The sequence below is a fragment of the Eumetopias jubatus genome, unplaced genomic scaffold (genome assembly GCF_037043125.1).
Source record: "Eumetopias jubatus isolate StellerSeaLion01/CBP00866 unplaced genomic scaffold, mEumJub1_p1.0 scaffold_8, whole genome shotgun sequence".
Taxonomy (NCBI): Eukaryota; Metazoa; Chordata; class Mammalia; order Carnivora; family Otariidae; genus Eumetopias; species Eumetopias jubatus.
Window position 1 is genome coordinate 3,803,340 of NW_028274814.1, and position 60,948 is coordinate 3,864,287.

A 60,948-nucleotide genomic window follows, 5' to 3' on the forward strand; every position below is an offset into this window, starting at 1 on the left:
TCCCCTATGTTCATGGGTTTTGTTTCTTAAATTCCACATAGGAGTGAAATCATATGGTATTTGTCTTTCTCTGACTGACTTATTTTGCTTGTTTGCCTTATTTTTAACACTACTCAATAATTCTTTGTTTTCTTTAGCCAGAATCCAAGGGCTGGGTTTATATTGAGTTTCCCCACCGTGAAGCAGAAGAGCCGGACATCAGCCTTGACATCGCTGCAGCAGACTTGACATTCACGAGGTGTGTGTCTGAGATGGTCTGGGTATTCCAATAGCATTGAAGCATTTCATTTTCATGCATTGTCAATGTTTTCTATGTATGGACACATAAAATCACCAGCCATTCAACTATCCCTGAAGCTTTATCTCTCACTTGAGCAATTTTAACTGGCTGGAGCACTCACTTTTGTTTTGTTTTGTTTTCTGTGGAAAAAAAAAAATTTTTTTTTTTTTGTCTTTTATTCAAGTTACTGTTTTCAGTGACAAAAGGAAGAACATTCAGGCTTGTCCTGAGCTGTGGCTGCTGACTCAGTCCTCTACACTTGCCTGCAGGAAACCTAATCACACCTCAGCAAATGTGCCAATTACTCTAGTTTCTACTCTAGTTGCTCAAAAACAATGAAAATTGTTAATGTTAAACTGTGAACACCAATCAGTGACTCTGATACCTCTAGAGTCAAGTTTTCCTCACAATTGAGACCAGCTCCAAATAGCAAAGACTCTCACTAGACCTCTGATTTAATGTATTCTCTTTTTCTCACCTCTCTCCTAATTTTTACTTCTTGATTATATTCAGGTATAATCTCTTGAAAGATCTGCTCCCCCTGTGCCAGTTTTGGTCTGTGGGGTGTGGGTCCCCAGGTGCACCATGGCACAGTAATCATTTTACACGGTGCCAAAATGGTTGAGTGGCTCTACTTTACATAATACCCCAGCGGCAGTCGACAGTTATAATCAGTAACCAGCTTTCACTCCTCCTGGTTCAATAATCCCATTTGCTCTGTTTTTCACTTAGTTTTTAGTCTCCTGTCCTTTAAGCTTCCATGTGGCTCCTTTTTGAACTTTTACCAAATTAACTAGGTCCCACTGCTTTGAAGTGATCAGCGCTATAGGTAGCAGTCTTGGAAGGACCCAAGCAGCCCAGTCACATGATTACGGGACAGAACGAAGACCTCTCGAGTGTTTGGGATATGGAGCAATGCCCAGGGTAGTTGCCTCTGCCCAACCAGGCCAGTGAGGCTGGAAGCAAGGTGCTCACGTTTGTGGTATTCCAAGATGTTTTAAAGGAAGGGAGTTTAAAAATGTATCAGCATTACCATTTTCATTACATGGAGTATTTCATTTAATATTTACATTACACATATTATCTCATTTAATTTATTGTCCATGAGAACGCTGAGAAGGAGGTCATTACCGCCTCCATTTAACAGATGAAAAAGCTGTCTCAGAGAGAAGGTGTTACAAATCAGAATGAGAGTCCAGGTTTGTCTGACTCCAGAGTACAAGCTTTTATCCCAAATCATGCCGTTTTGTATACAACAGTGGGTAAGGAAAGACTTTTCCACCTCAGAAACAAACCACTGGGGCTAATTCTCAAATTACTCAAATTATCCAAATGGCATATGAATCCCCATAACTTTGCAAAAACCAGAAGTTTCTACTTTACCTCTCCTTTCCCAGTTTAGTATCACTTGGGAGTGTGGATAGAGGGAAATGGAAATACAAGAAAAGGAACAAAAGAAAATTGATATTGTACCAAAGATCCAATGTAGAATTATTTTTGAAAATAATTTTGAGATGCATGAATGGGATTTCTAGGAGATTACATCCAAGTTAATAACTTGTCTATGCAGTTTCAAAACTTTGAAATCTTCTTGTGGTGCCTGGGTGGCTCAGTCAGTTGAGCATCTGCCTTTGGCTTGGGCCATGATCCCGGGGTCCTGGGATACAGCCCTGCATCGGGCTCCCTTCTCCGCGGGGAGCCTGCTTCTCCCTCTGCCTCTGCTTCTGCTTCTCCCCCTGACTTGTGCGCGCGCTCTCTCTTTCTCAAATAAATGTATTAAAAAAAAAAACTTAGAAAGCTTCTTGATTATAGGAAGATTTGGCTGCAATTTCTGTATTAATGGAGTGTCTAAGCACACCATCTTCAGATGGACATTTGTGACTGGCTCCACGCTGTCAGCATGTGCCCATCTCTATCAAATCTGTAGAAAAATGGTCTCTGACTTGAGTTTATATAAATTATCTTATGCTGATGTCATTTATTCTTTCCTTTATTATTACTATTTTTTTCTCTCACTTTCCAATACATCAATATGATTTTGATACCAACTGATACCAATTTCCACGATATCTACTATCTACACAGATTACCTATAAATTAAAGTGCCCTCAGTACTGCCCAGGTCTGCCTCTTGTAAAAACACTTACATCTGTCTAGTTGGCTCAGAACCCCTCCTTACAGAAGGAAATTCATTCTTTAAACTGAAGTATAGTTGGCACACAATGTTACATTAGTTTCAGGTGGACAAGATGGTGATTCAACAAGTACATGTTACAAGCCATGCTCACCAGGAGTGTAGTTACCATCTGTCACCACACAACACTCTTACAATACCACAGACTATATTCCCTATACTGTATCTTTCATCCCCATGACTTATTCATTCCTTAACTGGAAGATTTCAACATTTTTTAAAAGGTTTTATTCATTCAAGAGAGACAGGAGAGCACAAGCAGGGGGAGAGGCAGAGAGAGAGGGAGAAGCAGACTCCCCACCGAGCTGGGAGCCTGTCATGGGGCCCTATCCCAGGACCCTGAGATCATGACCTGAGCCGAAGGCAGACACCCAACCATCTGAGCCACCTAGGTGCCCCCAGATTTCAACGTTTTTTTAAAAAATAATTTTCCAGTAAATTATGAACATGTCTCATAGTCTATACACCACTGAATATATTCTCTTTTTTTCAAAAAAGCCTGTATTATAAGGATGTAATTGTAACCACTAAATGTTATTTAATGTCCAGAAGAGTACAATTGGTGCTGCATTGATTTCCTTCACACTAAAAGCCAGGGTATTTGGGAGAATAATTTTTTTCCCCCAGAAATATCAGAATTTACTCTCTTGAAAAGAGAGATTTATTTTGAAGTAGGTAATTATTTTCAGTAATAATTTCCCATGTTTTTCTGATATTAAAAGTTTATATTTTTTGGGGGGGTGATGAAGTGATCAATTTATATTTGTATTAATATTTAATTTTAACAACTAAATTTAAAGTATAAAAATTGCTTTCCTTATTATTTTCATTAATGTTTATTTACTCTGATTATGCTTAAATTAAAATTAAAACCTTTTGGTGTTCCCATCAATTTAAAGAAAAACAACAGGAAAGATTAAGTACAGTAGACAAATCTACTTAAAGTATAAAGTTAGAGTAAGATTAGAAGGAAATCCAGGGGGTGCCTGGGTGGCTCAGTCAGTTAAGTGGCTGCCTTCAGCTCAGGTTAGGATCCCAGGGTTTTGGGATACAGTCCCATGTCAGGTTCCTTGCTGACCCTTCTCCTTCTCCTGCTCCCCCTGCTTGTGCTCTCTCTTTCTCTCAAAAAAATAAGACCTTAAAAAAGAAAAAAAGAAAAAAAAAAGAAGGAACTCCAGGAAAATCAAGGGAATTTCATTTGTTGAAATGGTGTAATTATATGTTTTGATTTAACAATACAGCATTTGTAATACATAAAAATTTTAACTCTAAATTTATTAACATACACAAAAGCAGAGCCTAATAATATGAGTAATAATATGTGTACCACCTCAGTTCAATAATTACTAATCTTTTCTCATGCTTACTTCATCCATCTTTTTCTTTTTTTCTTTATTTTAAAACAAATCCCTGAGAAATCCTAGTATTTCACCATTTTTTCATGTCTTGTCACTCTGAAATATTTCTCTGAAAAATAAGAATATTTTCTTACATAATCACAACACCAGTATCACACCATCAAAGGAAATATTAATTCCTTAATATAATTCTCAGTCCATAGTCAAAGTTCCCCCAATTATCTCATAAATATCTTTTTATACTTGGTTTGTTCAAATCAGGATCCAAATAAGTTCCACTCTGCATTTGATACTTACGTCTCTTAAATCCCTTCTCTTCTTCAGGTTTTCTTTCCAAGATCTTCACTTATAAAAACCAGGTCAGTCCTGTAGAGTATCCCACATTCTGGGCTTTTCAATGCTTTCTTGTGGTGTCATTTCAATTGTTCTTCTCTCCCCTGTATTTCCTGTTATCTGAAAGTAAGATCTAAATGTGATTAGATTCTGCTTTGTTTTCTTTTTCTTTCCTTTTTTTTTTTTTGCATAAATATTGTACAGATAGTGCTTTGTACTTCATAGTGCCTCACATCAAGGAGCATGTGTTTGGTTGATACACTTTTAGTGATGCTAAGATGGACCTCGAGTTCAGATGAAAGCAATCAATCCACCTATTGTGTAGCTCTTGATCTAATTTTACCCTAATGGTTCCTAGAAGACTCAATTCTTTCATTAGAGATTGCCAAATAGTAGTTTTCTACTTTTATCATTCCTTTTGGCTGTAATTCTTTAAAAAAGAGCTTTGCATAAACAAATACATCAATTTTGATACTTTGCCAATTAATTTATACAGGAAAAGTAAGATAAATGCTGAACTCTTTCCTAATTACCAGTTTCCAGACTAAGAAGTTAGTTCTCTGGCCACCTCCAATGGTGATAAAAGATGATTTCTTTTTTCTTTTCCTTTTTTTAAATTGTTGTTTGTTCATTTTTTAAATTTAACTTTTCTGTTTTTTTCTTTCTTAAAAATAATGAATTCTTAAATTTTTATAAATTGAGTGTGTTTGAATCAAGTGTAGTCACTTTTCCTTTTAGGGGCTCAAATTGTCCCATCTTGCACAGTTGGAAGGATCTTTTCAATCTGGCTATGTCCTTTTGCTATAACCAAATTCATCATTGATAGTTTCTTTGGTTTCTGGTGAATGTGCATGCGCACACACAGAGTCTCAATCCATCTCATATATTTTCTATTTCAGGTTTGTAATCAGTCATTTTCCAATCATTTCCCAATTAGGGAATTGGCGGAGAATTTCTAGTAGACCACAGTTTGGACCAGGAATATTCATTGTTTCTAAGTTATTACTATTTCTAGGTTTTTCTAGTGTATTAAACAAGGAAATACACATTTTAAGAAAAATTGTGGTAAAATACACATAACATAAAATTGGTCATTTTAACTCTTTTTAAGTGCATAGTTCAACAATATTAAGTACATTCACATTGTTCCATAACCAATCTCCAGAACACTCTTTATCTTGCAAAACTGAAACTCTATACTCATTTGTTGTTATTTACAACTCCCCATTCTCCCAGACTCTTAGCCCCTGGCAACCACATTTCTACTTTCTGTCTCATAAATTTGACTACTCTAGGTACATCAAACAAGTGGAATCATACAATAGTTGTCTTTTTTGTGACTGTCTTATTTCACTTAGCATGATGTCCCTCAGGTTCTCTATGTTGTAGCACGTGTCAGAATTCCCTTCTTTTTCAGACTGAATAATATTCCCATTGTATTATGTACCATATTTTGTTTATCGATTCATTCACCAGTGGACAGTTGGATTGCTTTGGGTTGACATCCTAACAATATTAAGTCTTCCTATCCATGAACATGGGATGTTTTTAAATTTATTTGTGTCTTCCTTAATTTCTTTCAGCAATTTTATAGTTTTCAATGTATAAGTCTTTCACCTCCTTAGATTAAGCTTACTCCTAAGTAGTTCTTTTTATTTTATTTTATTTTTAAAGATTTTATTTATTTATATGACAGAGAGAGACACAGTGAGAGAGGGAACACAAGCAGGAGGAATGGGAGAGGGAGAAGCAGGCTTCCCATCGAGCAGGGAGCCCAATGCGGGGCTGGATCCCAGGGCTCTGGGATTATGACCTGAGCTGAAGACAGACGCTTAACGACTGAGCCACCCAGGCACCCCTAGTTCATTCTTTTTAATGCTATCGTAAATGGAATTGATTTCTTTTTTTTTTAAGATTTTATTTATTTATTTGAGAGAGAGAATGAGAGAGAGCACGAGAGGGAAGAGGGTCAGAGGGAGAGGCAGACTCCCTGCTGAGCAGGGAGCCCAATGTGGGACTCGATCCCCGGACTCCAGGATCATGACCTGAGCTGAAGGCAGTTGCTTAACCAACTGAGCCACCCAGGCGCCCTGGAATTGATTTCTTAATTTCCTTTTTTGGATTGATGTATGCACATACAACTGATTTTTGTGTATTGATTTTGTATCCCACAATTTTGCTGAATTTATTTGTAGTTCTAACAGGTTTTGAGTGTGTGTGTGTAATCTTTAGAGTTTTCTACAAATCAGATCATATCCTCTTCAACAATCATAATTTCACTTCTTCCTTTTGTTTTGGATGCATTTGTTTCTTTTTCTTGCTTAATTATTCTGTCTAGAACTTCCAGTACTGCGTTGAATAGAAGTGGTGGAAATGGGCATCCTTATCTTGTGATCTTAAAGGAAAAGCTTTGTCTTTCACCATTGAGTATGATGTTGGCTGTGGGTTTCTCATAAGTTGCCTTCATTTTGAGGTAATTTCCTTCTATTCCTATTTTGCTGCATGTTTTTATGAATTAAATGGAATGTTTTAAGAGCAAGATTAAGAATGAAAGCTACACTAACTAATTGCTTTCTAAGATGTTACTTTAATGTTACTTTGTAATCTTCACAAGATATTGAAATAACCATCATATTTGTTGTTAAGTAAATAGTGAACGCGTATTTACTCATTCATTCAATAACTGTTGTTTGCTCTCTACATGTGTCAGGTACTTCTGGGAACTTGGGGGGCAGACAAAGTAGCTGCTCTCATGGAGTTTGCACTTTAGTGGAGGAAGATAGAAAATAATCAAAGAAAAAATGAGTAGAAAAATATCAGATGGTAAGTGGTGCCTTGCAGAAAATTAAAATATGGCAATGTGATGGAGAGGGGTACTATTTTAGATTGGAAGATAGGGAAGGCCTTCTAAAAAAGTCATACTTAAGCTGAGATCTAATTGATAAGAAGGGAGTAGACATATGAAGAGCAAGCATTTCAAAGAGAGAATGACAAGGACAAAAACTCCAAGAGAGGAACACACCTGGTGAAGTCATGGAACAGAGAGAAGATCAATGTGATTAAAGTACCGTGGGCAAAGGGGAGATGGTTTAAGATAAGGTCAAAGAAGAGGGGTGGTTATTTTTCCCTAAATGTAAAGAGAAGCAATATAATCATATATGTAAAGCTCTGTGTTAGACACACAAACACTTAAGATATGCTTACTGCCCTTAAGAAAGGTAGAATCGTATAAGGTCTCTAATAAAAAATATGTAACTGACCAAATTTGGAATTATATGCCTGAACCATCTTAACTATGCTTATGTGCTTATTTACATGGATATATAACAATTGGAATCTCATGTCACCCTCTCCTTTTAGATATATTTATTTATATATATTCATTATGTACTAAATTATTTATATAAATATAATATGAATATAATATTATATTCATATATATTAAATTATTTATATTTATATATATATAAGTTAAGAGATAAACAAGAAGTGACATAGAGGGAGGTGAAAATGTCACCTTAGTATTATTAAAAATGCTGGTGTTGGTGAACGTGGCTAATTACAGACTTACCTGCCTGGTCACAGTGGAGCTGTAACAGGGCAGACAATGTATCTATAAAATTACACAAGGGATCAGAGATACTAAAGTGCAATGAACAAACATCTGGATTCTAGAGCCAGACTGCCCAGGTTCCAATCTCGGTGCTATAACTTCCTAGTTTTTCAATGTGATCTCTCAATTCCATTTCCTCACCTATAAAATGTGGATAATACTAAGATTACTTCATAGTGGGGATTATGCCACATATGTTCTGCATCTTGTTCATGATGCACACATAATATATGTCCAATGTCTTTCCATAGCTGTAAATTCAGGTCCAATGCATTATTTTTTAAAGCTGCTGATTGTTATATTCCATGGATATATTAGAATTTATTTAATCAATTTTGCCTTTCTCTGAATGTCATATAGTTGGAGTCATACAGGATGTAACATTTTTAGACTGGCTTCTTTCACTTAGTAATATGCATTTAAATTTCCTCCATGTCTTTTCATGGCTTAATAACTCATTTCTTTTTAGCATTGAATAATATTGCATCATCTGGATGTACCACAGTTTATTTATCCATTCACCTACTGAGGACATCTTTGTTGCTTCCAGGTTTTAGCAATTATGAATAGGGCTATTATAAACATCTGTGTGCAGATTTTTCTCTTGACATAAGTTTTTACCTCCTCTGGTTAGATACCTAGGAGTGTGATTGCTAGATCATATGGTAAGAGTATGTGTAGCTTTGTAGGAAACTGCCAAGCTGTTTTTCCAAAGTGCCCATACCATCTTCCCACTAGCAATGAATGAGAGTTCCTGTTGTTCCATATCCTTGCCAGCACCCGGTGTCATCAGTGTTGGGATTTTGGCTATTCTAACAGGTGTATAGTTGGTTCTCATTGTTGTAATTTGCAATTCCCCAATGACATATGATATGGAACATCTTTTCATATGCTTATTTGCCTTCTATATATCTCCCTGGGTAAGGTATCTGTTAAGGTCTTTGGTCTATTTTTAATCACGTTGCTTTTTTTCTTACTGTTATGTTTTAAGAGTTCTTTATATATTTTGGATAATAGCCCTTTATCAGATATGTCTTTTGTATATGTTTTCTCCCTACTGGTGAAATTGAAGTATCTCATTTCCATAGCCAATGAGCTGACTATACAAGAAAAACAGTTTGGTTGACATTTCAGGCATGTGGCAGCCATAAGCAGTTCTAAATAGGGAATTCTTATGATCGTAGAGCGAAAAGCCTATGACATCAGCCAACAACAATGCAGAAATCCTAAAGTAGAAAAGCCACAGGGATTGTTCTTCTGAATGCTATATGGAAAATATTCCTAGGAAATATAACTAAAATTTATTTAGAATTGTTCTCAGTCTAATGAAAAATGTACATTTTTGATCAGGAAAATTTTTAGATATAATTTGAAGGCACTTAAATCCCAGTATATATATTGAAGATTTGAAATAAAAAGTTCTAGGGGCGCCTGGGTGGTTCAGTCGTTAGGCATCTGCCTTCGGTTCAGGTCATGATCCCAGGGTCCTGGGATCCAGCCCCATGTCTGGCTCCCTGCTCAGCGGGAGGCCTGCTTCTCCCTCTCCCACTCCCTCTGCCTGTGTTCCCTCTCTTGCTGTGTCTCTCTCTGTCACATAAATAAAATCTTTAAAAAAAAAAAGTTCTAGGGGTGCCTGGGTGGCTCAGTGGGTTAAGCACCTGCCTTATGCTCAGGTCATGGTGCTGGAGTTCTGGGATTAAGTGATTGAACCCTTAATCGGGCTCCCTGCTCCGCGAGGAGTATGCTTCACCCTCTCCCTCTGCTGTGTTCTCTCTCTCAAATAAATAAATAAAATCTTTTTTAAAAAATTAAAATTAAAAAAAAGAAATAAAAAGTTCTAGTTTCTCTTTGAAGTTTATTTTGCCTTGAAAATTAAACACAAACACTTTTTAGTTGTATGTTTTGTTTTGTTTTTTTTGCTTTTTTAAAAATTTTATTTATTTATTTGAGAGAGAGAATGAGAGAGAGAGAGAGCAGATGAGAGGGGGAAGGGTCAGAGGGAAAAGCAGACTCCTTGCTGAGCAGGGAGCCTGATGCGGGACTCGATCCTGAGACTCCAGGATCATGACCTGAGCCGAAAGCAGTCGCTTAACCAACTGAGCCACCCAGGTGCCCTAGTTGTATGTTTTGATTACAAATTATTTTACTTTTTCTGTTCTACTTCCTACAGGTTAGATAATACTGCAGTGAATATCTTGTTATAACAAAATATTTGGACACTTATTTGATGTTTAAAAAAATGTTTTAGATAAGACTAATCAGTATTCAACTCAAAAATCCAGGGCAACAACAAAAAGTTTTTGTTTAGGCTCTTGGTCTATAAAAGGGACTGATCATATGTGGGCTTAAAATACTGATTCTTAATGTTTGGGGATTAAGATTCCATTAAAACCAGAATTACCTGCAAAAATACAGATCTATATGTATAAGTGAAATCCTGTCTACAATTTTAGGGGTTCATGTATTTGTGGTTTCCCATACATAGGTACACAGCAACAACTCTATCTTAGATAGTGTGTTATGGGGATTAATGTGGAGGAGGAGGGCGCTTTTACTAACCAAACAAACATACCTTTTGACTAACCTAGCCTTCCCACTCCCTAATGAATCTGGCCTAAAATCAAGCTACTCTTAACTCAAACTAGCAAATTTTCTCAATACTCAAAAGTAGTTAAATGAGAAAAAGAAATGATATTTTATAGTCACTTGCCATAGCTCATTGGTAGCACCATCATTTCCCGTACTGAGTGACCCTGGTTCCTAAAAATAACTCCAGTGCTATTCAACTGCTTATATTTGGCATATTCTTCATTCTTATTTGGGAAAGCACATTCCCTTCTCCAGCTGAAGAAACTCAGTGTCTGAAAAGAGCTGGTTAAAAAACACTGCTCCCTCTGGGCTCTTAAAAATGTTCAGCATCTGAAAGCTGGCAGGGAGTGCTCACACCCAGTGGAGGCAATACTCTGTGGACTGAGCAACAGAAAAATGGGGACACTATATATGGAAAACAGGAAGCAGAACTAGTTGAGGCAGCCTCCCTCATAAGTGACCCATATTTAAAGCTATAATCCAGCAACTGTTATCTGGAAAAGGAAAAGACTTAATAGCTTAGCCTAAATTATACGGGATGCAGTACAAATCAGGCCAGACCGTTCTGACATTTTCCACCTTACTTTTAAATAAGCAAAAGAGTAAAGTCTCAGGACTGGCTAGTCAAATACATGGACACATACAATGTATACAGAGTTGGTAGGGGCCTTGTAGCAAACTGAATTTTTCATGGTTGCTCTGCAATTAGGGTATTGAGAATTGTTCATGAAATCGAAGGCCCCATGCCAAAAAAACAAGTTGCAAAATAAAAGAACTTCCAGTTTCTCTGCATTATATGATTATTTGCATGTTATTTGTCTATTTGGAGACAAAAAAAAAAAAGAAGGAACTGGAAGGACTGTCTCACTTTTTATTATTTTTCTAAAAGTCAGTTAATTCCCAGGGCTGCTTCTTTTTCTTTAACCAAAGCCCACAGATTCCACATTTTAATAGAGGGATTTGTTTCTTAAGAAAAGAAATGGGGTTATTTATGATTAAGAAGCACTTCCACATTAGTATTATAAGACATCATTTATTCCTTCTCTCCCTGTCTGTTCATCTTTGTCCCTTTTTTAATGTTTAAAAAGGAGTTACGTTCTAAGTGGCTAGAGGTGGCAGATGAGGAAAATATATTTAGGTCGCTCTGTAGAAACAGTTCTTAGAAAAGTAGCTGAGGACTTACCTAGCCACTGTCAATCAGTTTGTTTCAGAAGTCATCACATACACTTATAACGGTATTTAAAACACAAGTCTTGTTGATCGACCAGGCTACTTTCAAAGATTTTCCTCAATTAAAGCCCCTAGTAGGGCATTTTCATTATTAAGAACTCCTTCATTTAGCATTCATTTAGCACACTCATCCCCACACAATTTTCCCCCCATCATTAATGTTAGAATTGGTTTTCACCTATAAACTTGGAACCTGATTTTCAATGTGTCCCTATGCATTCTCTCCGAATTTCTAAAATTATATCTCCTTCTTTATTGTCTGGACACTCTTATTTATTGGATGACTATAAAATCTATCATTCATATCTGGATGTACTTTTGGGAATGAAAGGGGTGCTATTAATAATTATGCTTGGACAACAAGCTCTGGCTTTCTTGGGCATACCAGGACACAGAGTCTCTCTGCTTATTTAAAAGTGATCTGGGGGGGCACCTGGGTGGCCTCAGTTGGTTAAGCGGCTGCCTTCGGCTCAGGTCATGGTCTCAGGGTTCTGGTATCGAGCCCCACGTCGGGCTCCCTGCTTAGCAGAGCGTCTGTTTCTTCCTCTGCCCCTCCCCTTGCTCATGCTCTCTCTCTCTCTTTCTCTATCAAATAAATCAATAAAATCTTAAAAAAATACAAATAAAAATAAGAGTGATCTGGTGTGGATTGTGCCAGAGTGTGCCAGTCAATGGCCAACACCAAGAAAAATTTGGTCTTAGGTATACTTCTATTCTTACAATGCAGGCATTCATCCTTTGTTCTAACCACACAGCATCCTCTGATGCTTATTGCACTTGGAAAATGAATGAATACTAAACTATTTACCCATAAAGGTTTATACTGTTTAAGGTTGTTTCCACTGTCGAAGATTGAAAAGCTTTCAAGTAATCACGGGGCAATTTGTGGCTTACTGAACAGAGTAATATTGAGAGGGTAAGTCCCAAGACTGCTCAAAGTGCAAGAGAAAGATAGGTACCCACTGCTGGAGCCAAAATCGACTCACTCCCCATCCTGTATTTCATAATCATGGGATTAAATACAACCTGCTAGATCTAAAGGTCAGTAATCAAACTGTGATCCCACTGTTTAAGAGAGATAATCGAGTTCCTAAGAACCTTTAGTTTCTTTTGTGCCTCACTAAATATTAGTGGTTCTTTTCATTTATGTAAGCCTACCCTTTAATTATACATAGAAGTAGGGATTAAAGGCCGATTGAAAGGAACCTGTGTATCCAATAAAGTCTTTGCCGGTGAGCAACATTGAAACTTCACTTTGGAAAACAGTAGGTGAATAAAGATACATTTCTTTCTTTCTTTCTTTTGCTAAGATTTTATTTATTTTAGAGACAGATGGGTGGGGTAAGGGGAGAGGGAGTGGGAGAGAGAAACCCAAGCAGACCTGGCGCTGAGTGCAGAGCCGGACATGGGGCTCAATCTCATGACTCTGAGATCAGGACCTGACCTGAAACCAAGAGTCCGATGCTTAATCCAACTGTGCCACCCAGGCGCCCTGAATAGAGATACATTTCAAGGAACGTATGGTGACAAAACTAAAGCCAACTTTTAATTATCAGACATAAATGACTTATGAGATGGAAGAAGACTATAATTGGGAGACAGTATACATACAATATAATTCGTTTGAAAGTTAAGGTACCAATAGACAGCCTATCATGATATGATCTAGCAATGTGACTTACACTATTCCTGCTTACTGGGACTTCCTGTTCAGCATGGTAAGACAGACGAATCCTTTTTTTTTTCTAAGTAGTCAAAATTTTATAGTTAGCTAACTATCCATTAATAGTTATATGAAATCACAGGTAGAGCCATACTCCTGACCTATTACTGCTTTTCTCAGATGACATGTTTTTAGTTTCTCTTTTTCTCAAGGCTCATGACCTCTGTACATAAATTGCTACTCACACTTCAGTTTAGCTAAATGTTCCAACCTGGTCCCAAGGGAGCAAAAGGACCTATTTATTCATTTATCAAGTATTAGCTGAGCCCCTGCTATGTGTCCTGGAACAGTGTTTGACACTGGGATTAGAGAGATGATTCAACTGCCCTTGAACTGATTTAGCTTAGGGTTGTACAAATCTAAACCTCATAATATTCCAGCGGCAAAGACTGCCTCCTCAAATCACACACAGGGAAGAACATTCTGGGAAATGTAGTGCAAATCAGGCATAGATCAGTTATGCTTTATCTTTGAACTTCAGTCTCTCATACTGAGACCAGGCCACTTACTAATTGTGAACAGTGGTGTAACCAAGAATCCAAGATTCTTTAAATCCAATAATATTGAGGTCTTGTGGCAGCATTACTATCGGGATATTAATACAGAAACATCATTTAGCCTCATCCATTAAGTGGGAAAAATCATGTTCATTTCTTCGAGGTCTTTAGAGATCATCTAACCGACAGATTTGATTTTGCCGGTGAGCATTATGCAAACTTTCCACAGGTAGGATTATTTTATTTTCTCTTATTTAAAATGGGCAGCCAAGGGCGCCTGGGTGGCTCAGTTGGTTGAGCCACTGCTTTCAGCTCAGGTGCCGGGATCGAGTCCCGCATCGGGCTCCCTGCTCAGCAGAGAGTCTGCTTCTCCCTCTGACCCTCCCCCCTCTCATGTGCTCTCTCTCTCTCTCTCTCTCTCATTCTGTCTCAAATAAATAAATAAAAACCTTTAAAAAAAAATGGGCAGCCAAGTGGGCATCTCAGCTTCAAATTTCCCCCAAGCGAAACCCTCCTTCTCAGTTTCACAAATCTTATTTGAACTCTATTCCCAACAGGGTGCTGCGACGGGCCTGGTGGCAGGGCACAACGTTTTCTGTTAGCAGGATGGCAGCCTGCCATCATATTCTGCAGCATATTCTGAATTACTGGGTTTCAGTATGACGTTGGGTGGTACAAGTTTCAATCCTCTTATCAAAATGTGTCCAGCCATGCTCATAATGATTGTTTCCCTTCTCTTTCAAAGGTTCCTTCTCCAGCACTCATCTCCACCTACTAAAAAAAAAGTGAAGAGAACCAGACACTGTATTCTTATGGATGGAATTTGGCCTCCTATCCCTGTTCCCCACAAATGGACCTCCAGATTAATTTAACAAAAGCAGATTCCTCAATCACCAGTTTTTTTCTCTAAAGCTTTCCTAAAAACCCATCTTTCTTGGCATCGACCTGCTTCCTGTCTTCACCCCCCCATGACTCAAGTCAAGCAAATTATCACTCCAGAAAACAGTACTGGCTTTAGCTCATTCCCTTCCTTAAGAGTTAAACGTTTTGGGCCTCACGAAGCCCTGTCGGGTGGGTGGCTGTGTCCATTCGCCTGGGACTGAAGGAGCTCCCGGGACAATCCTGGGCAAAAGGGACCGCTGGGTGTGGCTCTGGGGAAGTAGAATGTAAGGCCGAAAAGGAGTCCAGCCCCCGGTTCCCTACGGCCCATCCAGTCTTCGCTCACGGGAGGGTAGGAGAGCTCGCCGGGGCCGTGCGGGGCACTGGTGCTCACCCCAACGCCTCCCTCCCTTGGCAGGAAAGGAAACTGAGGCACGGCGAAGGCCTGGCCCGGTCCCACGCCCCGCCCTCCGCGACTCCCCCAGGCCCCGCTCCCGCCCCACTCCTTTGTCCAGGCCGCGGTCTTCCGGCCTCCTCCTCCCCCGCCGCCGCCACCTCCTAGCCTCCGGCGCGGCTGACGCGGCCAGCGAGGAATGCGTTTCCGGAGGGAGAGCGCGGCGGCGGCGGCGGCCTGAGGAGCAGGATCGGCCGCGCCGAGGAGGCGGTGCCGCGGGCCTCGTTTCCTGCCGGGAGGCGGCTCCGGGCCGCCGAGTCTCCTCCTCCCGCCCCCGAGGAGGAGGAGCCGCCGCCGCCCGCCGCCGCCCGCCGCGCCCGAGAGCCGGGAGGCCGCGCCAGCCCACGGGAAGGACCGAGCGGGAGCCGCGGAGCAGCAGGCCCGAGCCGAGCGCGCCGGAGCCTGGACGCCGCCCGGAGAAAGTAGGCGCCCTGGGGGGGGCGGGGCGGGCGGTGGCCGCGGGGCCCCTGAGCGCCGCCGGACCTCGGGCGGTCAGCCGCGGGCGGGGCCCCGCGTGGGGCGATGGGAACACCTTGGGGCCGGGTGGGCCGCCGGCGCCGGGGCGAGGGTGGGAGCGGAATCCTGCCCTGGGGCCGGAGAGGAAGTCCGGGCCGGCGGCCGCGCTCCCGGCTTCTCCCGCGGTCCTTCCTGCCCTCCCGAGGCGCGGGCGGCCCGAGGGCGTTGCGAGTGGGAGGGTCGCCGGCCTGGGCGCTATCACGTCGGGGCGGGGGTCGGCGGAGGACCCGGGCCCGCGACCGGCCTCCGGGACACCTGCCATTCATAGCGAGCCTTGCCTGACTCGTGGCCTGGGCTCCGTTGCGCGAACTGACCCCGCGCGGCGCCCAGGTTTCCGTCCGCGGGCTCCGGCGCGTGCAGGTGAGAAGGCGAGTGGAGGCCTCCCCGGGACTCGACGCTTTAGGACTTTGAACGATCCTTGACGGTTTCCCTTTGTTTCCATTCCAGTCGCCGGCTGCTTTTCCTTTGAGCAGCGTTGAGTTGAGTAGTTCGCTTCCAACTTCCAGAAGTTGGGCCCCAGCCTTCAGGGCCTGTGGCCTGGGATGAATTGTAGGGTGGGCCCAAACAAAAGCAGGCTCCATGGAGCCTCTAGGAAAAGAAGCGCGGTGTCGGCATATCTGTTTTTCCACGTAATGTTTGTGAGGGCCGCACTCGAGTGTGGGTCCCTCGGCAGTGAGAGTCCCGGGCGCTCCGCAAGATACAGTGCCGGACCTGCGCCTGGTGCCGTCTTACTACGTGTCAATTCTTGTGCTTCCTAACAAGTTGTAGTTTTAAGAATACCAGTATTCTATGCCTGAGTCATTTTTATTTCACCAGATTTGTGCTTTGGAGTCAAAATCTAGCACTAGTAAATTACCCTCTTTAGGCTTCCATTTTCTCATCTGTAAAATGGGAGCAATACCCACACTAATAATAAAAGTAGCTATTACAGTAATGACCGTGTGGGCCATGCTTAGCTCTAGGCACTTTGCCCATATTTTCTCATTTTATCCTGGAACCGATACAGTGAGGTAGGCGCCATTTTTTATCACTATTTTACAAATGAAGAAACTGAGGCACGGGAAGCATAAATAATTTGCTTGTGATCACCCAGCCAGTGAGTGGAGAACCCATGGGGTCTAGCGCCAGAGCCCATGTTTGAACCACAGATAACCTTCCATAACTACGGTATACTTGTGAAAATGAAATGTAGTACGTAAAACAGTTTGGAGTCGAGTAGATGTTCAATAAATATGACTCTTTTTCATCTCTTCTTGATATATTAAAAAGATTTAAAAAAAAATCTCAGGATGTAATTGATAACATTAGCAAGGTTTCTTTGGGTCGCATTCATGTGGGTAGAATTACTGGGTTATTTTTTGTTGTTTTGATGGTACAAAAATAACGTGAAATGAATTTTGATTAGACATCTTTCTTAAACAACTTACAGCCTTTAGGTTATATTAATAGACCACTTTTAGAAATGATTAAGAAATTTTAGATGGAAGTTAACTTATTCTACTTTTGGGGACATCTAGGTCCAGAGGGGATAGGACTTAAGAGTTCCACTACAGTGTTCATATTTTTAAATAATTTTAGTTCATTGATCAGTATTAAATGAGTGACTTAAGATAATGAAGTGATACATAGAAAAGAAACAAATCAGTATTTTGGGGACAGGTCTCTGAGGAAAAAGCCATTAATTTATCCTAAAATTCAGTATAAAATGGAAGATGTTATTAAAATGTTAGCTAAAAAGACAGGGAATGCGGTTAATACTTCTGTAAATAGAAAGGAAATCAACTCCAAATTAAGGCATCTGTGTTGACTTCACAGACCTAAAATTTAAAGTTTTTGTAATGTTGACTCTTTATTTTATTTTATTTTATTTTTTAAAAGATTTTATTTATTTATCTGACAGAGACAACGAGAGAAGGAACCCAAGCAGGAGGAGTGAGAGAGGGAGAAGCAGGCCTCCTGCTGAGCAGGGAGCCCAGTGCGGCTTCATCCCAGGGCCCTGGGTTCATGACCCGAGCCACCCAGGCGCCCCTGTTGACTCTTTTTAAAAGAATGCTAAATTCTGTATTATGTTTATTTTATGTTATTTTATAATATCCTCAATCTGTACATGAAAAAGTATGGAATCAACAATATTTAAAATTGCTAGATTTAGTAATTTTAACAATTACGTGGCTTTTTTTTTTTAACTTTCTGGTCAGTAGAATTAAAATCTGGCCCAAATTTCCATCACTGAATGAATATGGCGTTCTGTATTGTTATCGATAAACTCCTAACTCCAGGAGCTTCTCTGGGGACATCTGGTCACTTTGTAATAGAATTAATCAGTTTAATGTGCTAGTTTTAATGGAATGCTTGCCACATAATGGCTTTATTGTTCGGATTCTTGCCAAATAAATTGTGACTTATGACATGGGGGGGGAGTAGTATAATAGTCTACCTCAGGAAAATATTTTTCTTTAATATTCGGTTGGTGCACTGGTCTGCTCTTAACTATACTGCTGGAATGATGAGATGAAACATCTCCTGCCTGTTGAAAGTTGCAGAACTTCAGAGTTCTGAGATTTTCAGTTTCTGAATGTGTAACAAGCTGAATGTATCAGAGGATTTATATGGACTCTTGTTAAATTTTAGAAGATTTCCCCACTCTGATGGAAAGTTAGGATGCATCAGGTTGTGGGTTAGAATCCTAGAGGATTGTATCGTGCAAGTATGTAAATATTTCTTGTATTAGCAGGTCTGTTCTAACTTTGGTTATATATTTTGGGATATTTTTCCTTTTTTGTTGTAGTGAGAGTCTTGGGGAAGGGGGATGGGTTAACAAGGTAAGAGTAAAGAAGAGTGCATCCGTCCTGAGGATCCTGAAGTGATAGTATCTATTGATGTAGGAAGCTGAAAAATATTACGGCATGTACTTGGTTTCAAGGAGGTGCAGTCCGCAAAACCCAGAACGTTAGCAACCTTAGAATATTTCAGTGGGTAGGTGAAAAAAATGTGGTATCTCTTCCTCAGGAGCCGTGTGCAAAAGGAGTCAAACTATACTCTTATGAATTTCTCTTCTTTTCAGAGATGGCTAATTGTAAGACTTAGAGTTATGCTTATAAAATAATATAGAGTGGGTTTTTGGAAGTCAGCTACCTTTAAACTTTATTTTTGGTTTATGGTCTTTGATGGTAAGGTTAGCTATATTTAGCAATATGCTAAATTGTGTATATCATCTTGAAATATGTGTGTGAGGAAAAAGAAATGGCTTCGAATATCCATACTACATACCTAGATAAACACATACATACACCCATATAGATGTATATGTATGTGTTTTACTTACTGGACTAGTGTCATTATACATCTCCAAAGTGCAGGTTCCTGGACCCCAGGGATGTATAAATGACTCTTAGGAGTAAAGGAAGAAAATATGAGGCTTAATATTATATATACATACACATATACATATATATATATATCCACACGCATATACATATATATTCTTTAACCTTAAAGTTTAAAATTTTTATTATTTTTCATATCTTACTATATTGCTATAGGAGTACATGTCTTTTATTTTATAAATAAATACATATTTGGGTATATGTTAACTCAAAAATCTTTTCAGTAATAAAAGTGAGTGATCAAAAAGCTTTGGAGATCATTGGTATAGGGGATGCTTTGGGTGTGGATACAAGCACTACTTTGTATTTTGATGAGACCTGGGGTCTAAAGTAAGAGAGGTTTTGAAAGAAACCCAGAGTGACACAGGTTTCTGATTAGGTGGTGTCATTTCCCAGGGCAGGCAGCATGATCACAAGGGGGTGGTGTTGGTTGACTCGAGGGAGGGGAAATGATGAATTGATAACGCTGAGTGTTTTTAAAACTGGCATTGGTAGAGATGTCTGAGAGCTCAGTTGAATACACAGATTAGGAGCTCAGAACAAGAAGTCTGGTTGGGAGATTCAGATTCTGGAATTCTTAAGTCTCTAAGTGCTAGTTGAAGCTATGGGCTGCCGCTGAGAACACCAAAGGAGAGTATGCAGAGTAAAGGGGGCCAGGCAGAAAGCCTGGGAACGCTTATAAACAGTCTAGGGCTGGGTGGAGGAAAAGGAATCCAGGGAAGCATTTCCTGCCCAGTTTCTTCTCTGAATTCCTAATTCCTAATTTAGTGAATGACTTGGGTCTTCAGGAGTTTTTCCTGTGATTGACATGTTTGAGGTAAAGACAAAAAGACTGACTGGTCATTTTAGACTCTTCACTAGAAGCGCAGTTGTGATTGGGAGGTGGTAAACCTGGGCTTCAGCGTAAGGTGTGCCACTGAATTCCTCTGTGACCTTTGCTGGAATACTTCACTTTCCAGGGCTTTGGTTTCTGCAGCTACACCACCAAGAAGTGGTCTGTATGTTTCCCTCATTCTGTCATTCTGTGAGTTGAAGGATAGCTACTGCTCAACCCAGGCAGTGTGGAGGGCAGCTCTTCTCCCATGAGCAACCATTTTCTTGTGTCATCACCAGAGGATGGGTGCTGTGCCAAATTATTGCTTTAAGAAAACCTGCCAGTGTTGACCAGCCAAATCTATTATTGTAAGCTCTTTGACAGATGTAACTCTATTGTATGTTTCATTTTACTCCATCAGTGTATTGAGTGCCAGTTACCTGAAAAATGCTGTGCTCAGTGGGTGTAGATCAAGCGGTTGACGTGGACTTTGCTGTTGAGTGTGTTGTCTAGTTAGGACAAGTTGTGTTTAATCTAGGGAAACATAACAAATACCAAAGAATATTTTACGCTATGTGCTATACCAGATAATTTTCTGTAGATTTTGAGAAAAAGATGAGCATTGGCTTAAGGGTTTTGGAATGCTTTATAAAGGAGCCTGGAATGGTTTGAACAAAGATACAGATGATAGATGGACAGTATAAGTAGAAGGCAGAATTCAGTCTAATTTGGCAAATACTGTTTGACTACTCTGCGTGTGTGTGTGCAAGCGCACGTGTGTGCAAGCGCACGTGTGCGCGCACGAGTATCTGTGGAAGGCCTGGATTTTGTCCTCCCTCTTGTCTGGTGTGGTTCACAGACATGAGTACAGTTAGTTACCATAGGAGTTTGAATAAAATAATATTACTAAGCAGCACTGAAACTGAAGGTTTGTCATTTACTATGCTAGACACTTAAGAATATGTTTTAGGACCATAAAGAAAGGAGTAGTTAATTCTGCTTTTTGTGGTTGGTGAAGAGATGAAGAGCCAGTGAAGGCCAAAAAAAAGAAAAAGAAAAAAAGAAAGAAAAGTTAGCATTTTATTTTACTGTAGGGAATGTAGCTTCAGTGGATGAAGAAAGTATTTACATGAAAAGTTTATTGGGCATGTACCATTTGAAGTATGGAAGTCACATTTCAGTGTATAAATGTTTACTGAGTGAATATATCAGTAATTAAGCTTTCTTACTCTTTGTGAAACTCAGAATAGTAATTTATTGGCTCTCCAACATTTTATAGTTCATGTATGATTTATTTCATACTATGATTTCAGTGCTTCTCAGAAGGGGTCATGGTAGTTCGTATTTGATTGTTGGAGGAGGAGGTTGTAGTTTGAAAAAGTACATGCATTATATTAGGAAAAAAACCAAAAAACACACAACAGGGAATGGATTTGTACTCGTTAAAGAAGCATGGGTATAAAATGATTGAAAGCTGCTTATTAAGTAGTCACTTCGGTTCTTATGGTTGGAAGCCTGTGACTAGTGAATGAGTTGGAGAGCAGGAAGAAAATTCAGTAATTAAGTAAAATGTGATCTACAGATCACCATAAAATATGTGTTGCCAAGAGCCTTTACATTGATGACCATATTTTACTTTTGCAACAAGTCTGAGGTAGACATTATTCCCAGCTTAGTGCTGAGTACAATGAGAAATTTGTTTCTCCCTGTGTTTAGTTTTTAAAACATTTGTTATGTATTTAAAATATACCTAGCACTGTGCTTGTTTGACTCCATTACAGGGCAGAGAGGAGCTGTAGCAAAAGGTATGGTCAAAGTTATTAAACTTTTGATCAAGTGAGAATTTTGGAATGATCCACCTAAAAGTAGATAAAAATTACACAATCTGGGAACATAATTTACAATTCTCCTTAATTAAAATAATGTAGAACAGATGTTGTTTTCAAGTGCTTATTGATACCATTATCAGGGTGGTTAACATTTTTTGCTAGCTTCCATTTACAATTATCTTTGTAAACTTGCCCCAGAGTAAAATTTCTCAAACAAAACTGTTACTAACCTATTCTTTTCTCCTTTCAGGGAAGGGCAAAATCTATAGCCATAGCAGGTGTAGAGAAGGAACAGCTCACTAGGCTGGTTTGAAAAAACTAGTTGCTAGGTACTGTCCTTTCTTTTGAACGCAAGGAGGAGCTTAGAAGAATTAATTTCAGGCAACTTACCATTCTCATTTTGGATCAGCCTTTAATATTATGACTTGATAGTTTTGTTTCAGGTGTCTTCTGTTTGTATTTTAAGTCTGTCCTTCTTCAGACTTGAGTTTATTACATGCCCGCTCACTGATCTTTTTAGTTTAATGCTTTTTTTTTTTTTTAACCAGGTTAGCAGGACATAAAAGGATATAATTCATAAGCAGCCAGATGGAGGAGATGCATAGGGCCGCCTCTGGAAGTGCCACTCTCCCTGAATCTCCACAATTCACCATCCTGAAAGCTCCCAATTCTTTTTTTTTTCCCATTTTCACATAGGCTCTCCTTTTTGAGGGGTGGAGGTAGTATACCAGTTACCCATTTACTAGATTGCTATTGGCTCCATCATGTTTTTAATTGGCCTGAATTATTTTGAATCCTGTGTGGTTTTTCTCAAGCATGCTCTTTGTGTCATGTTGATCCTATTCCTTGTATTTGTGAGTTCTATAAAGGATTTCGACTTAAATTTCCTCCCTGAGTTTTGTACGCTTTTCCTCTAGTTTTGTGGTCTTATTTTTGATTGATCACTGTGAGACCTATTTGAGATTTTCTAAATTCCTTCAAGAGCATAATGAATTCTCCTATTTTCAGAGAAAATTCTTCACTTCCTTTCACTTTTTCTTCTGTAGAAGAGTTTTTCCTGATTAAGTTCCATGCCCCCCCCTCCCCCGCCACCAACCGATTTATCTTTGAGGCTTTTTATGTGCCATCATGCAGCATATCCTTTCTTTATCTTTCCTGTGCACTTGTGGGCTGGCTGGTGGGTGACGGTGATTGATCTTCCATATTCACATTTCCTTGGAGAAGGTGGGTAGACCAGTTCCTAGTGATGAATTTTGCTGCAGTCTGTTATTGTTATTTTCTTAAAGTATCTAGCCCTGTTATGAGCTGTTCTCAGATTTCAAATTGTGTCATGAGCCTGTAGGTTTGGAGCAGCCTACCCTTTGCTGTTAGAGCTCATTAGCTTCAGGTGGATGTCACCATTGGGTAAGAAAGAGTCGGTGCTCATAAAAAGCACGTTTTTTTTCTTGTGGGCGGGAGTAGTGAATTGTAGAAAGATTTCTAGTTCAGACTACTGTTCTGTTTATCCACAGTAGGTGGAAAAGAACTTCTAGTGAAGTGTTAGTTGTGTCTTTGCCTTGGAGTACTTAGCCTCTTCTCTTTATTTCCTCTTGTTTTTTTCTTTCTTCTTCATCCTTTCTGCTAAGTTTTGTTAATCATTAATTCTGCCTTCTTATTTGGGTCATAAACACCTTCATGGTCACCAGCACATACCTCTTCCTGCCAGAGAGAGGGAAATAAAATGTTGAGCTTTACTTTTGTTCTTCCTGTAGGGAAAAGATGCTCTTGCCCCAGAGGAATGCATCCCCCCACTCTCACCCTCAAATTTTTTTTTTAAAGATTTTATTTATTTATTTGAGACAGAGAGAATGAGAGAGAGAGAGAGCACATGAGAGGGGGGAGGGTCAGAGGGAGAAGCAGACTCCCTGCTGAGCAGGGAGCCCGATGCGGGGACTCGATCCGGGGAGCTCCAGGATCATGACCTGAGCCGAAGGCAGTCGCTTAACCAACTGAGCCACCCAGGCGCCCTCTCACCCTCAAATTTGATGGAATAGAGATCAGTGGGATTTCTGAGCACCTTCCATTTGGGCTCCCCCATCTGATTGCCTTCTGTATGGGGAGAAGTGGGAAGAGCTGCATGTAAATTCTCTGAGGCTTTCAGTTTGGCTCTGTGTTGTTTTTATACTCTATATTGATTTTTAAATATTCTTTTATAGGACTATTTTTTCCCTTTTAAAGGCAGATACAGAAAATAATGATGGTGGGACAGACTTGGGATGAATACAGCTGTATTATATTTTTAGGAGAGATTTATGATACACCTCAATGTAGGTATCCTAATTTTTTCTATTAAGGTGAAAAGATTTTAAAGTGTTATGACATAAAAAAGGAAGCAAATTCTGTTGTCTAAAAGAGAGTATTTGAAAGTTAAAAACCCTTAAACTTTCTTATTAGAAACCTGCTTCTGTTGAAAACTTGAGCTTTTGAATCAGGCCTAGGTTCCTCTCCCAGCTTTGTCACTTAGTCTGGCTTTGTCTGCACAGTAGATTTGCAATAAATATTTGCTGACTTGAATGTAATTGGTTGTGTTGAATAAAAATGTACCTTTTGCAAGGATTTGATAGGAAGAAATTTTTTGTGGATGACTTCTTTTGGTACCGGTTGACTTTTTGGTACCTTATTTTAAAATTTGAAATAAATGTAACTCGCCATATTTTTTTAAAGTAATTTTTCTCTAAAGTATAATTGTTCAATTTCTACAAATACAGTACTTAAAAAGTTTCTAAAGATTTTATCTGTAGTTGTAAAAGGAAATGCCACATGAATTACTTGTGACAATGATAAAAATATTAAATACGTGTGTATTTAGGAGTTTTGAATAGGACATAAGACTACACTTTGGTGAATAAAGGTGAGTTTGGAGTGGAGATTAAAATAATTATGTACAATTTTTGACAATGGAAACAATGCACACAATTCAGGCTGTTAACCACTAAAATGAATTTGTTTGGAGGAGGTGCTTAAGATGATTTATTGTTTAAGGAATGAATTGTGACCCCTTAGATAAACTTGAATATGCTAAGAAGTAATACTAGGGTAAAATGCCTCTGTAGAACTCGAGGCACAAAACCTGTGGGTACACTCATAAAATTTGCCAATTAAATTAACTTTTGTTGGCCTCCACTTAGTTTGAAGGACTAAGAAATAAACTCACAGGACATTATAAATCCATTCCGCTTCTCTTCTTTGAGTCTGTTCTCACACTGGAAGGATGTTCTTTTTTTTTAATAATGGCTTGAGTAGGCCTTCAAAAAATTATAGTTTAATGAAGCGCAGCCCGGGTGGTAGCTGGTATGTAATTCAGACGGTGTGATTTCCACTCCGCCTGTGTGACCCTGGAAGGGTTATTTCACCTCTCTGTGGTTTGCTTTCCTCATCTGTAAACCAAAGATAGTATCATTCCCAACTGCGTAGAGGTACTTGGAGGAGATAGCTGTTATTATTTTTATCATTATCATCATTATTGTAGTCTTTTGAAAGTGTTGAAATAAAAATGCGATGACTTTTTGTTACAAATTACCCTAAATCCTCCAAACTCAGCGTGTTGTGTTATTTTTGTCTGTGCCTGCTGTATGCTTAGGTGTACCAGTCTTCCTCTGTTTTTGTAGTCTTCAGTGGGCAGCAGTCCATGGAGGAAATCCCACTGGTACACAGTACTGGGATTCACGTTTCTAGTAGTAAAACGTCTTTTCAGAGAAGTTTCCTTCCTTTTAACCTCTCCTGGGTTTACTTCCTCTAGAAAGAAGAAGCCACGAGTCACTCTCCCGTATTTTGATTTCTATTAGTTATGTTAACTCCCACCCTGATCTTTTTTTAAGGTAGTCTGTGATACTCATGTTCAGAAATATCTGTATTTTGTCTAATGTAGTAATATAAAACACTGAGATTTTGCTGCTCTTATTATTTTTACATACAAATGGTTAGGAATCTAATTGTTAGAAAGCACATTAAGTAGAATAATCCTTCTTAGATGTGGAACCTAAAATACGCGTCTAGCTATATTATTAATATAATTGGTGTCTAATATGATAGCATCTGATTAAACCTCATTGTTATACAGTATAATAAGGTTTTTTTTTTTAAAGATTTTATTTATTTGACAGAGAGAGACACAGCAAGAGAGGGAACACAAGCAGGGGGAGTGGGAGAGGGAGAAGCAGGCTTCCCGCAGAGCAGGGAGCCTGACGAGGGGCTTGATCCCAAGACCCTGGGATCACGACCTGAGCCGAAGGAAGTTGCTTAACGAATGAGCCACCCAGGTGCCCCTATAATAGGGTTTTGATATTGTATCCAAATAAGTATCTTGAGTGGCTGTAACAATGAGCATTAATCTTGTTTACAGTTGTTTTATTTCTAACCCATATCCTTTCTTCTGTATCTTGTTTCTCCCCTAATGGGGATCAATCCAAAATTTTCTGGTATGATTATGATTGAAAAAAATCAAAACCTTTAAACTAAGTTACTTCAGAGATTCGCATCCAGGCATTCTGGCTCCAAGTGGGTGCCCTTAACTCTGTGCTCATGTTGTTGTACACTGCTTGCCCTCCTTAAGCTTACTGGTTTTGTTTTTGTTGTCGTTTCTTGGATACCTCAGAATATTTTCAGTTACCTTTATATTTAGTTTCTTTATTAAATAGTAAGATACTGTGCTCGATATAGAGACCAAGCAGTGACTTACAGGGATGAGATGGCAGTTCCTAAGACAAGTCAGCTTCACATATCTGTAGTAGATGGGTAAGAGCTACTTGTATCTTAAATACTAAATTTTTAAAACAAAGATTGTTTATATTTGATTATATATCTGACTTAAGTCACCTGCCTTAAATCACCTCCCCAGTTCTTGCCGTCATTGGGATCTTCAAGAGCACATGCAGGTAATACCTCTCACACTCTGGTCTGGCAGTTTCCCTGACTTTTTCAGCTCCGGTGGCCTTCGAGCACTGTATGAGAGACCTCTTTGTCCTCCTCACCTCCTCCTGGCCTCTTCTCTGATTCCAGCCACTGCTGCTGGGAACAGTGTTATGACTCACTTTTGGCTGACTGCATCTTACCTCAGGTTCCTCCTGGGACTTCTCTTGTGGGGTGAGAAGCTGCTGCAGCCTCCTGGGCAGATGCACCGTAGTTCTTGGAAGTGTCGGGGAAGTGAATGCCCCTCGGGGCAAACTTTTACCTATGGGGACTGGAATTAATGTACTTCTCCACATTGACCCTCCTCTGGACAGACTTTCTGTACACTTCTCAAAACCACTCGGCCAGGTCAAGCCCCCAGGCACCCACATGGCAAAGAAGTCTCCTTAATTGGCTGTCTTGGTTCACTGTCTTCCGTATCTCTGTCTTTTCCTGGGGTCACCTTTGTATAATAATCGCCTACAATCCTGTTTTTGTCTCAGCCTCTGCTTTTGGAAGGAACTCTGGCTCAAACAATTACCTGTACATATCGCTGCTTAGAACTTTTTACCCAAGACTACCTGTCTTTGAAATGTTAAACCTGGCCTTGCTTTCTAGCTCTTCCCTGCCCTGTGTACAGGAGCCATTTCTTCTCACCTGCCTCTTGTGATCTCTAGTCCTTTGACTTTGTCCTCTTCTGTGTTAACTCTTGGTGAGCTCAGCCAGTGCCTCCTCCCCACCCACCCGCACTTGCCCTAGGAACCAGTGGATTAATTCAGTGATTTCCAGTGGGAGTCTGACGATCCAGGCGAGGTAGTCTCAGCTATTTGAGCTACAAGAATTGGTAAAAAATGTTGTGCTTTTGTGCTAATAATTATAGTAATAAGCAACCAACATCTGGATTATCTGGTCGACTACCTTATAGCTGAGTCCTCATTATTTTGGTGCCGAGTTTTATTTGTATGTGTAAATTAATCTTGGTTCATAATGTATGAGAGCCAGGACCATGAAGCATTTTACGTCTAGCTTTAAGTTGGCTGTACATACCTAAATGAATTGAAAATTGGTATTACTAGGGTGTCTATAGTAACTGTTTTCTATTTTAAGGGAATCTGCACATTAATTCTGACAAACTCTTCTTTCCTGGGCTTCCAAGTAATGTCAGAGAAAATGTCATACAGTTTAATATAGTTCAGCAAAAATTTTTGAGCACTGACTTTGTGCCAAGTGGTTCTGGCGCTTGCTGTCGTTGAATGAGACGTGCCAAGGCCCTGTCTTCTTGGAGCCTGGAACCCGTCAGGAAAGATGGGTGTGAACAGGTCGTTCGGAGTGAGAGGAGTGGCTGTGCCTTTGTAAAGTCAGAGCCCTGAGCGCTGCTGTGTAATGCCCCACCTGTTCAGTACCCTCCCTCCTTGAGCCCCACTTCCTCCTCTCCCTGCAGTTGTCCTTGCTCTGCTTTCAGAGTAAACCTAGGCTGTCTTGCCCTGAGCTGACTGAGAAGCACCTCTCTTGAGTCTCGCACACTCCCTTGTGCACTGGATGCTGTCCTCTCTGCTCCAAGGACGCTGGGCTCCATCAGTTATTCTCTCCTGGGTCCTCACCTCGTCAGCTCGCCTCTTTGCCTGAGTAGTCTTTCCTTCATGGCCTCCTACTTTCATAGTTTCAGTTGCTGCCTCTGTGGCAGCCACTCTGGGGTAATCCGTTCTCTCTAACCCTGATTTATCTCCTGAGATTGAGACGTGTCACTTGTCTTCCCCCGTAGGTAGGTAGCCTCCCTAGAAGTCCCTCAGGCATCTCACCTTCCACAGTTTTAAAACAAAGGTGTGATTTGCTCCTCTGACGTCATTCTCCTTCTGCCTTCTTTGTTTGAAAGTGGTGATTCCTTTTCCAAGCAACCAGCAGATCCCCACTGTGCTACCTCCTAATCCCGCAGTTGTCTGCTCATCGTCGCCCAGTGCTGCTCTGCCTTCAGATGTTTGCTGAGTCCCAGGAGTGAGAGCAGTGCTGGTTTTGTAGCTCTCACCCTGACGTTCATCCTCTGTCTCACGGATTTTCTTCCATGTGTGTATCGTATGCTACCTTGCCCCATTTTTTTTTTTCCAATTTCCCTGCTTTATGTAGAATAGAATCTAAACCCTTTGAGCATGGATGGCCTTGAAGTCTCAGAAATGCTTAAGTACGTTAAGATTCTTTTTGGCCTTTATGATTTTAAGATTTTTAAAATTTATTTTAAGATTATAATAATTTTTACTTATTGTAAAAAATTACAGTGACAAAATAATCATTCATCTCACAGACCAGATATAACTCTAAATAACATATATATAAATATATATTTTTAAGATTTTATTTACTTATTTGACAGAGAGGAGTGAGAGAGCACAAGCAGGGGAGGGGCAGAGGGAGAAGCAGGCTCCCCACTGAGCAGGGAGCCTGATGTGGGACTTGATTCCAGGACCCTGGGATCACAACCCGAGTCGAAGGCAGACGCCTAACCGACTGAACTACGCAGGCGCCCCTGGATATATTTTTTCTAATCTTTTTTCTGTACAGATAGAATGAGACAGTCCCAGTTGGGTGGTGAGGGGGGAGTCACCCAAACATTGTATGTTTAGAAATGAGATTGGAAAGAAGTTACTGTAATTCTTGCTAGGACTCCACGGCTTTGCACATACAAACCTCTTGCCTGGAACATTTCTCTCCATCTGCCTGCCTGTTTTGCCAAATCCATGAAGCCGCTGAACTTGGCCAGGCAGATTTTGGTGTCCTCAGTGCACTTTGTCCTTATTTTCATTACAGAAACCATCACATCATATTGTAATCATTTCTTTTTTTGTCTGAACGGAAAATTCCTTGAGACAGCAGTTTTTGTGTCTCCAGATAGGGCACGAAACCTGACAAAGTTGGCTGAGGAAGAACTTCCAGAGAGGTGGGGGAGAAACCAGTAAAGCGCGAGGGAACAGAGTGGGTTAAGAAAGAATGGTGAAATGGATTAAGTGCTGCCTGTAAAATCTGTGGGTGGTAAATGGATGTATCTCCCCAAGTACCTATTGTAGGCAGTCAGGAAATTTTGAATGAATGAATGAATGCAGAGAGTAAGAGAAGGCCTGGAAGGTTCTTTTTTGCAAGAGCAGTTTCACATGCATGGTAAGAAATGGACACCAATAACAGCCGGTTGAAGAGGGAGTAGGAGATTATAAAATGGAGAACAGTGTAGACAACTCCAACAGTGTAGACAACCTTTTGAAGAGCGGATCAGCGTAATGCCTGGAGGCATCTCTCCCTGCCGGCCCCTCCCCTCAGGATGAAGTGTTCTGCAAGGAATGCCCTTGGTAGGGAACTCCTTAGCTTGGGACTCACGGGCCCTGTCCAGTGAGCTTGTGGGTTTTAGGCCCGGGTGGGCATCCAGGTTAAGTCTGCTGCGGATGTTGCCTAGACCACACTTGGAAAGAGCTGCCTTAGGAGGAAATGCTGTGGAAGCTCTTGGTGCGTCCTCCTTCCCGCCCCCACGTGCTGGAGGAGCATCCAGTACCTTCAAGGACTGTCTGGATTGACGGAGAGGCTGCTGGGTCTTCTGTGCCACGTCCTGCACACAGCCCGCTCTCCTCTCCTCGGCCGCTGCTAACCCAGTTTCTTCTCAGCCTCGTCCTCACAGCTCTCTAGTCTTCTTTGCTGTCTTCTGTCTCCGGGGGCCTCTCTGTTTCCTGAGGGAAAGCCTGGCCTTTTACAGGTGTCCCCAGCCAATGACGGTGCCTCTCTGTTTCTTGCCAGTGCGCTGACCAGTCACAAGAGAGTTGACAAGTGTCCTTGAACTGTTCTCAGCTGCTGTCCTGTTCTCTCAGCTGCTCTTAAACACTAAAGTCTGTTTTGCCTGCTTCTGGGTCTGGAGCTCTTCCAGAGCAAGAGAGTTTCAGAGGGCTAATCTTTGACTTGTCAGGGTTTACAGAAGGGGAAGGACAGGGCATTTAAAGTCATATTTTAAAGGTGGGTAGCCTAAGGATGTGAGGTTGCCTTAAAACAGTGTTTCTGTTACCTCATAACTTTATCTTCATGGTGATTCTCTGAATTGTGTAGTATTTTAAAACGTTTTTCAGAGCAGTCTAGTGGTCCTTGAAGTAGCCTGAGGAGTATCCTGAAGAAACACGTATCAGCCCATATATGGAACGAATATTTATTCTGTTGACTTTGTGTGGAAACTGCCCAGATGGTCCATTCATCACAGTCTTAATGTTCCAGGGCCTTTTTGTCATAACTTTGGAATTGATAACATTATTTGAATTGCTTAGAATTTTAGTTTGATGGATTTGTTGCACATAAACCTATTGGGGAGGCCATAGAAGGCAAACTGTAGGCATGTCCCACTTCTGTGACACTCTGCACAGTTACAGTCTTTTTTTTTTTTAACATTTTATTTATTTGAGAGAGAGAGAGTGAGCGAGAGAGAGAGAGCACAGCATGGTGAGGGGCAGAGGGAGAGGGAAAAGCAGGCTCCCCACCGATCAGGGAACTGGACATGGGACTCGATCCCAGGACCCCGGGACCATGATCCGAGCGGAAGGCAACTGCTTAACCAACTGAACCACCCAGGCACCCCAGTTACAGTCTTTTGGATGCAGTTATAAGTGATGTGTAAGCAAAACTGTACGCTCGCTGCATAGCAGGACTTGTTTTTCTGAGCACAATGTAGAGCGTGTGGTTACGTAAGTTACTCTCACTGCTCTTCTCTGGGAAGCCAACAGAGCTTAACTGCATTTAACAGCAGAAGAGACGCGGGGATCTGGGGTGCTCTGAGCACAACTTTGAAGCACTCTCCGGGACTTGTGGGACCAGCATCTTAGAATGGAAGCTTTTGAAGCCAGGTTTTTGTTTTTTTTTTAAGAAATATTTTTTTCTTACTAAAGGAAATGTACCAAGAAAGAAGAAAATGCCACACAGTTACTCTGCCATCATTGTTTTTATCAAGAAAGTGAAAAGAAGAAAACACTGTGACAATTTAAAAACAAACCCATTGTCTTTTTTTAATAAAGATTTAGTGTGTGCGCGAGCAGGGGGAGGGACAAGCAGACTCCCCGCCAAGTGCAGAGCCCCACACAGGGCTCCATCCCAGGACCCTAAGATCATGACCTGAGCCGAAATCCAGTCAGATTCTTCACTGACTGGCACCCCCAACATTGTCTTTATATTACGCATATGTCTCTGTCATCACTGGGTCTCCTTGGTTACTTTATATGTTCATGTACTGTCATTTTTACATATTTGTCATCTTAATATGTACTTTGCATCCAAAATTATTCTAAAAACCTTTTGTTGTTACTACATTTTACCTTTATGACTCTAATAGTCCATTTGGTTGACGCAGTTAGCTGATTCCTTGTTACTGGGTAGACGATGTTTGCGTTTTTGCCTATTGTAAATAAACGAGTTGTGTCTGTGTATCACGTTTTACATTTTTAACTATTTCCTTAGGATGAATATGTAATAGCTAGTTTGCTAAGTCAGAAGGTAGAAACGTTTTTATGGTTTTTGGTATAGGTTAAATTATTTCCCAAAAAATTATACCAGTTTATAGAGCCATCTCTGGTTTCTCTCAGCCATCTGCAATAGTTTTATTGGGTTAAAACTCCCCCCCCTTTTTCTTTCTTGCTAGTTTACCTAATATTGCTTTAATTCATACTTCTTTGATAACTAGTAAAGCTAACTTTTTGGGACTTTGCCGTATTTGTTTTTGTTTGTTTTTTTGTATTCTTGGGGGAAAGGCAGATATTCATACACAATTGGCTGCTAGTCCAAGAGCAGTAAACAGTTAAAGGAGAAGGTTAGTGAGCTGTGGCTGGAGCCGTCTTTGACCAACTCTGCTAAAGTATAGATCAATATTGTGAAAACGGATTCACGGAAAATTGTCCTATACCTGATGGGTGCAGGTTGGGGTAATTCTGAATAATATATGGGAGATTACTTAATTTTTCTTGACACTCAAACCCCTGTCAGGTCTTTTTAGGCTCCCTTCCTGTACTTTTTCTTCCTTCCTTCCTTCCTTCCTTCCTTCCTTCCTTCCTTCCTTCCTTCCTTCCTTCCCTCCTTCCTTCCTTCCTTCGTAGATCTAGAAATGACAGGAAATTGAACTAAATATTTTACAAATCCCATGCATAGAAGTTATTTTATTAAAAACAGATAACTAATTACAGGAGCTCAACCTTAAAAATTAAGTTAGGCCTTGTGCAGGATGTTGGTCTTGGTCTGAGGAGAAGTAGACATTATTGAAAAGTTGTAAGCAAGGGGGTGAGCCATCTGGATTTTGACAAGTTCACTCCAAACTGACCTGCAGTATTGAGGTAACTGAAGCATCTGGATATGGCTCTGTGGCCCTCTAGGAGCCACAGGAGGTAATAGACGTAGAGATACCATGGAACAAAGACTATTAACGGCTTCTGTGGTGTTTGGGAATACTTGACACTTTGTTGAGCATTATTAATTAGATGTTAAAATATATTTTATACGGAGGAGGGTGAGAATGGATTCTGGGGATCCAGTATGGACGTTATTTTAATGCAAGTGACGGGTGAGGTAACTGGGAAGGGGAGGAGGAGGGTAAAAGGGATTGGAGAAGAAATGGTTTGAGAGGGATTATGTTTATAAAATCAACAGAAGATAAGGTGAGTGGGAATGTTTTGTGTTTCACGTATTATCTTTCTTTGTTATTTTCTTAATATTTAGCAATGTACATTTTATATTTCAGATGAATTTACAACTGATTTTCTGGATTGGGCTGATCAGTTCAATTTGCTGTGTGTTTGGCCAAGCCGGTAAGTAAAAAAAAAAAAAAGTTTTCTAGTTGTCTTTTCATTTCAGTGTCTTGTGTTACTTTTTGACCAATTAGATTCTTGAGCAAATCTAAACCACATCATGCTGCTCCTTCTAAAAGCCATGCAAGGGCCGCATCTCACTCGGGGTAAAGGTTCTTAGAGTGGCCTGCGAGACCCTTCATCATCCAGACCCTCACTGCTGCCTTCCAGAACAGTGACAGGGCGGCTTGGCTAAGGAAATGCTGAAGTGATAGGAATGCAGAACACCACAGCAAGGTCTTTTAAGACTGTAATAGAGTGTTTAAGTGAGCATAGAGAAAACGAAGGTGTCTGATACATTTAGAAGAAAATAAAGTGAATGTGTAGAATGCTGGATTATGAATAAACGATTACTATCTAAAAAAATGAAACCAGGAATAACCGCCTTTCTAGAAGATGTTCTTACTCTTGATCAAAAAGTATTGCAAAATGTTGGCATTCTCTAGAAGAGGAATGAAACATAAAGCAAAAAATATATTTAATCCTCTTACAAACCATGGTGCATCCACATCCGCAATAATGGATGTGCAGTTCTCTTCTCCAGATCTCAGAAAATACATTGCATAGAACAATTATTTGATCTTAGAACAGGAAGGACTTACTACATGGAAAAATGAAGAAAAACCTTCAAGGAAATTATTGATACAGTTGATTACCTAAAACCAACAACAACATAAAAACCCAAAGTGTCTGGATGTCAGAACACCATCAACAAGATGAGAAACTAAACGAAGGTTTAATTCATGTGTTGAGATCCAGTAAAAACAGATGAACATGATAGAAGAAAAATTTGCAAAGATATAAATAGAAAATGTACGAAAGAAATGACCAGTAAAATATGATAAAAATGAAACCTTAAATAACTGACAGTAGAATTGATACTCTAATTTATATGCGTTAAATGAGTAAAAGATTTTTTATATTAAAAAAGTACTTGGTGTTTGTCAAAGGTCTGGTGAAAATGGTATTTGTATACTGCTTGTAGATTATAAATTTGAATATTACTTCTGGATAGAAATTAGTATATACTGAGAATATTAAAAACATGAATACTTTCCCACTCAGTATTTTCTTTTTTAGTTTGTGCTAAGGAAATGATCAGAGTTTTACATTGTGAGACTGGTCCTCAGAATGGGTGCATATATACGCACATACATGTACATGTATTTGGAGGGTTCGTGTGTATATGTGAGCAAGTGTGTGGAAACTTTGCACACATGCAATTGAAAACAATCTAAATTTGTCCAACATTAAGTAGGTCATATTAATATAATAAAATATCATTAATTTAGCCATATTTTTAAAGAATGTGGATAAAGTATAGAATTAGGGTAAAGTATAAAAAGTAGTATGCAAAATGTGTATTCTCTATTTAAATAATGTCTGTATGCATACTTGCTATTTTTTTATCTATCTACATAGAAAAAAGACTGGAAAGAAATATACAAAAATATTAACAGTAGTTATCTCTTAGTGGGTTATGGGTGATTTTGAGTTTGTTCTTTATGCTTTTATGTATTTTCCAAATTTTCTATTATGAATATATGTTAGATTTATAATCGGAGAAGACACTTCGGAGACAGTCCATGTTAGTGCTCACCACATGAAAGGCATGCTGATCCTTAGGTGGATTCAAAGAAACGTGAGACATACTTTGAACAGAGAGCCTGAAAAATCATGGGATTATGGACTGGATGAATATGGGATTTTCAAGTATTTAACATACTAAACATGAAGGGAAAGCTTTTGCAGATGCTTTTGTGGGTATGGGTGTGGTAATATGAGCTAAATGAAAAGAAATAGTATTTTACCCAGTTGTAAGAAAACTCCTGATAGTTATGACCATCCAACATAATAGATCCTGAAATTATGCCTTTGAAGAAAAGGATGAATGTATAGATTACTGGTATGTAGTCTTTGCTATTAGAAGACAAGAAAGCTAACTGTCTATTCATGGGTCTCTGTACCAAGGTAATCTAACATCACCTCTTTGGGGTAGGTCTGGATTAGTGTGGTAACAATTATTATATGTTATGTAATGTAATTATATTTATGATATATAACATGTAACAATATATGACATTGTATCTTGTGTTATTCCTATTTAAGGTTTATATGTGTTGTATTATTTGTCATTGTATTCATTTTCCATTACTTTCTCTCTTAAACTTCAAGTAAAGTTGTCTATTCTTTGTTCTGACAGATGAAAATAGATGTTTAAAAGCAAATGCCAAATCATGTGGAGAATGTATACAAGCAGGGCCAAATTGTGGATGGTGTACAAATTCAGTAAGTAGAATTGCTGAGGGCCTTTCCATTTACTCTGTAGTCATTTACTGTGACCCAATATTGTATCCTTTGGAAATGTTAGATATGAATTTTCACTTAAATCAATGTTTATTGAATAAGTATCAACTCTGTGTCTAATACTATGTGATGGTCTAGAGGTGTGTTGTTTAATACAGTAGCCGCTAGGCCCATGTAGCTGTTGAGAGCTTGAAACATGCTCCACATTGGTCCAAATTGAGAATTGCTATAAGCTTCAGATACATCCCAAATTTTGAAGACTTAAATGATTAGAAAAAAAAAATCATTAATAATGTTGAAAAGGTAATATTTTGTATATATTGTTAAAATTAATTTCCTGTTTCTTTTTATTTTTTTTCTTTTAGTGTGGCTACTAGATAATTTTAAAATACATATATAGCTCACCTTTGTGGCATGCATTATATTTCTATTGAATAGCTTCCCCCAAATCCTTAGCCATTTAATTTGACTGTTTTAGATTTTTCTCTTTTTTGGCAGGAGAGGTATAAGCTAACCTTCCTAATTATATTTGAGTTAGAACTACTATAGAATTGATTTGTATCCCAATAAAAACTCATTGAGGTTAGGGTTTAAATTTTGTTCACTTTTGTCATCTGTGTACATTGCTTAACTTGATACCTTTCACAAAGCCTACTAAATGTTAAATGAATAAATGTGTGGATGAATGTCAGAACAGGAAGTACAGGGAAGTCATTTGAGGATATATAATTTATTCATAGAGTGAATAATGTCAGAAGGTCAAAGGTTTCCTGTTTGTTTTTACTCAGGCATCTGATTCTGCACATTTCAGCTGTCTGTTTTGTAGGTGTGACTAAACTGGTTAAATACAGATATTTCGTATGGTTTGACCATATGAAAGACAAAAATCAGAGGGTTTTGTTACTTCAGAATTTTTCTAGTGATACATTCTGTTCTCCTAAAAATGGTATTCTGGAATTCAGTTTGTCTCAGGCAGGGCTTACTTGCCAAACTGTACTTTAAATAGTTTAGCCATTGAAATTTGTGGCATGATTTTGCAGTGTGTTTAGTGAAATTTTGTTTGAGTTACGAACTTAAAAGTTTCCACACTAGGCTCCTGTGCTTTGGTAGTATTTTAGGTTTGATGATACGTAAAAGTAGTTCAGCTTTGAACTATCTGACCTTTTGTATTTCCTTCCAGTTGTTTTCCTCATTACATAAATGCTCTCATTAGTGTTATGTTTCCCTTAAAAATAACTGATTAAAACCATTGTGTATTCTTTGTATTTAAATATCCTCACTTATGCAACACCATGAAACAAATACCATATAAAATTGAACATAAAGTGCCCTGAAAGAAAAGGCATTTCCTCATTTTCCCAACGTCAAGATTTAAAAAAAAAAAAGAAAGAAATCTTTGGCTTAAAATAACTACGTATACAATTTTTAGGAGTATATGTGAAATACTCAAATGTCTGTTATAATAATTGGTTATTATAGGGACACATTTTAAAGTGACACATACCCACACACTAATGTCATTGTTTTTCTCCACTCTCACATTTCATGAAAAACTTTTATTCAAAGATTTACATACATCTTAACAGCAGTGTTTTCGCTTTCACTAAGATACTTCTTCAGTCATCTGATAAAATTTTTATTTCCATCTAAGTTGTTGGAGGTATAAACATTTTGAAATCATGTCACTACTGGAAATTTTACCTCTGGCCACAAGTAGCATTTATATACCATGCAGACCTTTTTTATTTTTATATTTTTAAAATGCACCCTATGGAAATATATGCATGACCTTGTCATGTGATCAGATTTTACGGTGATTATTGTTTTGTATTGTCATGTAATCACCACTGTGATTATTGTTTTTCAAAATGAATTTTAAAAGCCCTGTTTAATAGCCAATACTTGAAATTTTTTCATGTCTCCAGGTATACTTACTATGTGTGAAATTTCTCGGTCTCCTTTTTCAAAATTGCATCATTCATTGAGACACCTTCAGGCTAATACGTTTTCCCTAAACATTGAGTTGTTCAAAATAACGTGAGGAGAATGCTACATAATATGAGGGACTTACATAGGACTTCTTAAGGGAAGTTTTGGGGGAAAAATATTTGTCTGGTGTTTGGGTAAGTACATTACTTATTAGTGGCCATTAGCATGCTGAATATGTGATTTTCACTGAAGAGATTTCTTTGATTTAGGTACTTTGAAGGTGATAAAATGTACACTTAGGTCAGTCCTAAGTATTACTCAAGTAATACATTACTAGTAATATAGTCATTATAAAGGAATTACTCTTCTAGAGAATGAGTTCATTTGTTTTTAAACAAGAGCATATGATTTGGGTGAAGGGAGTGTTTTGTTTAAAAACCAGAAATGAAGTACATTAGTTGTATGACTTGATTTTTGCATTTTAATTGCACATATGCAATCATGATTATGCAGAATGTTTGACCATTATACTTATTATTTATACCTATATTTTGTGTGTCACTTAGACATTTTTACAAGAAGGAATGCCTACTTCTGCACGGTGTGATGATTTAGAAGCTTTAAAAAAGAAAGGTTGCCATCCAGATGACATAGAAAATCCCAGAGGCTCCAAAGATATAAAGAAAAATAAAAATGTAACCAACCGTAGCAAAGGAACAGCGGAGAAGCTCCAGCCAGAAGATATTACTCAGATCCAACCTCAGCAGTTGGTGTTGCAATTACGATCAGGTACAGAAATTTAATTGTATGAATACCTTTGTTTCAGCTCGAGCTTTTTGATGACTTTATATATATATATATATATAAACTCTTTAGAGTTTTCCTTCGGGGGTTCATGGACCTGCACTCAAACAGAAATGTGGAATATGTCAAATTTTAGAAATTTTTGCAGACATAACAATTTGTAAGACACGTATACTTGAAATAATAAAGGTTGCCTAACGTCCGAAGGAAATTCTGTGAAAGAGAAAGTATTAGGTTTGATGGGTTTTAAAAATAAAAGTGTCCATCCTGTGGTATAATTATGTAATATAAACACACCATTCTAACCCATGTTTTTCCTTTGTATTTGTTTAATGTCGTTAACATATTAAGCTTTTATAAGAATCTGTGACAGTCCTGCATCGAAAAAAGAAAACAGCCCTTTTCCTACTTTTTCCAGTTTCCATTCCTTTTCTCTCAAAAGAGTGGTGCACACTCATTGTCTCCATGAGTTCCCCTCTTGACCACTTTTCATCTCAAACTGTTCTGACAAAGCTCTGCCTTCACCTTGAACCAGCAAACCTAGTGGACCCGTGTCAGGGCCCCCCTTTTTTTTTCCTTTTAACCTTTCTGTACCAAGTAACACCTCTGAGCTTCTTGAAATGCTCCCCTCTTGGCTTCTACGATATCACTCCTGGTTTTTCTTCTTACCTCTTAACATTGCTTTCCAGTCTCCTTTTGGTGTCTTTTTACTTCCTTCCTCTTTGCAGTTGGCTTAAATGTTGGCTTTACTCTCCTAGCTTTAAAACCATCTGTGTGCTGTAACAAAACCTTTTCTCTTAAGCCCCAAACCCATTTACCCAGCTGCCTACTAGAAATCTGTATAGAGAATATCTACAAGTTAACATGTAATAATTTTTCACCCAAACATTCTCTTTCTCCTCTATTTCCTGAGCGAATTATACCTTAATGCCTCTTGTGTCTCACTACCCTTCGTATTCCTCATGGTTTCGGTTCAGAACTTCCTGTCTTCCTCTGGAATTTTGTAGTAGTTTCTCAACAAGTCTCTTTGTCTCTGTAATTCCTTTTTTTTTTTTTTATTATGTTAATCACCATACATTACATCATTAGTTTTTGATGTAGTGTTCCATGATTCATTGTTTGCGTATAATACCCAGTGCTCCACGCAGAACGTGCCCTCCTTAATACCCATCACCAGGCTAACCCATCCCCCCCACCCCCTCCCCTCTAGAACCCTCAGTCTGTTTCTCAGAGTTTGTAGTCTCTCATGGTCGTCTGTAATTCCTTTTTAAAACTTTTTTGCCAGGTTTTTGAAAGTGAAAATCAGAGGATATTATTTGCTTACATATAAACAGAGAATAGAGTGTCTTAGAACTTCAGTGTCTAAAAATCCGGTGTACGCTGTAACACGCCCGGCCTTACCCACCCCAGTCTGATGTACGCTCTTCCATCTACTTGTGGCCGTTGGTCATAGTTCTGCATCGACCGTCTGTCTTGCCCACTGTGGAGTATTGTCTTTTTCATCCTGCATGCCCAGGGTTTGGCGTGGTGTTTGTTGAGATTGAGTACACACCCATTTAGTTGGCCAGTGGACTTCCCAGGGTTTTGTAAAAATTATGGCAATAATACATTTCGTTTTATAGTGTTTATTCTGTAAATCTAACTTGATTTTTCTCATTTGCTTTTGATTGCTGGCAACTAACTTCATTTTCTAATCTCTGTTTAATTAGGGGAGCCACAGACATTTATATTAAAATTCAAGAGAGCTGAAGACTATCCTATTGATCTCTACTACCTTATGGACCTCTCTTACTCTATGAAAGATGATTTGGAGAATGTTAAAAGTCTCGGAACGGATCTCATGAATGAAATGAGAAGGATTACTTCAGACTTCCGAATTGGTAAGGTTATTGAGAAAATTAATAATTTTCATTTGTATAAGTCCTGGCAGTTCTGTTCTTCACCATATACTTGTGAAATACATAGGCCAGTTTTTAGCCTTTTCTTTCTGAGGGAAAACTAATATTCCTGTCACATATCTAGTAATTTTTGTGCCTCTTTGTTCCTCTGTTACTTTATGCTCTCATGTTACTTAACACAGACTATACCACGGAGATAATGAAATGCATGCTTGTTTTCACAGGAATGTATTCATTCATTTGTTGAATTATTTTATAAGCATGTTGAGTAGTCCAGTTCTGTTTCATTACTAATTAATATGACCACACCTGTCTGTACAGCCTAATCTCACTTCACACCTGGATTTTTCATATTATAATGATCTCCTTTCCAAACTTTATTATTAAAATCTTCTTTCTTATGAAAGATTGACTTATATGTGGTAACATAACTTTATATTCTTTTTAATGCAAGTTTGTCTGTCCATCCATCTATCCATCTCTCTATATGCATTTTTCCTTCACAGGATTTGGCTCATTTGTGGAGAAAACCGTGATGCCTTACATTAGTACAACACCAGCTAAGCTCAGGAACCCTTGCACAAGTGAACAGAACTGCACCAGCCCATTTAGCTACAAAAATGTGCTCAGTCTTACTGATAAAGGGGAAGTATTTAATGAACTTGTTGGTAAACAGCGCATATCTGGAAATTTGGATTCTCCCGAAGGTGGCTTTGATGCAATCATGCAAGTTGCGGTTTGTGGAGTAAGTGCACTCATTTCCTACAAAAGGACATTACCTGTGTGAATTTTAAGTGTGATTTTACTATCAGTTAGTACAGAAAAATACCTACTTACCAAATCCTACTTCATGATCCCAGAGGAGTACAGAATTTGATCCCTTAAATTCCCTCCAGCTATACACGTGCTTTGTAAAAGCATATTTAATCATTATGTCCCTATTTAAACTGGGCAGCTATTTCCTTTATACAGGATCTTAAAAGCCAGAATGCTCACCATTTGAAACTGGGACAATGTCACTGTTCTTTAGCTGGTGTTCTAGGTTTTTAGAAGAGGCGCAAGTGTCCTAACTCTCTGGCTTGTGCCCGAGATGGAGTTGCACTTGGCCAAGGTGTCGCCAGGAGCGTTGAGAGAGCTCAGCTGGAGCAGCGTCTCAGATGCCATTTCCCTTTGATGGGCTGTGCTCTGCCTGTCATCTGTGGAGGATGTCTTCCCCGTGTCTTAGTGACTCAAAAAGCAGGAACTTTTTACATCCTACTTTGTAAGCTATATGAGAATGTATATTTTGAGAAGTCATAGCATATTAATAATTTTAATTGGAAGATTTTTAGTAGTAGCAAGCTCATTTCCATTAGACTAGTAATAGAATTTTATGACCCATTTAGCAGCTTAAGATTGTGAGGTGACCTTTTCATGACCTGGCTGCAGCTGAAACTAGAGAGCACTGTGAGGTAAATAAGGTTTGTCTGAAGTACCTACGTCTGTCTCATTTTCCCCCCTTTTTTTCCTTATAGTACCCCTGTTCCCTAGAAGACCTTCCTTGATTCCAGATGCTTCTTAATGGTTCTCAACCAGTTTTTGCTAAGGTGCTTAACTATATCCGAGATAATGATGTGGTACAGCAATATGGTATAGTGGTTGAGCCAACAGTCTTTAGACTGTTAGGACACTGTTTCACATTGCCCCATTGCCACCAAGTCTGGACACTTTCCTTAGCCACACTAGAGGGCTGTTTCCTTCTCCATAAGAAGGGATAGGAATAGATCTACCCAATAGGGTTGTTACGAAGCTTAAATAAACAGTACTGCATGTAGAGTGCCAGGAAGCTCTCAGCAAATACTAAGTTCTATATTATTGTTACTTTTGATTTCTCCCTGGGGTGGGTGGTTGTCATTTAAGGGTAGTCTCTGCTTTTAAAGGGGAAGAAAGACTAATATCCCAGGTAGTGCCTAGCCTGCCACCCTTCTCTTGCAGCTATTGATTCGTGATCCTGTTAGCAGCTCAGTGTGGAGAGAACATTCTCTGGGCTGCCTCCATCAGTGCCTCAGTTTGTGGGATTAAAGCAAGCCCTAGCACCCGTGGCCACTGCCGTCTTTCCATGTTTATCCTGCTGACCGAGAGTGACTGTCCCACCTGCTTCTCTAGGTGCAGGGTACTAGTGCTTGGATGGCCGGTGTCAGCACACTCAAGTCCTGCCTTCAAGGAGTTTACAGTTTTATGGGGAGATACACGGATATGTTGAGTCAATTTAGACAAATATAATTACAAATTTACCATAGAGAGAAGAGGATTTTATTGCTACTTTATTACTGTTTTTTTAAGATTTTATTTTTTAAGTAATCTCAACACCCAAAGTGGGGCTTACAACCCCTAGATCAAGAGACACGCGTTCCACCAACCGAGCCAGCCGGGTGCCCCTTTATTGCTACTTGTTGAATGAGGAGAAGAATAAAATAACATGAACAAATAAATAGTACCCTTGAGGTAGACTGGGTGGAATTAAGCAGGGCAGGTCTTTGGAGAATGTAATTTCTTCTGTAGTTATAAAAAGAAGGCCCCTAAGGTGGAGGTTTGATAGAGGAGGTATATACCTTAGAAGCTGAGAGCAGGATGGAAGGATCGGTGGCAACAAGACAGCAGCGATAGGGTAAGGTCCGGATGTACGGGCCGAGATGTTTTATTTACCCACCGAACACCTGCTGTGTGCCCAGTGCTGTGCTCCTGGAGGTATGCCGATGAGCAGAACCATGTGTGGTCCCTGCCCTACATGGAGTGAGCTTACCCTCTACTCGGGGAGGGAGACATTGATTTTAAAAGATACTGTGAGAAATGGACAACCAGGCAAGACTCAGTTTTCCTGGAGGGTCGGGGAGCCTTGTGCTGTGGGCTCTGTGTAGGTATCAGTAAGAGTATTAGCACTGCAAAAAGACAAGCTAAAGAGAAGGTCTAGAATGCGGTGAAAAGTGCGGTGGGAGCCTATGTGAGGGTGACGGCTTTATGTACAGTGATGGTGGATAGTATTTATAAATTGAAATCTTTTTCTTTTCAAGTCTTTGATTGGCTGGAGGAATGTCACACGGCTGCTGGTGTTTTCCACGGATGCTGGGTTTCACTTTGCTGGAGACGGCAAACTTGGTGGCATTGTTTTACCAAATGATGGACAGTGTCACCTGGAAAACGATGTGTACACAATGAGCCATTATTACGTAAGTGCTGAATTCCTTACATAGTGAATGGATTCCCATGGAATTGTGGTGTTTAATACTAAGAGTATTGTGGGTACCTGGTTTGTGGGTTTGTTATTTTAAGTACAGGCCCTAACCTAATGTGCAAGGAAGCTAGTATTTCTGTGTCTGAAGATGTGGTTTTGTGCTTGCTTCCTCTGCGTAGATAAGGACCTCAGTCGGTGAAAGGAGCTTCTTGGACACTCACTCCGTGCTTCAGCCCATCTCTGTGTCTCCTCTCCCTTGCACACATAATTTCTTCTAAACAGATACTTTGTATAGTCCTATACTCTTCATCTTACTTATATAAGATTTTGGGAAGTGTAGGCACTCTGCTTTTACTGAAAATAAAGATTGGCAAATTATTCAAGTTCTAGAAGAAATCTAAACTTGGGTGAATTTTGGTGATTTATGATACAACCTGTAGTTATTGGCAGTTCTTTAATTTCATTGTTCTAACATTTAATAAACATAGATCTTGCTTTTTAAACCTTTTTATTATGGAAGTTTATATATATATGGATATAGAAAAATAGAAGATTGGAGACCCACATGTACACACCTCCCACTTCAGCAATTATTTGTGTTATTTCAAGCAGTCTTGTGTAAGCAATCCAGTTATATATGCAAATCATGATTTTCAAAAAGTATTGAAAAACTGGAATACATTGGATGTAATTACATACTAAATTTTATTTAATTTCTTAGGATTATCCTTCTATTGCTCACCTTGTCCAGAAACTAAGTGAAAATAACATTCAGACAATTTTTGCAGTTACAGAAGAATTTCAGCCTGTTTACAAGGTAAATATATACGTATGGGCTAAAAAGAGGAACCAATATCTAGACCCTTCGTGTCTACTCGTTAGAAGCAAAATCATATGTCTGATTGAAATATGGGAAAGAGTTACTAGCCAGACAGACTAGATTTTACAGTAGTGATTTATATTAATTTTTAATCACATATAAAACAAGTTTTTTTCAGGTTTGACTCAAGTTATTTAGGAAATGGCTAGGGTGCTTGTACTTAAGTATTTTATGTACTCAGTCAATGCTAATTGGTTGAATGAATAGTATTTGTATCTCACATGTTTTATCTTTTAACTTCAGGAACTGAAAAATTTGATCCCTAAGTCAGCAGTAGGAACATTATCTGCAAATTCCAGCAACGTAATTCAGTTGATTATTGATGCCTACAATGTAAGTACATTCTAAATAAGATCTCTTTTAGACAATACCCTGTTGAGAGTACTTTGCCCAAAGAAAGTAAATCTCCCTTTGTACACAATTTAGCAACCCAGAGGACAAGGTAAGACTAATATTTTGTGTATCTGGAGGAAAAACCTCTTATATTCTCTTACAAAAGCAGAATTATTTAAGTAACCGAAACAGAGCAAAAATATGATGAAGGCATGTGGGGAAGGTTTTTAAATGTCTGATGTCATTAAATAGGTTTCCTTGTTGGAAAACAAGTGAAACATAACTTACATTTAGACTTACAAGATTACCTCAGTCTCCCCCCCGCCCCAGTATCTTTTATAGATTTATCTCTTTTGATGAATTATTCTGGAAAAGCTTTTTTGCCAATTCTTCTCTTGCCATGTATTCAGAGATGTAGTTTTCTATTCTCGAGATACACAGGCACTCATGTATACATGTGCCATAAAACATGTACATATGTAAATATATATATGACTTAGCTGTTTTAAAAAGATTTATAAGATTTTTTTCCCCCTGCACATGGAAGGAACTTGAATTGTCTAGAGCTCTAATCCAGAGTACGTTTGGTGATGCTCTTTAAGCATTAGTGAATAATCATTTTAAGTAGTCAGAAGACATTTGTAATATGGTAACCATTGTGGTAACCTTTTCACAGGTGGAATTTTAGATACTTTTTACCTCATGCCAGGGTTTCCCAAAATGTTTTGGAAAGACCCTACTCAGAGAGACCCTCCTCAGAGAGGTTTTGTATTACAGAGATTTTCAAGACTCCCAGGTGTTCCGTGTCTCCCTATAGTTCTCCACCCTAACAGGACACTGTAATATTTTCCTAAATTGCATGCATGTAGGTGTGTGAACAAGAGACAGCTTGCCACTGAGCCTGTTTCACATTGCCCCATTGCTACCAAGTTGTTTCAAGCGATCTGATATTCTAAAAAAAATGCACTGGCTTTGATTCCTTTGTACTTGCGGTTTTGGGTTTGTTTGTTGTTGGGTTTTTTTTTGTTTGTTTTTTGTTTTTTTGTGTGTGGGGGGCTTTTTTTTTTTTTTTTTTTTTTTGGCCTGGTCTACGATGGCTCCTAAGCAGATTTGTTCCCGGACTATATAGTCAGTTGTTTACCTGAGTCCTTAGTTGGCTGGGCCAGAGGAGAGCCATATTGCTAGTGAGGACAGAAAATGTTTGTTCTGAGTTCTTAGGACTCCTCATATTTAATATCAGGCCTTTTCTACAAGCACAAATACTCTTTTTTTTTTTTAAAGATTTTATTTATTTGAGTGAGAGAGAGAGAGAGCACAAGCATGGGTGAGGGGAGAGGGAGAGGGACAAGCACACTCCCTGAGGAGCAGGGAGTCTGATGTGGGGCTCAGTCCCAGGACCCTGGGATCATGACTTGAGCCGAAGGCAGCCCCTTTAACCGACTGAGCCACCCAGGCGCCCCATCTTTTTAATCATGTGCAGTATTTTGAAGAATTTTAATTTGAGTCTTTCTCTCTGGGGTCTGTGTTTTCTGGTCACTCAGAATTTGGTATTTAAATAGTAACTGTTTGCTTAATAGTTCATTTTACCCATTGGTTTTATGCATTTGGTGTACTTTATAATAGCATTTTGTTTGCCTTTCCTGTGTGTGATTAGTCTTTCTTTTAGTCCCTTTCCTCAGAAGTCATTTTGGAAAACAGCAAATTGCCAGAAGGAGTAACAATAAATTACAAATCTTACTGTAAGAATGGGGTGAACGGAACAGGGGAGAATGGAAGAAAATGTTCCAACATTTCCATTGGAGATGAGGTATGTTATATAAGCATTTTATGAAGAAAATAAAAAAATTGCTTATAAGCAAATTTAGTTTATAATTTGAGAAACAGTAAAAGAAATGAGGAGCGTTTGGAAATACTTTTTAGCAGATTTAAATTGCTTAGCTAGTTGTTAATTTAATTGTTTTTTTCCTTCAAGGTTCAATTTGAAATTAGCATAACTTCAAATAAATGTCCAAATAAGAATTCTGAAACCATTAAAATTAAGCCTCTGGGCTTTACTGAAGAAGTAGAAGTTATTCTTCAGTTCATCTGTGAATGTGAATGCCAAAGTGAAGGCATCCCTAGCAGTCCAAAGTGTCATGAAGGAAATGGGACATTCGAGTGTGGAGCTTGCAGGTGAGCTGAGGTTGTTGGAGCATGACAGAGAGGTATATTAGGTTTAGAAAGTTCTGGTCAGGCTCTTTTGAGAAATCCAGAAAAAAATCTATTTAGAGTAAGTAAATTCTTTGTTCCAACCGCTGTTGCTCACCACGAGATCAATTTGATGATCTTGTGTGGTATTTACAGAAAGTTCTTCCCTGCCTTTTTTTTTTTTTTTTTTTGATGTTCTTTGAAATAAAAGGTTTTATAGTCATCTAAGACATATATTAAACAAATTGTTAAGGTAGCCTTTGGGTTTTTCCCTCAAATAACAGCAACCTGAATTTTCTAGAGCTAAGAAAGCTTATATAAAATACATTTACAGAAAAGCGTTTTAGGAAGGTATATCAAACTTATAATGGTTTTATCTTGGAAATGGAACTAGGAAGCAATAAAGGGTGTTCACCTCGTGCATGTACTTCTGCATTGTTGGAATAATTTCTTAAAAAAATATATTTTGTGAAAGTAAAAAGAAAACGGTATTTTCTGAACATAGAATCTACTTAAAACTGTAATCGAATGATTTAAAATTTTTTTACATTGTGGTGGTTACCTTTTAATTAAAAATTAAAATTGAATATACTCTGAATATAGCTTTCTCCTTGAAAGACAGGAGGAAGGGGAGAATATTTTGATCTAAATGTCAGCCCCAAAGGAGTAGGCTTTGAAGGGTTTTTAATCATGAGAAAAATAAATGGCTGGATTTCACCATCAGTTACTAGTTGTCTATTCTAAATAACAATTTAAATGTTATATTTTACTTATTTATGTTGTATGTATCCTGATTGAGTCATGTAGATCTGTTTTTAGTAAAATTCATTAACTGAAAAGATCTTAAAAGTATTTTGTCTTCCTGGGACGCCTGGATGGCTCCGTTGGTTAAGCGACTGGCTCTTGATTTCAGCTCTGGTCATGATCTCAGGGTTGTGGGATTGAGCCCCACGGGCGTTGGATCCATACTCAGTGGGGAGTCTGCTTAAGGATTCTTTCTCTTTCTCCCTCTCTCTCTGCCCCTCCCACAGCTTGCTGGTGTGGGCGCATGCTCTCTCTCTCTCTCTCTCAAATAATTAAATACATCTTTTAAAAAAAATTTTTGCCTTTCTTCCCTTTACATATTCACCAGATACAGAATTAGAGTATTTCCAGTGTCTATAAGCCTTGGGTGTTCTAAAACTACAGTGTGTCTGAGAAGTCTGGACCCATAGGATATACCTATTTTTAAATAGTATGTTATATTTTTAAATGATATGCTGAATATGTTTTTCTTAACTTTTCTGCACTTTTTGGGGTGTGTTTAGTGTACTTTTTTTTAGATTAACAGTTGGACCATTGCTTTAAATTTAGAGATGCTTCATCTGTAATACCAAATATAATAGCATATCATTTGAGAACAGAACTAATATACTCTTTTAAAGTAAGTTGATCCAGTATTTCCAAATGTTTTCACTGCTAGATATTTTTATCTTGATCAAAATGGTTATTTTCCTGAAGACAGATTTTTTTTCCCTAGGCTCTTGCCTATATTCCATATAAACTTGGCCGGTGCACACACGCATGTGTATTTCCATATGAACACTTTTCAACACTTATGTACACTTTTGTACACTTATGTCCACTTTTGTCTGTGATGTGTGGTGCGAACACTCCCATGTAATATAGCTGTATTTTGAAGATACTGTTCTTAGTCCTATTTCCTCTCCCAGTCTTTCTCACAATATGACTTGTTATTTTAAATTATTTTTATTTTATGTGATTGAAATTTTGGATTCTTTCTTCAGGTGCAACGAGGGACGTGTTGGTAGACATTGCGAATGTAGCACAGATGAAGTAAACAGTGAGGATATGGATGCTTACTGCAGGAAAGAAAACAGTTCGGAGATCTGTAGTAACAATGGAGAGTGTGTCTGTGGACAGTGTGTTTGTAGGAAGAGGGATAATACAAATGAAATTTATTCTGGCAAATTCTGCGAGTGTGATAATTTCAACTGCGATAGATCCAATGGCTTAATCTGTGGAGGTGAGAAAGGGGTCTGAAAATGGTTCTCAAATGTGATTCTGTCGCATACAGTAAAAACCGTTAGGAGTTTGCTTGGTGAATAGATGGAAAAAGGGCAGCACTGAGGGGTCAGTCCATCCTTAGCTACGTGTTCTCCCACACTGCTGCTTATTTTGCCTTCTGAGTCAGTGCCGGGTCGGATGTCTTTACCATTGTTACGAGAAATGGTATTTTTCATCCCAGGAAATGGCGTGTGCAAGTGTCGTGTGTGCGAGTGCAACCCCAACTACACTGGCAGTGCCTGTGACTGTTCTCTGGACACGACTTCGTGCCTGGCCACGAACGGACAGATCTGTAACGGCCGGGGCGTGTGCGAGTGCGGCGCCTGTAAGTGCACTGACCCCAAGTTCCAAGGGCCGACCTGTGAGATGTGTCAGACCTGCCTCGGTGTCTGTGCAGAACACAAGTAGGTATTTCCGAGGGGCTGGAAACAGTTGGCAGGGCTGTCTGTTGGCCTGACGGTGTGGTATTAGTGCTCGAACCAGAACAGCACCGATATTCGGTCACCCTGGATATAGAGTATCTGACACACGGTGGCCCACTCTGAGTCTTAAAAATCCTTTCTCAGTCGCTGGCGTTTGTCACACGATACTTAAGTGTGTCATAGGAGAGCAGCTGGGGCCGTCGTTTTGGTCTGAACTGGCTATGTGATTAAATCCACGTGGTAACCTTTGTGAATTAGTATTACCAGTTGTTTAATTACCATCTCTTGACTAAACTAAGCAAATTGAAGGTTTTTGCCTTTTGAAGAACTGTTGTATCAACAACACATTGTTTAAATCATTTTGGTTTTGTGTTACGTATTTATAATGTCTGGATAAGGCTAGTTTTATTTTACTACTTTTTTATTTCTCTTCTTGGATTTTAGTTTGAACTGTACTATATAATTTCACTGGGGAAACTAGCATCTTTATATTTAGTTTTTCCGTCTAGAAGTGTCCTATGCCTCTCCATTTATTCACACGAAATAGTTTTTAAGCAAATATTTATTTTAAATTTTAAATAAATTTTTAATATAATTTGTATTTTCACAGAGAGTGTGTTCAGTGCAGAGCCTTCAATAAAGGAGAAAAGAAAGACACATGCGCACAGGAATGTTCACATTTCAACATCACCAAGGTTGAAAATCGGGACAAATTACCACAACCAGGCCAGGTTGATCCCCTGTCCCATTGTAAGGAGAAGGATGTTGACGATTGCTGGTTCTATTTCACATATTCAGTGAATGGGAACAATGAGGCCATTGTTCATGTTGTAGAGACTCCAGGTAAAAATCGGATCATTTCAAAATTCTTTTCATTTTCTTTTGTCTTCTTTCTCCTACTACCTTAGGCCTCTTGGCATTTTCCCTAACACGCAGTAATGACCTCCAGCTGGATTACTTTAGGTTCAAGTTAGGGCATTTTTAATCTCAAAGCTTTAAAATAGGATTGTTAACTATATAAGAGATAAGGAAAAGAGAAAGCAAGTCTTAAGGGTTATGAGTGGAGAGTTTGAAGAGTAAATGCGTGAATCCACATAAAACCCTCAGCGTACGGCCTGACACTTAACCAGAACGCGCTAGGACTTAGATCATTATTGATGATGCTTAAGTTTGAGCTTGATTTAGGTTTGGGTACTACCGGGAAAGATAATTTGCTAAAGGATATTATAAAATGTGAGTTTGTTCAGCTCAGAAGATGAAACATTTTTTATTTTGATTTTTATAGGCACATTTTTGTATATCCTTTGAAATTGTCTACATTTGTGTACAGGTTTTTGTGGGAATGTAAGTTTTCATTTCTTTTGGATGTATAGTAGGGATGGATTTGGGGGCATATGGTGAGCATATGTTTAACATTGTAAAAATAGCCAAACTGTATTGTTTTGCATTTCTAGATATGTGTTTGGCAAATATTGTTTACCAGTAATGCTTCCTTATCTTTTCTCCTTTTTACTAGTGTTTTTTAAAAGACCAGAAGCTTTAATTTTGATGAACTACAATTTGCCAAGTTTTTCTTTATGGATCTTGCTTTTACTATTATATCTAGCACTCCTTGCCTAAGTCAGGCTCATAAGGATTTTTCTCCTGTGTTTTCTTCTAGAAGGTTTATAGTTTCTGGTTTTCCATTTAGGTCTATAACCCATTTTGAGTTAATCTTAGTATATGGAGTGAGATTCAGTTTTTTGCATGTGGATGTCTAATATTTCTTGTACCATTTGTTGGAAAGACTGACCCTTCTCTACCTTTGTTGAAAAATCAGATGATCTTATGTATGTTGGCCTATTTCTAATTCTTTATTCTGCTCCATTAATCTGTGCATCCGACCTTTAGCCAATATACCACACTATCTCAATTACTGTTACTTTATAGCTAGTCTTGTAATCTGGTAATGTGAGATATCCAACTTTGTTCTTTTCCAAAGTGTTTTTGAAACACTTTCCTAGTTCTCTGCCTTCCTTGTACATTGTAGAATTAACTTGCTGATATCTACAAAACTGCCAGGATTTTGGTTGGGATAGCATTGAGTTTATGTAGATCAAATTGGGGGAGAACTGACGTCTTAACATTACTTATTCAGGTCTTCTTTGATTTAGTTTGATTTTATCAGTGCTTAGTAATTTTTCACATGCAAATCTTGCACATATTTTGTTGGATGTATACATAAGTATTTCATGATTTTCGATGCTGTTGTAGAAGATGTTATTTTCTAAATTTCAATTTCCAATATGTAGAAATAACTTCTATACAATATATAGAAATACATATGATTTTTGTTTATTGATCATGTATCCTGTGGCCAGTCAGTTGTTAGTTCTAGTATCTTTCTTTTCATAATTTTTTTTATTACGTTATGTTAGTCACCATACAGTACATCATTAGTTTTTGATGTAGTGTTCCATGATTCACTGTTTGTGTATAACACCCAGTGCTCCACGCAGAATGTGCCCTCTTTAATACCCATCACCAGGCTAACCCATCTCCCACCCCCCCTCCCCTCTAGAACCCTCAGTTTGTTTCTCGGAGTCCATAGTCTCTCTCATGGATCATCTCCCCTCTGATTTCCCCCCCTTCATTTTTCCCTTCCTTCTCCTAATGTCCTCCCTGCTATTCCTTATGTGCCACAAATAAGTGAAACCGTATGATAATTGTCTTTCTCTGCTTGACTTATTTCACTTAGCATCATCTCCTCCAGTCCCATCCATGTGGATGTAAAACTTGGGTATTCATCCTTTCGGATGGCTGAGTAATATTCTATTGTATATATGGACCACATCTAAAGAAGATAAAGAATCCATTCGTCTGTTGAAGGGCATCTCAGTTTATAGCAGCAATGTCAACAATAGTTCTAGTATCTTTTTTATAGTTTCTTTGGAATTCTTTTCATTGACTTATCTTGGGTTTTTACTCCTGTATGTTTTTGATAAGAGACTAACCAGGTCTTTGTAGTTGTGGCCCTACTTCGCAAATATCATCCCTTGTGTGCTCATTCTTTCCTTTTTACTTTACAGAGTGCCCCACCGGTCCAGACATCATTCCAATTGTAGCTGGCGTGGTTGCTGGAATTGTTCTTATTGGCCTTGCATTGCTGCTGATTTGGAAGCTTTTAATGATAATTCATGACAGAAGGGAATTTGCCAAATTCGAAAAGGAAAAAATGAATGCCAAATGGGATACGGTAAGTTGCAGAACATCTAAAACGTAAGGAGGTTTACAAAGTAAATGTAACACTTCTAAGACTTTGTTAACTCTAAAACTGATTATTAAAGTCCTCTTTAAGTATTTTATTTCCCCAGAAGTTCATCACTCAGAGAACTTGCATTTAGTGAAAAACAGAAAACATCTTAAATATATCCCATTAAAACAAAACATAAGAAAGTATCTTCTGGATACTGTGGTCAGTGTTTTTATTTCCTAATTGTGATCTTAAATCTGCTCTTCTGCCTTTTCATCTCATGTAAAATAGAATTCTAAATAATGTTATCTGTGTAGCAAGATATTCAGTGGAAGGTTTCTCTCTGTCTCTCCTTTTTTTCCAAAGAAGAACCTTAATTGAAAACAGCCAGACTCAAAAGGCTACATATTATACGATTCCACTTATATGACATTCTGGAAAAGGCAGAACTATAGGGGCAGAACGAAATCAGTGGTTTCCAGAGGCTGGAGTGGGGGGGAGAGGGCATGAGGGATCCTCTTGGGATGATCTTGATTGTGGGTATGTATATACAACTCTGTACTTAAAAGGGATATATTTAACTTTCTGCAAATTATAACTCAATAAACTTTGTAAAATTTTTTAAAACCTGAAAGTGAGTGAAATGTACTAGCATGGAATGTGCTTTGAAATATGAAGTCCGAGGGTGGGGTGGCCAAATGTTGGCCTTCATGTATTTATCTTTTGACACAAGAAGGCAGTCTTAGGTAATTTTAAATTATAAATGAATTTTAGTCATTTGCATTTTACTGCAGTTTGGGTTTTTTTTTTTTTAATAATATTCAGAAGTGTAAAAGTAAAATTTATAAAATAGTGAAAATTCTCTTGTGGTTAAAACACTATACATGTCAATTTTTTTTCTGATGAAATCATTAGAAACTGTTTCTTTTACTTTAGCAAGAAAATCCGATTTACAAGAGTCCTATTAATAATTTCAAGAATCCAAACTATGGACGTAAAGCTGGTCTCTAAGTTGCCGTTCGTATTTTCTTTCATTTTCTGTCTCTGCATGTGAACTTTTATTCCTTTTTACTGCACTGAGTGTGCTTTATCACTACTGCTGTTTTTTTTTTTTTTTTAAAGTCTGGCTTTATTTATATGGCTATATTGTGGCTTTTTTTGGTGTGTGTGTTAATTTAGAGTTAGTGTTTCAAAGGGCTTTACAACAAGCTTCATGGTCCAGGGGCCGCAGCTGGGTTGAGGTAAGAAGAGGACGGGGACGTGCTTTGTGGTCAGACAGACCTCGGGTAAGATCCCAGGCCTTCAGCGGCACCGAGCCGCTTCGCTGTTCAGAGCTTAGTTGTCACGTCTTTAACAGGGAGCCATTAATAACCTCTGTGGTGTGGGTGTGGGTGTCTGGCTAAGGAACTGCATTTTGTGGTATCAGCCTGTCACTTATAATCCTCACTACACTTCTGTGCTTTGGATGGCATTATCCTTACATATAAATCACCATATGTAGATTTCAGGGTGAAATAGTGAAAAGTAAAAGTGAAATCTAAATTGCAAAACAGAAAAATAAATGTAACCTGCTGAAACATTTGTATGATATGCAGCTACGGTAACATTGTTATTGGTGGTAGAACTATTTGGAGATTCTTTAGTTCTTAAGCTGAATGAAATTCCATTAAAAATCAGAAGACCTTTTATTTACATATTTTTTTTCTGGTTATTGAATGATTCTAATATTCAAACCTAACATTGAACTTTTTTATATATTTTATTTTATTTTTTTTTTTTTAAAGATTTTATTTATTCATTCGAGACACAGAGATAGAAAGAGCATTAGCAGGGCAAGAGGCAGAGGGAGAGGAAGAAGCAGGCTCCCTGCTGAGCCAGGAGCTGGACGTGGGGCTCCATCCCAGGACCCCGGGATCACAACCTGAGCTGAAGGCAGATGCTTAACCATCTGAGCCACCCAGGCGCCCCTGAACTTTTTTTTTAAAAAAGACAACATAGACTTTAAAGAGAAAGTCCTATTTACAGTTCTAAATAAAAATTTAGTTGAAAATTTCAAGGTTGCAATAAGGCTTGCTTTTCCTATTCACTGATTACATAGGATAATCTGTTTTGGTGAATGTACGTTTTACCTGAATGAAAATTTATTATTTTTTCTTTTATTAGTAGTGGTCAGGATTTCCTTATATCTGAATTTTCGTGAAATGCTTCTAGTATATTTTAATATAATCATGTAAGTCCCTAAAACTGATTTAAAACGTTAACAATAAGAGCAGATTCTCCTGGCTGGTGATCTAGAATTCCTCTTTCCTTTCCCAAGGACTTTTTTTTTTATTTCACATATTAGAAAACGGAGGCACAGAAGGGTTAGGTAACTTGACCAGGTTCACACATGACTAGTTAGTGGAAGAGCTCGGATTCAGACCCAGGCAGTTTGGACCCCAGGGTCTGTATTCTTACCCTCTACAGTGTCTAGGCAGCAGTCACTCATCTTCAGGAGACTCTGTTACCTGGTTCAGAAGAGGTAGATCATTCTTTATAGAGAATTACAGCTTTTTGACATTTGTAGTAACTTAAGAGTAACATTACTGCATTGGACAAACATTGTAACAGACATACCACTTTATGACATAGAAACCAACACTGTTTTTTTGCTTATTTACTGAGAGTGTACGTAAAATACAGGAATGCTTAGTATTTTTAAGATGTAGGAAGGCCCAATAACAGAAACCATTACTTGTCAGATTTTTCTCTTATTTCTCAGCAGATTTTAAGACCTTTGCAATGGCAAAATTAAATTTGATGGCAGAAGATTGCAGTCACATTCATATATGGGCAGGCACTAATATTTTTGTATTAGTCTAGACTCGGTGTGTTCTTCTCTTTCCTAATCCTTTCCACAGAGTATTTTTAGAAGGCAACTGATTTGCTCAATTTTTTCTTTCTTCTTCCTTTTTTCTTTTTTTTGGTAGGTCAAAAACAGTCAAATATTGAGAAGTCCATATGTTTACTTCTCAAATGAGATAAATTTCTGTGTATCCTATTAAAAGGTGTAATTTCCACCTTTACTACACATTAAATTGTAGTTTGAAGGAAATTATCGATAATAGTGAAACTTAATGTTATATCATTAATTTTTGGCTAAAATTTTACTTCTTCAGCCAAAATAAGCCTTTTGGATAACTCAAGAAGTAAAAGTTTGGTTAAAATTTTATTATTAATTAGTGAAATCCAGGCAAATTAATGGCGACAGGTTTTTCTGAGATGTTTTCTCATGAAAAATTAAAGTAGAAATAAACACTAGAAATTAATGAGCATTAAGACATGAAAATAAATTATGGCTTTTGAAACACTTTTCTGATATGGGACCAGGGTTTGCCAGTCAATGAATTATGTCATTAACATATTTCAGACAGTGAGCAGGCATTATAATTACTGCATAAGACTATGATGTAGGTACATTTAAAAAATCAAATTATCAACTGTATAATTTTAAAGTGGATTAAAAAATTGTCTATCCTCCCTGCTGTTACGCAGATTTAAATGTGGATTCCTAATCTCTCACAGTTGTGTATTGTATATCTAATATGTTATATTACAGAGATGATTCTGTAGCCACCACTGTCAGTCATTCCAGTGTGAGCACTTCCTGAGTACAGGAATATAACCCTGTTCTCTTGATTTAAATATGCTTTTGATTTTTTTTTTCCTCAAGTTAGGGGTGGGGTTGCACTCTGAACAATGGAAACTAATCTGGTTTATTTTAGTTTACCTCCATTTAAAATGATGCTTAACACACATAGTTTAATTTTACCTCTAACTTTGCATGTTAAACTTTTGTTTGGATGTAAGAATAAATATATAAATGTTTGTGTATATAAAAAGGCAGACTTTTCTCCAGAGGTAAGTTTCTGCCTTATGTACTTTGGACTCATCGATAATTTGGGTATTGTTTTGTTTTGTTTTGTGGGTTTTTGTTTTTTGGGGGTTTTTTGTTTGTTTGTTTTGGTTTTGTGCATGCGTTTACCTCCCTTATAATTCTCAGGTATGAAAGATTGATCTAATGTATTGTTTTAAAGAAAAATGGTGATTTGTTTTCTCAGTATATTTGGAAGAATCTAGTTCTAGCTTCATACGCTGAATAGGAAGATGGAAATAAAGAGTATAACTTACTTGTGCTGTATAACTTGCTAAGAATGTAGTTGCCAGGATCCAGTTTCCTGTCTCCATTATGAAATGTCTGCTGTAATGTCTGTATAGTAATGTATTCGCTTCAGTTGGATAAGAGATAAATTGATATCCTGTGTGTTTTTTTATCATCCAGATTACATAATGTTTGTCTCTGAGGGATCCTGAGTTCCGTGTTTCTGAAATGACTGGTCGAGTTGTAGATTGTGGGTGAGGTTGGGGCCAGGCTAAGGCATATTGTCCTGTCTTTTTTTTTTTTTTTTTTTTTAAAGATTTTATTTATTCATTTGCGAGAGAGACCAAGAGAGAACAAGCAGGGGGAGAGGCAGAGGGAGAGGGAGAAGCAGACTCCCTGCGGAGCAAGGAGCCCGATGCGGGACTCGATCCCAGGACCCTGGGATCATGACCTGAGCCGAAGGCAGACGCTTTACCATCTGAGCCACCCAGGCGCCGGGCATACTTGTCCTGTCTTAATAGGAATTCAGACCGGCTGCTGAGCTGAAGTTGTAGTGGTTTATTTGGTGTGTTTCAGGAACACCCAGCTTTACACGCTGTACTTTCCCTCAGTGACTTCCCGTCTACGGGGTAGAATTCATTCTTTCTAGCATGGCATATGGGACCTTCAGGATTTGCCACTGCCTTCTTCCTCGTTTCCTCTCCCTTGCTCACACCTCACAACATACACTCACACTCACACATACACTCTTAAAAACTTCTAAACTGTATATATTTCTACACAAATATAGAAATTCTTTTCCCTAGACCTTGATGTTGCATATGAACTTTGACTTTGCATGTGTTTCTATTTATCTTTTAATATTTTATCTATAGTCAGTTTCTTTGTGAAAATACCCCTAATCTTCTCAAAGTCCCTTTTTCTTTTACTGCTCCCGTATTGTGTACATAGTTCTATTTTGTACTGTATCAGAGTACCTTAAGTTATTTGCATGTTTGTCGTCCACCAGACTGTACTCTCCTAGAGGGCAAAAATTGTGGCGATAAAAGCCATATCTAAACATAATCTGCAGTGAAGTGTAAATAAAATTTAAAAACAGAAATGACTGTTTAGATGCTTTCTATAAATATTTTAAAAAATCACCACAAATGGTTCAATGGTACCATATAAAACCAAACAGCATTTCAAAGTCTTAATTTTTGCCTAAAAACTTAATATCTTAAGTTTTTACTTAACATTTGATTTGTGCTCACTGTAATTGCCTCTGATAGAGGATTATTTGGCTGTACTTCTCAGTTGGCTTTTAAGCCTACTTTCAGTTTATAAGGATAGGAGAAAGAAAATGCTATAGTAGATATTTAAATGTATCACTTAGCATTAAAGATTTTTTTTTTTAAGAAAACGGTAGTGTGGGAGTGTATGTTGTTTGCCTGCTTAAAACATCAGTGCCTGTACATTTTTGGATCTTGAAAGAGCTCTTGTGTTTATTTGTGGCTTGGAGTCATTTGCTGGGCTTGATTTCAGTACTCTTTACTAAATAAAATAAAAGTAAAACATTTACCAGTATGATATCAAAGAATAATGATTATTTCATAAGAATGGTATTATTTTTGTTAACATTCTAAGCAAATTTGGCAATGTGACAACTCATGGAGGCACAGTGCCCTCAGCAATCCTGTGACAACCTTATCCCAGGACTCTGTATCAACAACTTCTGTGGTGGAGGAGCCTCAGGAGAATGCTTCCCTCACAGAGATGGTAGTAAAGGATTCCCATTAATTATCAAGAACCTTCTTAACCACAAAAAGGGCTAAGAATCAGGCAGTTAATGGCAGGAGGGTTAATTCTTCTTTAGGATAGGCATTCCAAACAGGTTGAAAGGAGAGAAGCCATAACTGCACATTCTCTGCTGTGGAGGACATTCTTAATCCTGCCATGTAGGGAGGACTCAGGAATGAAATCATGCCAGATTACAGGGCTGCCTTTCGACTTGAAGAGCGAAGCTTTCATGTTTCATTTCTGTATAAGCTTTTATGAATGCCTTTTTAAAAAATTGAATCTGTGTCCAGACAGATAGGAATGGAAACAACTTCTGAAAATGACCATTCGTTTTCAGTATTGTCTTATAAAGTAATACTATGTGATTTTAGTAGAGTGATAATTTTTCTCACTTTCTTTTTTAGGGTGAAAATCCGATTTATAAGAGTGCCGTGACAACAGTTGTCAATCCGAAGTACGAGGGAAAATGAGCGCTGCTGTGCAGATTGACCACACTGAATGCAGAGTAGTAATTTTCATAGTCACAGTAAGGTAGCTTTAGGGCAATATCACCATGTTCTCTCGTGTGCAGTTTTTGAAAATGTACAATATGTATAATTTAAAAATTTTTTTATTGTTTTGAAAATAATGTTATAATCAATGCCAGGGACTGACAAAAAACTTGAGACAGGATGGTTATCCTCGTCAGCTAAGGTCACCTTGTGCCTTTTTGACCTTTTCCTCCTGGACTATTGAAATCAGGCTCTTACTGGGGATTGAGTGATATTTCTAGAATCATTGAAAGGGCAGTAGTTAAAGTAACGAGTATGCTGAGAGTTTCTCTTAAGTATTAAAACTGATCTTTAGCTTTACAGATATGTCAGGTTTTAGTTTTACAGAATCCAAGTAAATGTCCTATGTAGCTAGTTTAGGATTGTTTTAAATTTATTTTGCTCTTTGCCTATTAGACAAGACTGATGACATATCTGAAAGATTGAGTATATTGGGAATTACTGGTGTAAGATAGTTTTTGAATTATTTGATCTACGGGAGGCCATGGGAAAAAGAGAGTTAGGAAGGGAAAACATAGCTTTAAAACCTGTGTGCCATTTTAAGAGTTACTTAATCTTGGTAACTCTGCCTTCTCTTTAGAAATTCAAGCCTTGGATAAAAGGATCGGGAAATTTTCTGCAAAAAAGTCCTTAAATTTAGCATCATTTACATAATGGCCTTAATTTACATAATATTTGCTGAGTTGAGGACCTTTGAGTGAATTTATTTTATTCATTGTATTTTGTTTAAAGCCTGGTGCTTTTTATCACCTCTTCTAATCATTTAATGTGTTTGTTTGCAATTGGGGGTAAGACGTTTTTTTACCAGTACTTTTCTTTGACATTTCAGCTGTAAATTTGCCTTTTTAGCGAACATGTGGAGTCCTCAGCCCTCACGCACGTTCCCCGTCCATCCTGCGCTGTGACAGACCACTGTATATTCTCTTCTCCCCGTTTGCCCGTTTTGTTTCATCCTAGTCACATTCTTGTGTTAAGTGCCTTTTAATTTTAACAGTTCACTTTTTACATGCTGTTTACTGAAGTTATTTATTAAATAAATATGCCTAAAATATGTAAGTTGGTTGTTTTTGCTGTTTTGTCAATTTCTGTGCATGACATTTATTTATAGCCTAGGCTGACAAAAAATATTTCTGGTTAATAGGTATTTCACTTTTCTTAAAAAAGAAAAGAAGATGTCCCATGGACACAAGGACAGTGGTAGGATCAGAGAGATTTTTCAGACTGTCTTTGGGCTCTTTAAATAATACTGGATAAATCCTCAGTCCTCCTCCAGGCCCCTCCCTCCCTGCACCACGCGGCAGGAGATAGCTTTCATCCCTCCATCAGGCAGCATTAACTCTGTGAAGATCTTTGAACTGGTAACTAGAAGCTGGAAATTGTCATTTAAGATCCAGACAGGATAGTTAACTTTTTAAAAAATATTTATTTATTTATTTATTTATTTATTTATTTATTTATTTATTTGAGGGAGAGAGAGAGCAGAGCGGGAGGGGCGGAGGGGGAGAGAATCTCAAGCAGACTCCTCGGTAAGCATGGGGCTCAATCCCACGACTCTGAGATCCCAACCTGAGCTGAAACCGAGAGTGGGACCCTCAACCGACTGCACCATAGGCACCCATGTTACTTTTCTAAGAAAATTTTATTTTCATTTGGCTTTGGTTTATTTGTTAGAAAGTATGTACACCTATAAAATATACTTGTGTAAAGCATATTAGAAGATGTATAATCCTTCCTAGAGCATACA

At 38.5% G+C, this 60,948-nt stretch overlaps 1 protein-coding gene across 1 annotated transcript; it reads left to right on the forward strand.

Annotated features, from left to right (window-relative positions):
* Positions 1-15,463: 15,463 nt before the first annotated feature.
* Positions 15,464-60,260, forward strand: ITGB1 (integrin subunit beta 1). Its single transcript, XM_028120911.2, has 16 exons — positions 15,464-15,572; positions 33,358-33,424; positions 35,667-35,752; positions 38,266-38,488; positions 40,213-40,383; positions 40,908-41,146; positions 43,452-43,607; positions 44,334-44,429; positions 44,736-44,825; positions 46,492-46,632; positions 46,798-46,997; positions 48,800-49,038; positions 49,261-49,483; positions 50,112-50,344; positions 52,570-52,736; positions 59,058-60,260. Exons 2-16 carry the CDS (start codon positions 33,358-33,360, stop codon positions 59,121-59,123), a joined length of 2,397 nt encoding a protein of 798 aa, XP_027976712.1. The 5' UTR covers positions 15,464-15,572; the 3' UTR covers positions 59,124-60,260.
* The last annotated feature ends 688 nt before the right edge of the window (positions 60,261-60,948 follow it).

Bases quoted from the DNA above. Each gene is read 5' to 3' on its own strand.
- ITGB1 (XM_028120911.2), top strand. From the start codon at position 33,358: ATGAATTTACAACTGATTTTCTGGATTGGGCTGATCAGTTCAATTTGC. The intron at 41,147-43,451 runs GTAAGTGCACTC...TTTCTTTTCAAG, and splicing joins TGCAAGTTGCGGTTTGTGGA to TCTTTGATTGGCTGGAGGAA. The intron at 46,633-46,797 runs GTATGTTATATA...TTTTCCTTCAAG, and splicing joins ACATTTCCATTGGAGATGAG to GTTCAATTTGAAATTAGCAT.